Genomic DNA, 72089 nt, shown 5'->3' with positions numbered 1-72089 from the left:
TAGGTAATGACAATGTTTTATTCCATCAATAAAAAAGTCACGAATAAACGATTAGAATAAAAATAAAAAGAGCCAACGAGACCACTATGGATCCCAAGGGCATTGAAGGGTTAACACCATCCGAAGGGCCAGCTAGTAGAGCATGGAGGGGTGCCAATGTCCATGCTGTGAAAGATGAAAAGCTGGTCCGGGAGAAAAAAACCTGATGGCTGGAGGCAGAGGTGTGTGAGGGGGCTTGCACTGCTGAGAGTTGCGGGATGGAGTGTTGCAATCCAGGAACCCAGCTGGGAGATCCAGTGTCACTGCCTGGGGGTGTCTTTGCAGATAGTGGTGGAGGGATTGAGCCAACCAGGAAGCAGAGCCGGAGACCAGGGGTGCCAAACCATGCGGCACCAACCAGATGTGTGGAGGAAGGATGGAAGCCCATGTACCAGCGTGGAACGCAGGTTTGTCTGTTGCCATACTGACGCGTTTCACACGCATTCAATTTGTCAAAGTCACAGATAAACGACAAACAGATAGTAAATATACCCAATGTAGGGGCGGGGAGTGGGGAGAGCTATTTAGAAGCCTGAAGATGCTTGTTAACCCCTCACCGTTCATATATCTAAATGAAAATTGTACAAGAAAATTGTATAGTGTGTAGCCAGCTTAAGAGTCAAATAAATTTGCTGGTACTTCAACACTAGCACACTAGAGGGTGCTACTTCTGTATTTTCTAAAAGTAAAAAATGTTTATAATGCATAGTGCTTTAGCAAACTAAATGTCAATTTTTGTCTCTCTCTCTCTTTCTCTCTTTATTGGTTTACTTTTAGACTGGGTTCATATATGTGGTACGGGACATCTCATGTGATTCGTATAGGGAGTCACACCGCATTCCTATTCAAATCACATGTGATTCGTTGCAATGCAATTTGAACCTATTCATTTTGTATGAGTTCAATTCTCACCACACCATGCAAAATAGGTGCAAGTATCTTTTCCTTTTTTTTTTACTGCATCAGAATCGGTTCTTGCAATCGCACTGCGTTTTTCAATCTGTTTTGGGGTGTCAATCATTTAATATTGACACCGGTGGCAGATTGCATTAACGGAGTGCGATTTCATTGTGGTGTGGGAAATGCTCAGGATTCGCTACATTTCCCACACCACATATATGTGAACTGAACCTGATCTCCACCCGACCACCCCCCTTGGTTTTTATGCACCCCCACTTACCTGAAGGTGGTATCATTTCAGATACTCACCCATCCAGCAGATCCAGCGTTGTGCCTCTGAAATCCTCTCATGCCCTACCACTGCTCTGTCTGGCGCCATAGAGAGCCCTTCCAGCCAGTGGCGTCACTAGGGGGGGGCCAGAGGGGGCCATGGCCCCACCAAAATTAGTCTGTGCCCCCCCATGTGCCCCCCCCCAATTTATGTGCACAGCAACAGTCATGGATTCTTATTCTGTCTTGCACTGCACACTGTGCACAGCGCCAGTGATTGGTGGGAAGCCAGGCAGGCTGCAGCTGCAAGGAGAGAGAGCAGAGCTGTCAAAATGTAGCTCTGATGTCGGGATGGGCGGAACTGATATGCGGGACACGCCCCCTTTGTCAGACAGCCAATGCCATGCACAGACAGCAGTTAAGTTTAATGTACCTGCTGGACAGCCACCCCAGAGACCTATTCCTCTCCTCCGCCCGCCGCTTTGGTGTGCAGTAGACTGGTTGCTATGATTGTCAGCCGCTTGGCATCTAGCAACCAGTGAGTCCCAAGGATGAAAGCAAGGCGAAGAGAGGACACAGAATGCAGAGCAGTGGAGGATCTGCCTTGTCCTCCTCCGTGCCTATTGATTGTCTGGCTCCACCCACTTCCTCCCGACAGCAGAAGTCCTCAGAGCAGAGAGAAAATGCAGCTTTAGGTGAGCTATCTCTCTCTCTCATCAGTTCTGGACTGGTATATAATGGTGGAGGAATCTTGATGATGACATAGATTGCTGTTTTCTCCAAGCATCCAGGGTGACCTGCATGGTGACTGCAAATTGTATGGAAACTCAGCACCTTTGCATGTAGCCAACATCATGGACAGGACATGAAGTGATAGGGAATCTCTAAAGTGAGGAAGGGTTATTTATTCTTACACTTTTCTATTTCTGTCTAAGTCCACATGTACACTGGACCTTTGAAAAGCTCTTCAGGATGCTGTAACTTGACAACTAGTGAACAAACCTCTCTCCCCCTCCCCCCCTCTCTCTCCCCCCTCTCCCCCCCCTCTCTCTCCCCCCTCTCTCTCTCTCCTCCACTCTTTCTCCCCCCCCTGTGTATAGTTTATAGATATAGTTGGGGGGGGGGAGAGCAAGTAGCACACATGGTGTAGTGATTGGGGGGTGCTTTGGGAGGAGATAGAACTTCTGCTAGTGGGGGGTAGGAGGATTGTGGTGTACCATGACCCCACTTACTATTGTTAACACGAACACACTACAGAGCACGCAGTTTTATATACACACAAGGGAAAACCAACAGTGCAGCTGAACCAATGGAGACTCTATGACATTTAAAAGGACCGCACATTGAAAACAACTGCTAAACTGCAATATGATATTAGCATTGTTTGTCATATTGCAGTTATGTTCAATGTACTGTCCCTTTAGTGCCGGTTCACACTAGTGCGGCTGCAGCGATCGCATGTAATGTCGGAGCGCACTGCTCCTTCATTACATGCGATCGGCTGTAATGAAGGAGCAGTTACGGTGCGAGTTACGGTGCGAGTTTAGCCATACACTTTGTATGCACCGCACCCGCAGCAAACACGCACAGGGACCCTTTTTTGCAGCCGCATCAGGATCGGATCGCACAGCGGTTCACACTTGTGCGATCCGATCCTTTGCGAACTGTAAGATCACACTGCGATATGCGATCAAACTGGGGGTGTCGTTAAGATTTCATTGACACCCCCAGCGTATCGCATATGGCAGTGTGAACTGCCGGGGGTGCGTTTGCGATGCGGGAACAGGCTGCGAATTCGCAGCCTTCCCGCATCACATAAGTGTGACCCGGGGCTTAAATGTTAAAGCATCTATTGGTTCAGCCACACTGTTGATTTTCCTCTGTATGTAAATAAAGCGTCTTGCTCTGTAGCGTCTTATGGCCTGAGGATGGAGCATGCATGTTCCACAATGTGTAACCATACCCACACCCTGCTCTGTGCCCCTGGATTAATGTCACTTCCGCTTTGGTTGTTGGCTCCAGCGTTCTACTACATCACACAGAGACACAGGGGTGACTGCTCAGTGGAGAGTAGGATCCTGGTGCTGGGTCTCTCTCTCTCCTGTCTGTGTATATACTGTAGATACATTGGGGGCGGTAAAAATGCCATAGTTGAGCCCTGTTTTTACCACCACCCAACCACACCCCCTTTAACTGCAGTGTCCAGGGGTGTACACATACCTCATCAGGAATTATTCACCCTGTCACACCTAACAGGTGTAGCACCTGCCAAGTGTGACCCATTCAAGTGAGGAGCAAGTGCTCTGCAACCTTGTGCAGCACAGCGACCAAGGGGGTAAAGGAGGTGTTTTATCACCTCTTCGCCACCTGCTTTAACCCCTGGGATCCCACATGGGCATGCATTGCACACAGTTGCAGGGCGTTTGCAGAGTGGCCCCATTCACTTGAATGGGTCACACTTGGCAGGTGCTACACCTGTGTGACTGTGTGTATAATTCCTGCTGCGGGGGGGGGGGGGGGGGGATAGGGATCAAATATGGCGTTTTATCGCCCCCCAAACTACAAATGTTATGTACACCTCTGACAAGTGGGCGGATTTGAGGGAATGGCCAGTTGGCAGGCCCTGGGGAATGTGGTGGTCAGGCCCGTGGGGGCCCAGGCCTAAAGCTGTTTAAGGGGCCTCAATTTCTGATGCCTGCCCTGCTCACACAGTTTACTGTAATTACAGCAGTTTAGTTTGTGTCTGTAATTACCAGCCAGGCTGAATGAGTGTTCCTTCTTCCCCAGTGCACATCTACCAGGTGCTAATATTCCCTAGTACACTGAGTGCACACTGATATCGGTATACTGAGTGCCACTCAGTGTACACATATCAATGTTATATAAGGAATAGTACTCATTGTAGTACAGATGTCAGTGTTATAGGTACTAGCACTCAATTTACAGAGATCAGTGTTATATATAGGGAATAGCACTTAGTGAGTGCTATTCCCTATATATAACATATATAACACTTGTATCTGTGAGTGCTTTTCCCATATTGACATCTGTACACTTTGGCAGGAAGAATGTTCCTTACATTGGTGGTCAGTGGGAAGAATGTCCCTTACATTGGTGGTCAGTGAGAAGAATGTCCCTTACATTGGTGATCAGTGGGAAGAATGGTCCTTACATTGGTGGTCAGTGGGAAGAATGTTCCTTACATTGGTGGTCAGTGGGAAGAATGCTCCTTACATTGGTGGTCAGTGGGAAGAATGTCCCTTACATTGGTGGTCAGTGAGAAGAATGTCCCTTACATTGGTGATCAGTGGGAAGAATGGTCCTTACATTGGTGGTCAGTGGGAAGAATGTTCCTTACATTGGTGGTCAGTGGGAAGAATGTCCCTTACATTGGAGGTCAGTGGGAAGAATGTCTGTTCTCCTCTTCTCTCCTCCTGACCCCCTGTTCTCCTTTTCTCTCCTCCTGACCCCCTGTTCACCTCTTCTCTCCTCCTGACCCCCTGTTCTCCTCTTCTCTTCTCTCCTCTCCTCTCCTCTCCTGACCCCCTGTACCATGCTCCATAGCACCCCATGTCTGACCCTTGACTGAGGAGGGGCATTGGGTGGAGTATGGGCGGTACTTTTTAAATGTGGGAGGAGCTTGGGCTGAACTTTAAAATGTGGGAGGGGTTATCAAATTTACCTTCGGGCTGAAGCCCCTGGTCTTTTTCCCACCTAGCAACGTCCCGACCCGTCCCGGAGGGTGGGCGGAGGGGGCTGCACAGCGGGGCGGCACTGGCATGATGTCAGCATAGGGAGAGTGCGTGGCACGCATCTGCGCAGTGTGCACCAAGCACCAGCCCGTCCCAGCCTGGCCGAGGGAGGGAGTGGCGTGACTGGCGTCACGTGTTGTCAGCAGTCTCAGTCTGTCGGAGACCGGGGACACTGGCGTCTGGCAGCAGAAAGCATATGCCAGCCCAGCCAGTGAGCCAGCAACTTCAGCAAGCAAGCGCCAGTATACAGAAGAGTGGTCCGAGTGGAGGACTCTGAGGAGCCGAGCCAGCCACCAGCCCAGGACACGAGGAGCAGCAGCCGCAGGCCTGGCGGCATCATAGAGGTGGCAGCCTCAGCCAGTGAGAGGTGAGTCACTGGAGCAGTGAGTCCACTCACTGCCCATGCATTATACCACCCTCACACCCTGACCCAACAATTGTCAATGTGGACAGTGCTTGACATGCTGAGCTGAAAGCATTTTACAGCTGAACAATGCTGTAAAATTCTGTCAGCATGTCAGCCCACATTGTCATTTTCAGGGGTATGAGGGTGGTTTGAGATGCAAATGTGCAATGGACTCACATTGAGTCCACTGCACATTTGCATCTCATACCACCCTCACACCCCTGAAAATGACAATGTGGGCTGACATGCTGACCGAATTTATTTTACAGCTGAGCTGAACTGCTCCACTAGTGCCACATCTAAAACTGATGTCCCCGGGCCTGCTCCTTGTGTGCTGGCTCACTGTGTCTGGTTCCATTGCTGCGTACTGCTGCCTCACCTTACAGGTGACTCCACTAATGCTGTCCGCATGCTCTGGGCCTTCAAATATATAAACATGAAATATTCGTGACTGATTCCCATTGTCAATAATATTTCATGTTTATGTCTTTATTTGGCCAATTTTTCACAAATGTTTCATGTTTTATGCTATTGAAGGCCCAGAGTGTATGGACAACGTCAGTGGAGTCACCGGTAAGGCGAGGCAGCAGCACGCAGCAGAGGAGCTAGACACAGCCAGCACACAAGGAGCAGGCCCAGGGACATCGGTTTTAGAGGTGGCAGGTAAGTGGAGCAGTGAGTCCACTGCACATTTCCTTTCTCGTACCGACCTCACGCCCCTGAAAATGACAACGTGGACTGATCCGCTGACAGAACTTTACAGTTGAACATGGCAAACATGTATAATACATGTCCATAAGTTTGCTATGTCCAGCTGTAAAATTCTGTCAGTGTGTCAGTCCACATTGTCATTTAAGGTTTATGCTTTTAATATCCATTGTCAGGAATATTTCATGTTTATGCATTTGACGGCCGTTGCCAGCAATATTTCATGTTAATGTTGATGCCCGTTGTGAGGTGTACTTTGTTTGTGAGTTTGATGCTCATTGTCAGGAATATTTCAAGTTTGTGTTTGATTTCCATTTTGGGAATCAAACGCATAAACCTGACATATTCCTGACATTGGCCATCAAACACATAAACCTGAAATATTCTTGACCATGGGCATCAAACGCATAAACATGAAGTATTCCTGACCATTTAACTTGAATGTGAATTTGTAACAAGGCCTCTGGAGTGCATTCTAAGATAGATAGATAGTGTATGTGTGTATGTATGTATGTATGTGTATATATATATATATATATATATATATATATATATATATATAAAAATTGCGTTTTATAGTTGGCCCCCCTACATTTGATCCCGTCCCCCCATGTGCCCCCCCTAAATATAAAAGCTGGAGACGCCACTGCTTCCAGCTCTTCCAGGTTCAGCGGGCAGGCCTACCAATGATGTGCCAATAGGCCCGTCCCCTCCTCCTTTCCTGCATGAAAGGCTTTGCCTCCTGAGATATGTGACGTGCATGGGGAGACAGAGATGGACAGTTTTTCTTTTTAAAAAAAAGGTAGGCTGGAAGGAGGGGTGGAGCGGAGGGAACTTGTGGAAGAGGGTGAAGGTCTGCTTTAGACAGGGCAAACTACAGTATTTGGGGTCCTTGTGCCTGTACCAGAGTCCCAGCATTTCTGAGATGTATGCTGTCTGATCTTGATCGTCAAAGATTTAGAACCTTCATAGATCTGACATTTGCAGATAGATATATTAAGAAGCTGCTCTTGAGAAAAGAGACCATAAAATATACTATGGGATCTCTTTTTATATCTAGCTTATTTATCTTATCATCATATATAGTCTTTGTTTTACAAATAAACATTCAATACAAGGCAAAGGTTTTCCAGAGCAAAATGGATTGGATAAAGAGATCGCACAGCAGGAGCTGCCTATTTTGAGATACGCTTATCTAATTGACACTTTGAGCGCAGCTATCCAATTTAGTAAAAATTCACTTCTTTGACTCCTTTCACTCCTGTGGGTAAATTTAAGTTTAGCTAATGTGTTGTATAAACATAAACTGCTTTTTTATTTATTTTGGAAAACATAGAAAACACCTTTGGTAAATGCCGCTCGGCGCTTCCGTGACCTGCTCTAAGCACTGCAGAGGTGAGGGGCTGAGATCGCCTGCTGACAGCTATGAGAAGAGAAGGAGAGCAGCGAGATCAGCTGAGCGCTGAGCAGCGCTGTACCGAAGCTATTTCACACAATTACGGTATAATATAACACTCAGCGCCGTGACCCGCTCTGAACACGTTAGAGGGGAGGGGCTGAGATCCCCTACTGACAGCTGGAAGAATAGAAGGACAGCAGAGGGAGATCAGCTGAGCGCCGAGCAGCGCTGTACCGAAGCTATTTCACACAATTACGGTATAATATAACACTCAGCGCCGTGACCCGCTCTGAACACGTTAGAGGGGAGGGGCTGAGATCCCCTACTGACAGCTGGAAGAATAGAAGGACAGCAGAGAGAGATCAGCTGAGCGCCGTGCGGTGCTGTACCGAAGCTATTTCACACAATTACGGTATAATATAATACTCATCGCCGTGACCCGCTCTGAACACTGCACAGGGGAGGGGCTGAGATCCCCTGACAGCTGGGAGAATAGAAGGACAGCAGAGGGAGCTCAGCTGAGCGCCGAGCGGCGCTGTACCAAAGTTATTTCACACAATTAGATTACAGAAACACACACTGGACATTATACAAAACAGTAATAGTGGATTTTAGCATTTTATAAACACTTTTAGTAGGTTTACACAGAGGGTTCTTGACAGGCAGGGAGAAAGATAAGACCTACCCCAAAAATAAGCCCTACTGTGTCTTTTGGTTCCAAAATAAATAGAAGACCCGGGCTTATTTTCGGGGAAACACGGTAGGCAGAGGCGTAACTAGAACCTTCAGGGCCCTGGTGCAAGAAACCATGAAGGGCCCCCCGGACCCCTGGCCGGGGCCCTTCCCTTCAAGCCTGGGGCTCTTCCCACTGATCCTGGGGCCCTTTACTCTCATTTTGGGGCCCTTTCACAAGTTCTGCACTGGGCCCCCTTCCTGCCATCCTGGGGCCTCCCAATGGTGGTGGAATGCCAGGGCCCCGGTTGCAGATTTGACCTTTGCGATCCTGGAAGTTCACCCACTGGTGTCAGTAGTTTTTATTTTTTGGTATTTTAATTGTATTATTTTTTATCATTTTTTTTTATTTTTTTACAATGTCACTGACTATGACTCTGTCCATTCAGAAAAGGAAGGAGCTGGTAGATTACATATTTACCGACCCCTTCCTGGTTATCTATTGTGAACCATCCCCTTCAGCAGCCAGCAGGAGAGGGGAGGGAGCACAGTGGGGGGGGGGCAGCACAGTAGGGGCGGGGGACCAGGGAAGCACACAGGGGCCCAAAGACAGCAGAACACAAGTGTAGTGGATAGGAGGAGTGGTGGGGGCAGCTACAGGAGAAAAAAGGAGGACAGTGATTCCTCTACATGCTGCCCCTGCCGCCCCTCCTATCCAGGTGTACAGGGGAGCTGCATGGGCCCCCTGGAGCATGGGGCCCGGTTGCGATTGCAACCCCTGCAACCCCTGTAGTTACGCCCCTGACGGTAGGTACAAAAATATACGTTTCAATTAGGCAATACAATGGCGTTCATTAACAAATGCAGAGTTACATAGGAACCTTCACGTATGTGCTGTAAGGAATAGAACAATTAAATACAATATTTCATATTTGGCAGGCTGGTTCGCACAGATGCGATTACGGATGTGTTCCAGAATACAATGAATCGCATGTCAAAAGGAATACCATGTTTCTATAGAGGACGTTTACATATATATGCAGTCCGAATGCAATGCAGTTTTCAAGAGGGTCCTGTTTGTGTTTTGTGTGATTTCTGGAGAAAGAGAGAGAAAATGCCATAAATCAAAATCACAGCTGCATCAAAATCACATTGGATTCACAGGGGAATGCAGATGATGAAGTCGCACTGAATGTGATCCTTCAAATCGCACTACAAAATTCACTGAAATTGCAACGCATAAGTGTGAACCTAGCCTAAATTATAACATGTTTTTTTTGTCCTGACCCTAATAAATGAAGAGATAAAATATACACAAAGCACTGCACATTCCCTCTAACCAGCGCGGCGGCAGTAGCAGTGTTTTAGGCTGGATGTGATGAACGCACTCCACAGCTAATGTGTAAGGCAGCTGTCTAATCCAGGGTACTTATATCTGAAAAGCATTACAAGACTCAGCACAGGAATCTTTCCAGATAAAACTTCCATACAGAGATTATAGTTAACCCATCATTGTCTTCCCTTGCTGTCTTTCTGAATCTGAGAGGCTGCCGTATCGTTCAGAAACAGCTTTCTTCCATCCTCCTCACCATCTATAGCTTTATTTCCAGCAGCATAGCACTGGTTTCCTTCTTTCTCATAAATCAGTAACTATTAACCACTTCTGGACCGGAAGATTTCCCCCCTTAATGACCAGGCCATTTTTTGCGATTCGGCACTACGTTAATTTAACTGACAATTGCGCGGTCGTGCGAAGCTGTACCCAAATAAAATTGATGTCCTTTTTTCCCCACAAATACAGCTTCTTTTGTTGGGCTATGAACAAAAAAAGAGTGACAATTCTGAAAAAAAAAACAATATTTTTTAATTTCTGCTATATAAAACATTCCCCCCCCCCCCCCCAAAAAAAAATTAAAAAATCTAATTTTTTCATAATTTTAGGCCAATTTGTATTCTGCTACAAATGTTTTGGTAAATATAAGCGTATTTTGATCAGTTTGCGCAAAAGTTGTCTTGTCTACAAACTAGGGCAAGGATTTATGTCATTTTTATTTACAGTATCTCACAAAAGTGAGTACACCCCTCACATTTTTGTAAATATTTTATATCTTTTTATGTGACAACACTGAAGAAATGACACTTTGCTACAATGTAAAGTAGTGAGTGTACAGCCTGTATAACAGTGTAAATTTGCTGTTCTCTCAAAATAACTCAACACACAGCCATTAATGTCTAAACCGCTTGCAACAAAAGTGAGTTAAAATTTCTAAATTCGGCCAAAAGTGCCAATATTTTGTGTGACCACCATTATTTTCCAGCACTGCCTTAACCCTCTTGGGCATGGAGTTCACCAAAGCTTCACAGGTTGCCACTAGAGTCCTCTTCCACTCCTCCATGATGACATCACGGAGCTGGTGAATGAAAGAGACCTTGCGCTCCTCCACCTTCTTTTTGAGGATGCCCCACAGATGCTCAATAGGGTTTAGGTCTGGAGACATGCTTGGTCAGTCCATCACTTTTACCCTCAGCTTCTTTAGCAAGGCAGTGGTTGTCTTGGAGGTGTCTTTGGGGTCGTTATCATGTTGGAATACTGCCCTGCGGCCCAGTCTCCGAAGGGAGGGGATCATGCTCTGCTTCAGTATGTCACAGTACATGTTGGCATTCATGGTTCCCTCAATGAATTGTAGCTCCCCAGTGCTGACAACACTCATGCAGCCCCAGACCATGACATACACTTTGATTTATTGTATGGGCCTTTTTTTATTTTGTGATATCCGCATGATTTGTAAATAACACTATATTGATATACGGGACTCTGTGCTTAGGTTGTCACGATTAATCTTATGCACATGTAATATGAACATTCCCAGGTCACTGATTAACGTTAGCGCTGCACTTTTGTTTGCTTTATATTTTTCACAATTTTTATTGTCAGTTGTCTGTGCTAGCAGCTTATTTTAGTTAGCGCAGTATTTACACTTTTACTTTTTGACGCTTATTTAATGCACCGACATGCCGGGACTTAGCTCCCTAGTTAGTCAAATAGAGGTCAAACTAGCCGTATGAAGTAAGGTACCCCCTGCACCCCCCAGCATTTTATACTCCTCTGTTCATGCTGCTACCATATCCACCGTGTGCCCCCATGGAGAGCCTCAAAGCCACCACTGCAGACTCTCAGATCAGTTCCTTGCTTTTACTACGCAGAAAACATCCCATTGATTCCAATGGGGAACACAGTCTATTATGCTAAAGAGAATGGGGGGAGGTGGTTGGAAACGGCGCTACCTAAAAAAGAGGGCTGTGATGTGCCCAAACTGTGCCACAGTGTTAGTGCAAAATATATTGCCGTTGAAAAGGCCGTGCAAATAATTTGTGGCCAAGTGTATTTGATAAATACCACAAGTGCAAGTGATAAATATTTTATTAAAAGTGATAAAATGAGGTGCCTTAAAATCAATAAAAAGTAATTTAAATAGTGCTGGGTGCTTGTAGTGAGGAATCGAGTGCCTGTGTTCCAACAAAAGGCCACTAGATGTCGCACTCACCCTACAGAGGATTTACCAGCAGTGATGTTATCAGCCAGGGGGGGTCCTGGATAAGGCTCCCAAATGTGTCTCCTGGCTGTCCTTACAAGCATGCGGGTCCCATCTGTGTATGAGAACATAGGGGCCCCATGGTGCAGTACAAGTAATTCGACCACAAGGAAAAAGTAGTAGCTACTCACAGTTTAGTATGTAGCCGATCGATCAGCGTGTAGCGAGCCGCGCCGTGGAGCTTCCGCGTTCCACCTAGAGTTGACCGCAGACCGGATGTGACGTTGACGCACAGTTCCGCCCTACGCGTTTCATCATTGGACGTCTACTGGAGCGGTAGACGTCCAATGATGAAACGCGTAGGGCGGAACTGTGCGTCAACGTCACATCCGGTCTGCGGTCAACTCTAGGTGGAACGCGGAAGCTCCACGGCGCGGCTCGCTACACGCTGATCGATCGGCTACATACTAAACTGTGAGTAGCTACTACTTTTTCCTTGTGGTCGAATTACTTGTACTGCACCATGGGGCCCCTATGTTCTCATACACAGATGGGACCCGCATGCTTGTAAGGACCGCCAGGAGACACATTTGGGAGCCTTATCCAGGACCCCCCCTGGCTGATAACATCACTGCTGGTAAATCCTCTGTAGGGTGAGTGCGACATCTAGTGGCCTTTTGTTGGAACACAGGCACTCGATTCCTCACTACAAGCACCCAGCACTATTTAAATTACTTTTTATTGATTTTAAGGCACCTCATTTTATCACTTTTAATAAAATATTTATCACTTGCACTTGTGGTTTTTATCAAACACACTTGGCCACAAATTATTTGCACGGCCTTTTCATCGGCAATATATTTTGCACTAACACTGTGGCACAGTTTGGGCACATCACAGCCCTCTTTTTTAGGTAGCGCCATTTCCAACCACCTCCCCCCATTCTCTTTAGCCTCTGACCCCTACTCCCTAGGGGTTTGGTTGGTGGCTGCTTCCTATTGTTTTGTGCATACCCTCTGGAAATTTTCCATAGCGCTGGTCTCCACCTTCCTCTTTCACAGTCTATTATGCATCCCATGATAGTTTTTCCATAGAAATGAATGGAATTATTTTTTACTCATCCGCTGAAGAATTGAAGGACCCACAGGGATTTGCAAAGTGTGGATCTCCCAGGACCTATTATAATTAGTTTAATTAATAAGGCTGGACAAGTTAGGCTTTAATTAGGGTGAAAGCAACTCTGTTACTTAAAAAACATTCTGAAAAAAATTAAGCCTGCAAAAGAAAACTCTTAAAACTTCCAATTAACAACTGTTAAAAAGTAAGAGTATCACACATCTTTAGGTTAACAAAAAACAGGTCTTGACATCCCATATAGTCATAATAGAAAATACTATTTGAAAGGGACTTTTAAGACACTCCACTTGGGTGGAAGGAAATTCTGCTGGTTATCAGTGTTTCACGGTAATTGTGCTTTAATTCTCCTTTCTCCTACTGCAAGTCTATCTGCTCAGACTGATTTAATACACAATGGGGCCTATTACAAATATGTGTATAAAAACACTCCAAGAAAAAAGGGATATTTAACAAAACAGAGCCTGGAGAAAACTGCAGTACACCCAGCAACCTCCAAACAAGATCCACCATAGGTCCTTAAAGCGGGAATTAAAACCAAAAACAAAATGCAATATATTGTAGCTTACCATTCCTTAGATGTGATGACTGCATTTGTTTTCTTTTTTTGGAAAGCAGCATTGTCAGTCTGGGTAATATTAGACGAGCAGATTTAGATGAACTTGACCTAAAAATTTAAGCTGAACTCCAATTAGCACTCTATAAGCTTGTCAGGGAGCTTGTGTTTTGCTGATTTTTGGCGCCAAAGTGCTCAAGTCCCCGACCTTCTTCTTGGATAGGATATCTACCTGCCTGCTGATAGATGAAACCCTTAACCACATTAGGTCAAACTTCTGGCTGTGGGCTGTAGGCTGTAGGCCTGCTCACAACATCCCTTGCTATAGGCCCTTAATATTTAAGAATAAAGGAATGACCACACAATGAATATATTTACCGCACTGTACTGTAAATTCCCAAAGATGGCTGTGACATCTAACATCACACTGACATAGTGAGAGAATACTTCAGCGTGGAATGCTATACCCAGGAGCGGACATTCTGTAGCTGTCATTTAGGCGCAGAACACCTGTACACAATTTTATAAACCATCTTCCCTCATCATCTCATCTGCTTGGGAGTACCAAAGTGTTGGAACCACTTCCGCCATGTATACTAAGTCAACGGCATTCAGCTTCCATCACCGAGTATAAACACTAGTACTGTACTAGTACTCACTTCAGAGGACTTTGCCCTGGCCTGAAAGGCCTTTTGCATTCAGTTTACAGCCTGCAGACAACAGTAAAAAAAGTCAGGGCGACTACAACTGGTCTTTTTGGGTGTTGAATTACCTCACCCAGAGTTTAGCCCTGTTAGGGGCCCTGAGGCAGTTTCTGACTACATCTGCATGGCTCTGGGGTGTTTAGCTCTGTAACGACATCCCAAGTATGAAAGGGGTTACAGTCATCTAGGATAATCCGCTCCCGAACACCAGGACAGCTATCGACCACTCCAATCCGCCATACATGAAGCCCATCAATAATTCCCCCCAAGTAGGAGACAAGGCTCTGTAGTGAGGTTCGATCAAGAGTGACTCTCTTCTTCTTTATTGAAAGAAACCCAGCATTTTTATATACTTTGAGAATACCACATGAACAATGACTGTGTAATTACCTCCCTCAGTAGACAGCCAGGTGAGCTCATTAACATACTTATCAATAGTCTCAGACCCAATTAACATACTGTCCTATTTTAGACAAAAGTACTTAGTTAATCAGTAGACATTCTTTAGGAGGGGCTGCTGGAAACAACCCCCCCCCTCTCTCTGCAGCTAATACACATTGAATTAGCAGACACGGTGTCTCTCCTAGTTCCTGGATGCCCAAATTAGGAGTTGCACTTCCTGTGCCTTACAGTGTATAGGAATAAGATAGATCTCCATATTTCCTGAGAGATATTGGTAATGCATATACTGTCCCATTTGAAATAGTCCAAACCATATTCTCATTGTACACCACCCTCCCGGTCACCCTGCATCCATAAAAGATGCAGGGTGACTTAAACATAAGAAAGCCACACAAGGCTGGACATGGTGTCTCCCAAACTCTTTAAAGGAATTTGGGATCCAAAACCCCCATGCCCAAAGTGGCTCCTGTCACATTTCTCCCCTTTCGGCAGGAGACTAACACAGAAGGAGACCCCAAACGGGTTTACTTCGAAGTTAGTCCGTAGTTCCAGTCCTCCAATGTCTGCACCCACAAAGTACCCCAAACAAATTGTCCGGGACAGAACGTCACTCACCCAGCCAACCTCTGTCACTCTTGTAGAACATCTCCTCTGTGGGGAAGAAGCATGAACTGGCCCTTCTCCCAGGATTCCTTTCAGCTGCTGGAGAGAGGACAGGGTGGCTGGGCTCACTTCCTCATGCTGTCGGGGATCTGGGCTGACTGCCCAGTATCCCTGGGGTATACAGGTGGAGATTGTAGTCTCATCCACCTTCTCAGAAAATCAATCCTTAGTAAGTTGAGGGCAGAGGCCAGCAGCACTCTGCTCTGTTGCCAGCCCTTCTGCTGGGTTGGTGTCATCATTCTGGGACACACTCTGCTGCTGGGAAGGGACCGCCACCTTTTCACCCTGGGCCTCCAGAACTACCACAGGTGTAGGGCAGAGGTCTTGGACCCTCTGTCCAGTTGTCAGCGCTTCTGCTGTAGAAGTTTCTTGTAACTCCACAGATGCTGCTCTTGGTGTTGGACAGAGCTCAGTTATATAAGGCCCTGATGTCAGTGGTTCTGCTGGCAAATAAACTGCAATGCCAGTGGCCTGGCACACATCTTCCTGGGTCACCAATGGTTGCCTCCAGAGGTCAGCAGCGCTATGCCTGGATGGCTGCTCATCTGCTGTAGGCTCACTGGGAGGTTCCTCCTCAGCAGAAAAGTCTAATAATTTTCCAGTCTCTGGAATTGCTGAAAGTCCAGGACACAGACTGGTGGCACTTGGGCCCAGTGCCAACACTTTTGCAGGTGATTTATAATCCAAATCATCCTCCGATGGAAAGTCCATTAAATTTGTAATCCGTGGTTGGGGCATGAAGATGGCTTCCTCTTCTCCCATACCTTTATCCTGCTGCTGGACAGCCGCATTCCTCCATCCAATCTCATCCTGTGCAGAAACAGGTTCATCCTGGTGAGTCAACACTTGCTGCATCTGCCATAAAACCTCCTTATTTAAAGCTGGGGTTGCAGGTGAGCAAAGCACACTATTACTGTGCCACATTGCCGAATCGTCAGCCAGGCTTTCCGGACTGTCAGCTGGTACTTCTGGATTTTCCCAGGCAAGGGGCGCCCAGCCCTGGCGCTGAACGGAGTCAAGCAGCCGTCTGTAGGCAATCTCCAGCTCCCATTCCTGATTGGCTAGAAACTCCAAACCTTCCAGTGCCCAGTCTATATCCAAGACATCCATCATCTCTTCTCTATAATCTGCAATTTCCTCAAAGCGCCACTCCGAATCGCTCCCAAAGTCAGGGTCCTTGGACAGCCTCTCTAATAACAGCCCCAGGCCGCCATAGCCAAAGCCTTCCGTTGGGCTGTCGTCCGCTTTCCATGGGCACACTTGGGTCACATACCAATGGAGGGCTCTGTAATCCTCATCCAACCGCATCTCCTCCTGGACCAGCCTGCTTAATTCAGCTTTCCATTCCTCATTCAGTTGTCTCCCCAAAAACACCATTCGCACTTCGTACTGCGACCAGTACCTTTCCTGGTAGGAGGGTAGTATTTTTCCCTGGTGTCGCTGCTCACAGGCAAGCGCTTCTTTCCAGAGTTCCCAGCGAATTGAATTACCCAAACGTAGTAGGACCTGCTCTGACCCTGGTTCCCTGCGATCTACTGGTATCTCTCGCAAACTCCTTTCGAATTCCGCTTCCATGGCTTGTGTCCTCTTGTAGCTGTCCTTCTGGGCTGTGGAAATCATCCCGCCGCTTGCCACCAAATGTAACAACACCCCAAGTATGAAAGGGGTTACAGTCGTCTAGGATAATCCGCTCCCGAACACCAGGACAGCTATCGACCACTCCAATCCGCCATAAATGAAGCCCATCAATAATTCCCCCCCAAGTACGAGACAAGGCTCTGTAGTGAGGTTCGATCAAGAGTAGCTCTCTTCTTCTTTATTGAAAGAAACCCAGCATTTTTATATACTTTGAGAATACCACATGAACAAGACTGTGTAATTACCTCCCTCAGTAGACAACAAGGTGAGCTCATTAACATACTTATCAATAGTCTCAGACCCAATTAACATACTGTCCTATTTTAGACAAAAGTACTTAGTTAATCAGTAGACATTCTTTAGGAGGGGCTGCTGGAAACAATCCCCCCTCTCTCTGCAGCTAATACACATTGAATTAGCAGACACGGTGTCTCTCCTAGTTCCTGGATGCCCAAATTAGGAGTTGCACTTCCTGTGCCTTACAGTGTATAGGAATCTCCATATTTCCTGAGAGATATTGGTAATGCATATACTGTCCCATTTGAAATAGTCCAAACCATATTCTCAGTGTACACCACCCTCCCGGTCACCCTGCATCCATAAAAGATGCAGGGTGACTTAAACATAAGAAAGCCACACAAGGCTGGACATGGTGTCTCCCAACCTCTTTAAAGGAATTTGGGGTCCACAACCCCCATGCCCAAAGTGACTCCTGTCACAAGCTCCCATGCCACAACTCACTGGACCCCTCCCATCCTGGAATTTATGTCTAAAAAAAGTTTCTTCTTAAAGGGGCCTAACACCCAAGTGACCTAAACCACCTAGTGACAAGCAAGTCAACTGCACCTGCCTACAAGCTGTTACAGCAGCAGTTTTTTTATTTTGGGTTAGAGGGTTTAAAGCAATACCTGGCTGATCCTCCCTTGCTCTGCCCTCCCCCTGTAAACTGTCCACGGTATTTAATGGCTGCTGAGCTTATATAATCATGTTTGTTTCCTAATTCTATGTGCCCCTGTTTCTGTGTTTTTTTAAAGAAAATGCAGACTATACCTGAATTCAGAGTGCCGCTCAGCACTCATGTGACCGGCCAGCTTTCTCCTCTTGCCTCCTCGCCTCCCGACTGACGTCGGGGGGAGGGGAAATTTTCGGCCCCTCCCGCTCTAGCTGTCAGATCAGTAAAGGGGAGAGCTTGCCGGTCATGTGAGCGGCGCTCAGAAATCAGGTATAGTTGGCATTTTTTTTTAAAAAAACAGACACAGGGGCACACAGGATTAGGAAACAAACCGGATTATACAAAGATATGACAGTGGCTTAACAACCACTTTAAATAAATGAATAAAAACTGACCATTGTAAGCACCTGTCAGTGTTGTATGGTTTGTCTAAATTTGCTAACTTCTACTTTGTCTGGACAGCTTGGTTTGTTAAAGTAACATTAAATCTTTGTTTTTGTTTTTTCCCTTTAAAATAGTAAACATGTTATACTTACCTGCTCTGTGACGGTGCTCCTGGCTCCTCCTCTTCGGAGACTGCCCCCATAGGAAGCCACTTCCTAAGGGGGCTTGTTCCCAGGGAACCGTGTCTGCGTTCATTGACACAGATGGTGCCCCTGTCTCGGTCCCGCCCCCTTGCTCCCTTGTCACAGTATTGAAATGGCTCCTGCTGCTATAAATCTGTCCAGTGAGTAGGGACAGAGCTGGGAGAGCCACTGCTCTCATCCACAGCTTTGGATCTAAATCAGGCTCAGGTAGGCATAAGGGGGGGCTGGGGGGACACATGCAGCACTTAAGGTTTTTTATCTTAAAACATAGAATGCAAAAAGGTAAAAAACTTTAAGTAAGGTAAAAAATAACAGACTTACTTGCTGGCTCTCTAGGTGAAAAAAAAGGGAAAAAAAGCCTAAAAAGAAACGAATGCAGCCACCATGTCTAAGAAAAATGTTTTTGGGTTTAATACTGCTTTAAATAGAGGAAATTTAAAATGGTCTATGTGGTTAGTACTTTGCTTCTTACACTGAAACTGGCTACTTATTACACAACTTTCTTGCACAATTTTCCTATAGATTTACCAAAATCCATTTAATACGAGGCCAGACCTAAATATTTTCAAATTCTATGCAATCAGGCAGGCCCTTGCATTACATAGTTGAAGGTAAATCTAAAGGAAATTGAACAATAAAAATGGTATAATGTGTAGCCAGCTTAATACGGAATAAGTTAAAACATGCATATTCGTTAGTATTATGTATAGTGTTCCCTTTAACTCATTGTTATGAGTTAGTAAACATTTTTTCAGGTATTTTTTGTCACAAGAAGGCCGTGCTTCATGGTGAGCCTATGAAAGAACTTAAAGTAGAACTATAGCCAAAACTTGTTTTAAAAAGGTTGGATAGAGTAAGGGAGGGTTATAACTTCTGTCAAATTTTTTTTTCGCCACCTCTATCTCATTGTGGAGATTTCCCTTCACTTCCTGTCCCATAGCCAAACAGAAAGTAAGCAGAAATCCCTGCAAAGTAAGGAAATTCCTTGGGGACCCCTAGATCACCAGAACTAGTATCCATATTAGAAGATTTCTCCTCTATTACTTTTCTGGGGACAACCCAAAATTTGGGATTTTCTTTTGCTTTTACTTTTAATGAGAATGGTAAACAGGACAAATGGAGTCACGGGTAGCAAAAAAAAACAAAAAAAAAACTGACAAGCATTCTAATCCCTCTGCACATTATTTAAAATAAAAAAAAAGGTTTTCTTTTAGTTATACTTTAACTGCTGTGTTGATAGGATCTGTACAGTGAATCATTTACAGAAGGACAACATTTAAATATACTTGGTAGGTTGGCTGGAACAATTTATTTCTTATCCCTTACCAAGTTCTAACATCTTAGGTTATACAGTCCTAATAACTAGAAATATTCAGTGGCATGCCAGCAAACTGCCCACTCACATTAGAAATCAGATGTGCAATTAATTTTAGTTTTTGCAATATTTTTTATAAATATTTTAAGAAAATACAGGAAAGTGAACAGCATTTGGTTATGTCTGCAGGTTCATATAGCCTGCATGGTGGAAAAATAGAGTATGTATGTAATTGTGTATGCACATGCTTGGACTAAACAAGGGTGTTTATCTTCTCCTGTGGGTCCACTTGTAAGTGGTTTCGGTATTCCAGGTTAAAGCAGAGTTCCGGCCTCAGAAATGGTTTTTAGACAAAAATACCCCCGGGACAGTCAGGGCTAGTGCATTCCAGAACGGATAGCTTCTGAACTGTCCCAGGTCGCACTTACCTTTTAGAAGAAATACTTACCTTGAAAATTTCTTCTCCAGCGATGCCATCTCAGGTTTGGGCAGCTGAAGCCAGGGCATCCTCTTCGGGGTACTCTTCCATGTCCTCTTCGTCCCAGAATGCCCAGAAGCTGTTTAGCAAGACAGAAAGGATAATGGTCTAGTGACTTCCATAACACACCTCCATCCCAATTTTCGTAGAAACAAAGCAAGATAGGCCCGCGGAACTTTAGATGAGGTAAATGTTAGTGGCTGGAAATAAAATACTGAGGTAGATGGGTAATAAGATAAACTTTATTACGCTATGTAAAAGTATACAAGTGATGAATAGTATCATACACTGGTTTGCATATTGGAGAAGCCCCATGGCTAAAATATAAACAATATACAGCATAAATAATAAATAATACATCACATAACGGTGTTTATTTCATAAAACATCTTGGCTTCAAGGGTAACCTTAATGACGTGTTGTAGTTCCATAGTATTACAGTAAGCTGCATACTGATCTGACGCGTTTCGTGAGCTATGCGCTCGCTTCCTCAGAGATAAATGCATTCGAAGTATGTCTATGGGGGAACACATATTGGAGTAAAAAAAATGTGGATAGTTGAATACAAATGCCTAAAAAAGGTTCAATATAATAGTAAAAATTCAAAGGAGTATAGAGTACTCACAAGTCAATGAAATTGGAATGGGGAGATGCACTTCCTGTGTGGCAGTAGTAGCAAATGTCTGACCCGGGAGCTGAGGGGTCCCAGCTGAATGCAAGCTGAAAAACAGAGGGCCCATGGCAAGTAGGTGACAGGTAGTGAAATAGGGGGATACACCTTCCAGAATCTGCCACACATAAGGATAATGTGGTAAAAGTGAAGTAATTCATCATATAAAAATAAATAAAAAAAGTTGTATGACGGTATGGACAGGGCTGGTGTAGAAGTAGTAGGGTGCCAAAAAACCAAGATGAGATAAAGAAAGAAATTGGAAAAAGGAAGTAAGAGTGATCCAAGCACCACAATGCTGATGTCCGTAGTGGGTGAGTGAGTGAAGCTGTTTAGCAGGGAATGACGCGCCTGCAACGGAACTGACGAGCAGGGCCGGTGCAGGCGCATTGACTCCGGGGAGCGATGACGTTCAGCTCCCAGGAGTCAACGCAAGCAGGAAGTGACGGCGCGGGCCGCGGCCGCAGAGGGAGGAAGTAGAAGGAAGGTAAGTATTCTTTCTTCAAAAACAAGGTAAGTAAAGAAAAAAAAATCGGCACTATCCATTTGTTTTTTAGGGGATTTAAAGCAAGCGGATGGCCAAAATGTGTTTTTGAGGCCGGAACTCCGCTTTAAGTAAAGTAGAGAAACAAAAAAGTGAAATGAGAAAAAAATTAGAAGAAATCCCCTCTGCCCTTGGACTTTCAGCTTATCTGTTGTCATTGGTGGTGTTTGATTACATCTCCATCTCCTTTGCCCCTGGTCCAGATGCCCTCTGAATCCAATCCCAGGAATAATTGGCTATAAATAAAAGAGTTCATGACCAAATGTACTTTATCCAAGCATCCAAGACCTCTGAAATAGTTTCTGTTTGCTATTCAGAATACTTAACATTTTTATATGGAGTATGGTCTACAACATTTTTGCTTTTGTTTCTTAAGAATATAAAGTTTATGTTTTCCAAGCCATTGAAACAAAAACTTTTACTACATGAAAGATAAAAAAACATAAGATTTTTGAAACACATTAGTGACACCCTGAATAAGTTCTTTTGTACAATCCTCTTTATATTTGTTAACAAAAATAGAGCATCCAGCCTTATCTGAAATGCATTTATTTTTTAACCTTTACATTTATTGCATTATATTTGGCCTGAATCTACTTTTAGTAAAAAGCATGGCCGTGGTTTTAGTATATACAGTGGGTACGGAAAGTATTCAGACCCCCCTTAAATTTTTCACTCTTTGTTATATTGCAGCCATTTGCTAAAATCATTTAAGTTCATTCTTCTTCCTCATGAATGTACACATAGCACCCCATACTGACAGAAAAACACAGAATTGTTGACATTGTTGCAGATTTATTAAAAAAGAAAAACTGAAATATCATATGGTCCTACGTATTCAGACCCTTTGCTGTGACACTCATATATTTAACTCAGGTGCTTTCCATTTCTTCTGATCATCCTTGAGATGGTTCTACACCTTCATTTGAGTCCAGCTGTGTTTGATTATACTGATTGGACTTGATTAGGAAAGCCACACACCTGTCTATATAAGACCTTACAGATCACAATGCATGTCAGAGCAAATGAGAATCATGAGGTCAAAGGAACTGCCTGAAGAGCTCAGAGACAGAATTGTGGCAAGGCACAGATCTGGCCAAGGTTACAAAAAGATTTCTGCTGCACTTAAGGTTCCTAAGAGCACAGTGGCCTCCATAATCCTCAAATGGATTATGAATATTCATATCTTTTCCCAACAAACCACTAGGGGTTTCTTTGCCAGTGAAGCATTATGGTAAAGAGAAAAAATATTTGGGGTGAGCTGAAGCAAGGTCTCTTCCCCCAGACTTCGACCTTGGGACGGTGCATGTGTTAAAGCTGTTTCTTTACACCTGCCTGCTTCAAGAGGCCTGGATGTGTTTAGGCCTGGAGCTTAAATTAGAGGTGACCAAATACCACCAAAAGAAAGCTCTATTTGTGGGGAAAAAAAGAGATCAATTGTATTTGGGTACAGCGTTGCACGGCCGTGCAGTTTTTCGTTAAAATAACGCAGTGCCGAATCGCAAAAAACGGCCTGGTCATTAAGGGGGTAAAACCTTCCGGAGCTGAAGTGGTTAATGCATAGAATGCATTAGGATAAAAGAAAAAAAACCTTCTGCCTTTACAACCACTTTAACTCTGTTTTAAAAAAATCAATTCTATTCCTAACTCAAAAGAGTATCCTCAGCCTTTTTCAATCAGGGTGCCTTCAGGTTTTTTCAGGGGTGCATTGGCAAAATGCCTAAAAATTGGCCAAAAAATAAATATAAGCCTGTGGGTGGATGAAGCCTGCCTTTTAGTTACACAAAGCCACAGGTTTTCATTGTGCACCATTACAACCTTTCAGCGGCCGGCTTCCTAACAAACAATGATAGAAACAAGACATACCTGTGCTCAAATCTCAATAGCTTGTACATATATATGTAGCACTGCCCCCTTGGGGGTTGCTTCTAATTGTATGTTCTTCTGTGCTGCTTTGACCCTGTAAACCGTCCAGCCCTCCTTACACTCTAGGTTCAGACATGTTGTGTATACCTTTAAATGACACACTGACACAATGCAGACAGATTTTAACTCTTTTGCTTGGCTTTACTCAAGAAAAAGGATTGAAAAGTGTATTATCTACTAGGCCCTGGCTAAACAGCCAGGGCCCAGTTGAAATAACACTAAACAACAGTGAATAACAAGTTATAATGACAAGTAAATACACCAAATATACACAATATCTAACAGTAAGTGAATGCATTTCTCAGAAAGCTATAATTTGCTTTGAGAAACACTTTTACTAAAGGGGAATGCCGGGCTGGTCTATAATACCTGTATCTTAATGAGAGATGAGGTTATCTAGATACCAGTAATGTGTTCCCTTTAAGAGCAATGCTAAAGCAATGTTCAGTATGCAAGGCCTTCCTTGCTAAGATCTTCACTTAGCAATTGGAGCTCAAAGAACGAATGATTCCCCAGTGTAGCACAGTGTGAAACAGGCAATGCAAGATAGTTGGGTGCGTTTATGCAAGCTCACTGCAAAAAAAATTCCCATGGGTAATAAGTTTAAAAGACCTATGTGGCTCACGGCCAAAGTTAAAAAAGCTATAAATAAAAAGAAAAGAGCTTTTAAAAAATATAAACATTAAGGAACACTATCATTGTTTAATACGTATATTGTGCTCATGTGGGATCAATCCCGAGTGTGCCACATCCCGTAATAGAAAGGCTAAAGAGAAAGTTCCCCTTGGGGTGGGACTTTGTAGGCACGTATGATAATAACTTCAAAAATAGTTTATTCAAAATATTAAATTTATTGAAAAATGACATAAACAGAAAAAATTATTAAAAACATATGGCAAGCTGATTACAGATCATGTGGTCATGTGGCAAAGAAATACCGCTGTATTTGAAGGAGAGTGCCCGAAGCGTTTCAGAGTTCCTTCTTCAGGGTAAAACTTTTTAAATAGCGGTCTGTAAGTGATTAATCACAAAGTAATCAATCATTCAGTATGAATCAGACAAAGGATACACATTTACAAATTGTAGAGAGAATAAATAGAATACAAAACATCAACCATCACTGGAAACATTTACATTGTATGTTGAAACAACTTAGAACAAAAAATTGTAATCATATACCACTTACAGAATCTGCCGTATAACACTTTGAAGTGTATGCCTGCCAAAGATAAAAGCAAGTAGCTGGATTGCTCTCAGTGCTGTCTAGAATGCCTTAGTAGAAGAAACGATTGGTCTGAAGGCGGAATCATATCATGTATGCACGTTCCAAAGATGTATGCCCGTCAGCAAAAAGCTGAATGGGGACAGCTGGAACCCAAAAAGATGGGAGATCTGCCAGGTGGGGAGAGAGGAATAATTACCACAGCAATTGTGACTATGATTGCTACAGTGGCAATAATATGATGGTTGTGCTGCATTGGTGTATATCAAGGCTGCTCAGAAAGTGCTGCATGTGCTCACTGAAATTACTATAAAATATTAGGTTGCTCATCATAGCAATAATGAGTGGAAAGATTGGTTAAAGACTAGATTGGATCGTCTAGGCAATTGTGGGAACAAAAGATTTTCCATATATATATTGGTACCAGGATGGAATAGATACATTAGCTATCCGCAATACCAATAGACAAAAACTAATGTATGAGAAAAAAGAGAAGAAAAAAAAAAAAAAAATCATTGTTTAATTGTTACAAAGAATTAGGGCTGCAACTAACGATTATTTTGTCTGTTGACTAATCTAGCGATTATTTTTCCGATTAGTCGACTAATCTAACGATTATTTTTATTTTATTTTATTTTTTGCTTAATCGAGTGTTCTTTTTTTTGATTAGCTAATTACAGTATACAAAAATGAAGTGGTAAAAATAAAATGTAAAAAGGGAAAATTTCTGCCTCCCCCCATTATACAGGATTTATTAATCATATTCCACCAGACTAGTCTGCATTTTACAGTCTGTGTGGGGGGGGGGATAACCTTCCATTCCTCAAGGGGGTGTTAGATGTTGGTAACCGCTCGACTTTTTCTTTATGGGGGTTGAGAGATGGTGGCTGCTGGACCTTTCCATTACGGGGGGGGGGGGGGTGATGATGGTAACTGCTGGACTTTTTCTTTATGGGGGGGGGGGGGTGATGGTAGTAACTGCTGGACTTTTTCGTTATGGGGGGTGATGGTAACTGCTGGACTTTTCAGTTATGGGGGGTGATGGTAACTGCTGGACTTTTCAGTTATGGGGTGTGATGGTAACTGCTGGACTTTTCAGTTATGGGGGGTGATGGTAACTGCTGGACTTTTCTCTTATGGGGGGGGGGAGATGATGGTAACCGCTCAGCTTGTCGCTCATGTATAGAAAGCTGCAGGAACATGCAATCCCCACCGCAGCCAGGACACAGGAAGCCCCCCCCCCCCAGCCTGACACTGGTATAGAACAATGGATGAGGAGCCGGGCAGGACTGATAACGGACGGTGACCCGCGCACGCTCCTCCGGGAAGCCTCCTTTAGTATTTTAGCAGAAGCTGCTGATAGGATTTCCTCAGGCGGGCAGGCGAAAGTTAAATGACTTGGCATACATTGGAGAAATGTGGGAACAATGTAAACTGATTCCTGAGTGATTACCTTATTATCTCCCGGTCTTTTCATGCCTCAGTGTCAGTCTCGTGCACTCTGAGTAGGGGGAGGAGGAGAACGGCCGGCAAGAGCAGGGGGCGTGTTGACGTCATGTGTGACGCGTCAACACCTTTCACGCACGTTGACGCATTTTCGTAGTCAACGTAGTTGATTACGTTGACGCGTCGTTGCAGCCCTACAAAGAATATAACAGAATGTATAAAAAGGAAATCAAGGATGCAAAAATTCAAAATGAACGACTGAACGATTGAAAAAGCTAGTAGGACAAACCCCCAAAAATTCTTCAAATATATTAATCGTAAAAAGGTTAGGTCTGTGCATGTAGGCCCATTACAAAATAATCAGGAGTGGGTGACTGGAGACAAAGAGAAGGCAAATTTATTAAATACTTTCTTCAGCTCTGTGTATACAAAGGAGCATGGGGAGCTCATGACCATAATGAGGATGGTATTGACACAGCCTCAAATGATCCAATGAGCTCAAAAGTGATAAGGTCCAGAAATATTTAGACAGAATAAGGGTGGATAAAGCACCTGGACCAGATGGCATCCACCCACGCATCCTAAAAGAATTGAGCGCTGTCATTTCAAAGCCTTTGTTTCTAATTTTTAGGAACTCGTTAAGGACTGGAATAGTACCACTGCATTGGCGTAGGGCCAATGTGGTGCCTATTTTTAAAAAGGGATCAAAGTCTTTGCCAAGTAACTATAGACCTGTTAATTTAACTTCTATAGTTGGGAAGATACTGGAGAGTTTAATAAAAAAAAACACATAGATGAGTTCTTGCTAGAAATAAATATTTTAAGCAACAGACAGCATGGATTCATGAAAGACAGAAGTTGTCAAACAAACCTGATTTCTTTTTATGAGGACGTAAGTAAATCCTTGGACAGAGGGGTGGCTGTGGACGTAGTATACTTGGATTTTGCAAAAGCGTTTGACACAGTTCCCCACACGGCTAATGTGTAAGGTAAAGTCTACAGGCTTGGAAAGGTTAGTTTGTAAATGGATAGAAAATTGGCAAAAAAATAGAATTCAGAGAGTAGTGGTTAATAATTCTTACTCTGAATGGTCTAAGGTTATCAGTGGTGTACCCCAAGGTTCAGTGTTGGGACCCTTACTTTTTAATATCTTTATAAATGATCTAGGGTCTGGGATTAAAAGTACCATTTCAGTTTTTGCAGATGACACCAAGCTTTGCAGTGGAATAACTTCTTTACAGGATGTCTCCAACTTACAAGCTGACCTCAATGCACTGTTTCATTGGGCAACTATGTGGCAAATGAGCTTTTATGTTGATAAATGTAAAGTTATGCACTTGGGGGCTAAGAATATGCATGCATCATACATACTAGGCGGAGTAGAACTGGGGGAAGCCATAGCGGAGAAGAATCTGGGTGTTCTGGTAGATCATAAGCTTAATAATAGCATGCAATGCCAAGCTGCGGTTTCCAAAGCAAGCAAAGCCCTTTATTGTATTAACAGAGGCATGGACTCCAGAGAGAGAGATATCATTTTGCCCATGTACAAATCATTAGTAAGACCCCATCTGGAATATGCAGTTCAGTTTTGGGCACCAGTTCTTAAAAAGGATATCGGATAATCGGATAAAGGATAATCCGCATATAGTTTAGGGGTAGTATACTTTTTCCCTCGTGAAATTCAAACTCTATCTTTACAGGGAGATATCCCCCCCCCCCCCTTACACCAGGGATGTGTGGGGCTATCTCTCCTCAAACAAATTGGCTATACAGTTTTAAACATCTTTGATCCAAACTGTCATATGAAGAGCTATGTCGTATCTTATAAATGATGGTCTAAATTGATCCTGTATTTCTTCTTACCTTTCTTCCACCCCCTCCCCCCCAACATTTGTATTAAGTTCTAGAAACCTATGCTTATTTTATGTACCAAGAAGAGTGTTACTTTCTATGTATTCGATGTATGTTGATTATCGCTGTATTGTTGTTCATTTAATTTGAATAAAATAAAACTTTTATTGGGAAAAAAAAAAAAGGATATCGGGGAACTGGAGAAAGTGCAGAGAAGGGCAACCAAACTGATACGAGGCATGGAGAAGCTCAGCTATGAGAAAAGATTAGAGGAACTGAATTTATTCTTTCTTGAGAAGAGGAGATTAAGGGGGGATATGATCAACATATACAAATACATAAGGGGTCCATATAGTGAACTTGGTGTTGAGTTGGTTACTTTAAGGTCAACACAGTTGACAAGGGGCTACTCGTCTAGAGGAAAACAGATTTAGTCTCCAAATGCGGAAAAGTTTCTTCACCGTGAGAGCTGTGAAAATGTGGAATAGACTCCCTCCAGAGGTGGTTCTGGCTAGCTCACTAGATTGCTTTAAAAAAGGACTGGATTCTTTTCTGGGTGTACCTAATTTAAGTGGGTACTAATATTTAATAAGTAAAGTTGATCCAGGGAATATCCGATTGCCTCTCGGGGATCAGGAAGGAATTTTTTCCCCTGCTGTATCAAATTGGATCATGCTTTGCTGGGGTTTTTTCACCTTCCTCTGGATCAACTGCGGGTATAGGATTGTGTATATGGGATTGTATGCCTGAGTTTTCATTACTGTTTTTTTATTTTTTATTTATTGGTTGAGCCAGATGGACTTGTGTCTTTTTTCAACCTGACTAACTTTGTAACTATGTAACACAGAAACATAATTAACCTGAGCTAATTAACTAGCCATCTGGACAGAAACAATAGGTGAATGGGAATCCACACCTAGACAATGTTATAATTAACATGCTAATTAACTCAGCACTTAAACCAGCCTGGATGACTAGACTATTCTGCCCCTACAACAGTAAATACAAAGGACACATTATTACAAGAATAAACACATCCCACAAGGGTTTGCTAGCAGAGACAATAGGTGTTCCAATTAACAATTACCTGTGGAATCTACATCTAAGCAATGCTTTGATTATTCAGGAGTCACAGACTACATGGCAACGGTCTACAACAGGCTATATGGCAAAGCTCATACAATGTTCCATCATTCTGATATAGTGGAATTAATGTATTATAGATTTATTGAGGAATATTGTGGATAAATCTTACTGTCCCATTTGAAGAAATCCAAACCACATTCTCAGTATCCATTAAGAAGCTGTCCATCATTTTCTCAGACAACCTGTGCCTCTAATAGACATAGGGTGACTTAAACTTAAGAAGAACCTGGGGAGCTGAGACAGGGATTTCCTGACCTCTCTAAGGTAAGCTGTGTTCCACTGGCCCCCCAACCAAAGTGACTCCACTCACATCGCTCACCTTTCAGAAGGAGACTAACACAGAAGGAGACCTCAGACGGGTTGACTTCGAAGTTAGTCAGTAGTTCCAGTCCCCCAATGCCCATACCCACACAGTACCCCAAACACATTGTCTCAAAACAGCCAACCTCTGCCTCTCTCACGGAACATACCCACCACTGTTCCTTTCAGACGCTGGAGAGACGACAGGGTGGCTGGGCTAACTTTGCCATGCTGTTAGGGATCTGGGCCGACTGGCCAGCATCCCTGGGGTATACAGATGGAGACTGTAGTCCCATCCACTTTTACTAGATGAAAATCCCCATGTTTGCAGAGCAAGGCTGACATCTGCCTGTCCCAAAGCCAGACCTTTTTTCTGGGTTTGTGTCAGTGGGTGTGGGGCAGAGGTCGTTAACCCTCTATCCGGCTGCCAGCGCTTCAGCTGGAAGTAGAAGCTTCATTTCATTGGCTTGTCGCTGGGGAGAGGGGCCAACCACCCCAGCTCACTGGAACTTCACAGTTATTACCGGTGCTGGACAGAGGTTGGTAGCGCTCTGCCCTGTTGCCAGCACTTCTGCTGGGGGCTCCACATAATCCGCTCTGGCTAACTATTGGGGAGGGAGGCCGGCTTCCTCCACTCCCAAACTGTGGATCTCGCGCTGGGGAGGAAGGACAACCACCTTCTTCTCCGAACTGTGTAGCTGCCATTGGGGAGTGACCGTTTCCTCTACTATGCTCTAACTGACTGTTGGGGACGGACGACAACAATCTCCTCTCCCTTCTCCCCCTGGATCCTGATCAGCTGCTGGGGAGTGACCACCACTTTCTCACCCCGGAACTCCGGAACTACCACAGGTGTGTCCAGTTGTCAGTGCTTCAGCTGGAAGAGTTTCTTGTAACTTCACAGATGCTGCTGACATGAAATCCCATGTCCCTGTCAGTGGTATAGCAGAAAGCTCAGCCTCCTCCAAATCCCCAAAATTCCTTTTTTTTCCTGCTGTGATCCTACGTCCTGTTAGAGGGTGGCTACCTTAATCCTCAAAGGTCCTAACTTATGCAGGAACATAGCCCCCTCTCTTCTCTCTACTAAATGGACTACGGATTATGGACTTTGGGATTATGGGTTTATGGGCTAACAAGCATGCACTGCTCGTTCCAAACATATAGAATTGAGGAGAAAAAAGGAGTATTTTGGGAGCTCACTAAAGATGTTACAAGGAGGCAGAAAGAATGACTGAATGAAAAATAGATTACAGGGGCATTAAATGAATGTAATAGAGCAGTGTCATCAACAACTGCATTCACTGCCACAGCAGTAATGCCAGAAGGTGTGATAACACAGAGCTTTGCGATCATGTGATCACATGTAAAAAAAAAACCCCACAAAAAAGTGCAGTTACACAGTGATTGTGATAAAGGGCATGAAGGGCATGAAGGGCCATTGGGAGAACAGGAGAGGGAATATTTAAATGTTAGTTTGTTAGTTAGCCTTTCCTTCAATTTTTAAAACACATATGCATCATCGCTAAAACCTATCAACTGTACTCCAATACCTATCTTTCTATGAACACACAGCTTACTTCAACATTAACTACTTGCCGACCGCCGCACGACTATCTACGTCGGCGGTCAGCCCCTCACAGGCAAACTAACGTAGGGCTACGTTGCTTGCTTGTGAGGGTCTAGGGAGCGAGCACGCGCCGCCGGAGGCGCGCTCCCGCTCCCGCGTGGTCACGGACCCCCCCGCGCGTGTGACCAGCAGACCCGATGTCTGCCGGCCACTCGGCGATCGGCGGGGGAGAGGGAGAATGTCAGGCAGCTTGTGTAAACAAGCGACCTGTCATTCTCCTCGCTGTAAAGACACTGATCACATGGATCTACTATGTAGATCCGTTGATCAGTGTCCTTACAGCTCAAGCCACAGCCAATCACAGTAGAAAGCACGCCCCTAGGGACACACACAGCCCCTCCCTCCCAAATAAAGTTAACCCCTTCACTACCAGTGTATTTTTACAGTAACAGTGCATATATATAGCACTGATTACTGTAGAAATGTCACTGGTAACCCCAAAAGTGTCAAAAATGTCAGTCAAGGGTCCGATCTGTCCGCCGCAATGTCGCAGTACCGCAAAAAAAAATTGCAGATCGCCGCCATTACGCGTTAAAAAAAAAAACAACAAAAATGACAAAAATCTTTCCCTTTGTTAGTAAACGCGATAACTTTTGCGCAAACCAATCAAAATACGCTTTTTGCAATTTTTTTTACCAAACATAGGTAGCATAAAACAAATTGGCCGAAAATGTTAAAAAATTTTGATTTTTACATTTTTTTTGGGGGGAATTTCATATAAAAAAATGTGAAAAATATTACTATTTTTGCAAAATTGACGCTATTTTTTTGTTTATAGCGCGTGATCAAAAAATCGCACAGGTGATCAAATACCACCAAAAGAAAGCTTTGTTTGTGGGAAAAAAAGGACGCCAAATTCGTTTAGGTACAGCGTCGCACGACCGCGCAATTGTCCGTTAAAGTCACGCAGTGCCGAATCGCAAAATACCCCCTGGTCGGAATGGGGGTAAAATCTTCCGGGGCTTAAGTGGTTAATAACATGCATTAACAGAATTGATTTATTAGCAAATATTTACAGAGTAAGCTGACCCCCACCAAGCTCCTTACCTTACAGAACTGGTATAATCTGGGTAATGTGCCAGTAAGTATAGTGAGGAGGTGGAAGCACACGATAAGGAACACATGGCATCCAATCAGAAGCCCTCCCTTTATTGATTTACTGAAAAAAAACAGTGTTGACCTGCTGCCAGTTTGCAGCCAGTGCTCTGTGTTGGCTGGAAAAGAAGTCGCTGGACAATAGTTCCAGTGTTGTGTTTTCTCCCTAAACGCATGCAAGGTTGGAGAAGCCTATATCTCTGAGCCCGAGCTTCTGGACTGCCCCAGGAAGAGGAGGCCGGGGTCTCCGATGCCATGTCTGCAGTTGTATGTTACTATGCATTCTTCCTGAATTTGGAGTTCTCCGGTAATTGGAGTGAAATTCTGTGTAAGTGATTTTCCCACCTCTTCTACCTGTCTGTCTCTGATGTCATTACTTGCTATGTCAGTAATCTGCGTCTGTGACAACCAGGGTTTTCCTTGCCATCCAAGTCATTTATTTCAACATCTGCCTTTCATAGAGCCCAAAAGCTGCAAAGGGATTTTCTCACCTCTCCTCACATTGCTATTAGTTTTTCCACAGAAGCCCTTCTACAGCTGCCCACCAGGCCTTCTCCCACAATCAAGCTTTACAAAAAAATGCAACCAAAGTAAATAAACAGAAGAGGAATCAGAAAGAGAGAGAAAACAGAAAGAAAAAGAAAAGACAGAACAGAAATATGGTTCCAGACTAGTAGTTGTGTTTTTGGCTTTTTCTGGATTCTGTAAACCTGAAATGGGGCCTGGAGATTGAAGGTTCCAAAATATCTTGGGTGGGAAGGAACTTTCAATCCTGTCTGGATTTTACTAGAGGCCTGCAGCAAGTGTAAGTACAGAGGTGTGCAAGATTGCTATATACTCAAGCCTGAGAATAGCTCAAAGCTCCTAACTTGGAGACAGCTCCCATATTTGGGACAGAAGGTTTCAACCTGGGGTTAGAGGTGCCTCAGCCAGGAGCCAAGAGACAGGAGGTCTCAACCAGGGGTCAGAGGTGCACCAGGCAGGAGATTTCATCCTAGGAGCCAGGTAAGCTCCTATCGGGATGTCAGGAAAACCCCTGTCCAGAGGCTAGGAGTGGGTTGTGCTTCTGGACGATGCGACTAAGGGCTGAGTGAGCCAGAAGAACCAGGAGAGTTGAGCAACACAGTCAGGGGGACTGGTGGGAAGGAGACTGGTCTGATAGGGGAGCCAGGTGACTCAGCATTTTCAGTTAACTGTTGAAGTGGAAGAACCCCTGCGTAGGCAACTGATGTCTGTGTGAACTTTATCCTTCCTCCTTGCCAATAGGGGTGGGCTGCCATGGCCTAAAATACAGTTTGGACTGGTGGAGCTCATTTGAAAGGCACCTACCACATGAGCATAATCACCCCAACACCACTATATATATATATGTGTGAATTAGTGTAAAAGTCAATAGTGCTTAGGAATGTAAACGTATCTAAAACTTTGATCTAGTACTAAAGAGGTTAACTCATTCACTGTAGAAGAAGGAGCTGAAGCCCGATCTTGAAGGGTGACCATTAGGATGAATCAATGATCCCGACATAGCTGACAGGCTGAGAGGCACGGAGACACTACCTCAGTAATCGATCAAAGTTTAAGAGTTTTACAACAACAAACCCTGACTCATTCCAGGCAGTATTCTACGCACTTTATAGCTGGGGGATAAAGAGGAAGGAAGCAGAGGAACACTTATGGAGCTTGATGCAAGCAATGAAAGTCGGAGAGAGCAGGTGCACAGTAGCATTGGAATTCCTATTGCTACTCAAGAGTGGCACATTCATACCAGCTGAGAACACTACAGACAGAAGCACTAATAGCGTAGCTTTTAAAAAAGTGGAAACTGAAAGTGACAGCTTTGTGGGGGTGAGTCAAAAGAAAGGAAATGTATTTATTTCTTCTGCAACTTACTTTTTAAAGACTCACTTTTTAACTTTTTAACTCACTTTTTAGGAAAATTAAGCGTTTTGTAAAGGTGAACTAACCCTTTAAAGTGTATGTAAAGAATCAACCTTTTTTATTTTAGAGGAATAAGGAATGGTTAAAACTTTTTTTTGCCATTTCTATTACATTGGGGAGATTTACCTTTACATTCGATTTTGTAGACATAACAGGAAGTAAGAAGTAGTCTCTTCAAAGTAATGGGAAATCCCCTCTTAACCACTTAAGCCCCGGAAGATTTTACCCCCATTCCGACCAGGGGGTATTTTGCGATTCGGCACTGCTTGACTTTAACGGAGAATTGCGCGGTCGTGCGACGCTGTACCTAAACGAATTTGGCGTCCTTTTTTTCCCACAAACAGAGCTTTCTTTTGGCGGTATTTGATCACCTGTGCGATTTTTTGATCACGCGCTATAAACAAAAAAAGAGCGTCCATTTTGCAAAAATAGCAATATTTTTCCCTTTTTTTTATATGAAATTCCCCCCCAAAAAAATGTAAAAATCAAAATTTTTTAAAATTTTCGGCCAATTTGTTTTATGCTACCTATGTTTGGTAAAAAAAATCGCAAAAAGCGTATTTTGATTGGTTTGCGCAAAAGTTATTGCGTTTACTAACTAAGGGAAAGATTTTTGTCATTTTTGTTGTTTTTTTTTTAACGCGTAATGGCGGCGATCTGCGATTTTTTTTGCGGTACTGCGACATTGCGGCGGACAGATCGGACCCTTGACTGACATTTTTGACACTTTTGGGGTTACCAGTGACATTTCTACAGTAATCAGTGCTATACATATGCACTGTTACTGTAAAAATACACTGGTAGTGAAGGGGTTAACTTTATTTGAGAGGGAGGGGCTGTGTGTGTCCCTAGGGGCGTGATTCTAACTGTGATTGGCTGGGGCTTCAGCTGTATGCAGAGTGATCAACGGATCTACATAGTAGATCCAGATGATCAGCTCTCATACAGCGAGGAGAATGACAGGCAGCTTGTTTACACAAGCTGCCTGACTTTCTCCCTCTCCCCCGCCGATCGCAGAGTGGCCGGCGGACATCGGGTCCGCCGGTCACACGCGCGGGGGGGTCCGTGACCACTCGGGAGCGGGAGCGCGCCTCCGGGGGCGCGCGCTCCCTCCCTAGACCCTCACAAGCTAGTGACGTAGCCCTACGTCACTTTGCCTGTGAGGGGCTGACCGCCGACGTAGATAGTCGTGCGGCGGTCGGCAAGTGGTTAAACACTTTTCACCAACAAATGTCCTCATTGGGAGATTCCCTCTCGATTCCTGTTCTGTTGACAACTCAAAATGCTGGATTTTCCTTACTTTCATTCTCGCTGACAACGATCACTAGGTTAAAAAAGGTAAATCTACCCACTGGGGATACAAATGGAAATAAAAAACAGGTATTCTAATCTTTTCTACCCTAAATCAAAAAAAGTTTTGGCTTTAAATACAATGTGATAAAGGAAAAGGAATTGGCAGCACTCCAGGTTGAGTCAAAATCCAGATTTATTGACTGGACATCCAAATTATGACAATCGTGACAAGGTAGACGCGTTTCACACACTGACTGTGTGCTTAATGGTAATGATTAAGCACACAGTCAGTGTGTGAAACGCGTCTACCTTGTCACGATTGTCATAATTTGGATGTCCAGTCAATAAATCTGGATTTTGACTCAACCTGGAGTGCTGCCAATTCCTTTTCCTTTATCAAGTTTTCACGGAGGCGAGCCGGGGCATACACCTGTGTGAGTCATCAGGCAATTACACCACCTTGAGCAGTGAGTCCTTGTCTCTTCAATTTAAATACAATGTAACTGTGCCAAAATGACTTTCTTACCTTGACAGGGTGATCCGATAAATGCTTAAACAAAGGTGCTGTTATAGCTCTATAGTTATGGATTAACTGAATTAAATCAAGTCCTTCAGATCCCAACCTTTCTCAGTCCTGTAAAAGCACAAACCCCTAAAAAGGCAGCTATACTGTACATTGGGTATTTTGGGCAAACAACAAATCTCCTCAGTTGCCATTAATTTAATTACAGCTATGGGTGTTGTCTTTATTACCAACCTGTTTCATTTTTGTGTTCCTTGTAGGTGATATAAACTGCAGTCATATTCTGGCCTGGTGTCATGGCGGCCTCATTCACCTTACACGGTATGACAGTTATTAGTAACAATCTTCTCTAATATTATTCTCCATTAACTTCAAACATAGTAATGTGATTGTAAAATGACTAAGCTTGTCATTATCTGTAAGTATCTGATTGCATCATCCGCTTCAAGGGTGCATAATCTTCTACAGATTTCAACATCACATTTTCCGTTTTAATAAAAACATGTTTTGAAATGCCCTTAGTTTTTAAATATTGGGTATATTATCACCATGTAACGTAATAGTTGATGGTCTCTTTGCTTTTTTGTAGGCATAATACTGTACAATACCATACTAATGAAATAATATTGTGGGATTTTTTTAATATATGAAAATACATACAGTAAGGTCCGCTTTGTACTGTCCTCAGTTGCTTCTTGTTTGTTGGTCTTCCTGCCTTCAACTTTGTCTCCAGGGAGTCACTTTAACCAGTTCTGGACCGGAAGGATCTGCCCCCTAATGAACAGGCCATTTTTTGCGATTCGGCACTGTGTTTTTTTAATGGAAAATTGGGCAGTTGTGCAACGCTGTACCCAAAAAAAAAAATGTATGTCCTTTTTTTTCCCCACAAATAGAGCTTTCTTTTGGTGGTATTGGATCACCTGTGCGATTTTTATTTTCTGGAAAAAAAAAACAATATTTTTCAAATTCTGCTATATAACATTCCCAATCAATATTTCCCATAAAAGTTTTTCATCCTTCTAGGCCAATTTGTATTCTACTACATATTTTTGAAAAGAAATCGCAATAAGCGTATTTTGATTGGTTTGCATAAACGTTATCGCGTCTACAAACTAGGGGAATGATTTATGTCTTTTTTATTTATTTATTTTTGTACTACTAATGGCGTCAAACTGCGATTTTTAGCGGGACTGCGACATTGCAGCAGACAGATTGGACCACCGACTGACATTTTTGACACTTTTGAGGGGACCAATGACATTAATACAGTAATCAGTGCTTAAAATATGCACTGTTACTTTAATAAGGTTATTGGCAGGGAAGGGGTTAACACAGTGGTGATCAAAGGGTTAAGTGTGAGCCTAGGGGAGTGTTTTCTAACTGTATGGGGGATGGACTTGTAAAATGACCATAGAGACTTGTGATCCTTTATAGAAGGATCACAGGCGCTCTGTGATAATTTCAAAGAGAACTGTCAGCTGTGTTTACAACAGCTGACTATCCTTCTCTCTCAGCGGGGAGCAATCGCGGGGGCCCGGTGGCAATCGGTGCCGCCGGTCCAGTGCATCAGCTTCCCCGCTGCCTAGTGGGGGCAGACACGCACCGCTGGCGGCGCTCATTTGCCCCCAGGACCCAGTAAATCTGCGCCGGGTGGTCGGCAAGCAGTTAAAGTGATTGTAAAAGATCACCGCGTAAAACAATCTATTCAGTTTAAAATAGAAATGAAAGGCAAAATATTTGTGTATATATGTAAAAAAAATCGTTATAAATACCTTTTTTCCCTTTTTTATAAGTGATCACATTTCCTCTGTTCCCTCTGTTCTCAGCTGCATAAGAGCTGGGGGAGGAGAGGCAACAGTACACTGGACACATTGGAGGAGAGCAGGTTGTTTCCCAGCGTGGCTAAAGAACTGACAACGGTGTGCTCTCCTGCTTAGTGTGGTCAGTTTTTAATAGTAAAGCAGAGAACACCTGGACTGGCATGTGCATGTGACCGGCGGCTCCGATGGCCGCCGGCCACTCGCGATCTCCCGCAGCTGACAGAGAAGGACGGACGGCTGATGTCCCTTAGATTATCACAGAGGCTATGTGATCCTGCTATATAGGATCGCATATCTCTGTCATGTCACACTTAGGGTCACACTTAACCCCTTGATCACCAGTAATGTTAACCTCTTCCCTGCAAGTGTCATTTTTACAGTAACAGTGCATATTTTTAGCACTGATTACTGTAGTAATGTCACTGGTACTCCCAAAAGTGTCAAAAATGTCAGTTAGGGGCTCGATCTGTCTGCCGCAATGTCGCAGTTCCGCAAAAAATCTCAGATCGCCGCCATTACCGGTAAAAAAAAAAAAACAATAAAAATGACATAAATCTTTCCCGTAGTTAGTAAACGCAATAACTTTTGCGTACACCAAGCAAAATACGCTTATTGCAATTTTTTTTACCAAAAATATGTAGCAGAAAACAAATTGGCCTAAAATGTTAAAAAATTTAGATTTTTACATTTTTTTGGAGAATTTCATATAAAAAAATGTGAAAAATATTGCTATTTTTTCAAAATTGACGCTTTTTGTTAATAGCACAAAAAATAAAAATCACACAGGTAATCAAATACCACCAAATGAAAGCTCTATTTGTGGGGAAAAAAAAGGACATCAATTGCGTTTGGGTACAGCGTTGCACGATCGTGCAATTGTCCGATAAATGAACACAGTGCCGAATCGCAAAATAGGGCCTTATCCTCCGGTCTTAAAGTGGAACTTTTCTTATAACAACTTGACAAACAATAATGTTCCTTAGCAAGCATCATATATTCCACATTAATAATTATGCTACTAAAATTAGTGTGTGCTGTAAACTGCTTCCAGCATTGTTACTGTTGCTTCTTGCCGAAGGCTGCTATTTTGCTGAAGCCCAGAGCCCTTGAGCAGCAGTAAATCTTTAGGCTGTTAGCAGACTGGCATCTAGTGGCTATGATTTTTGGCACAGTGCCAAATATAAAGATCAACTGAGCATGTGCAGAGCAGGTTGAGACAGTGTATTACTAGATTTTAAACAGAATAGACCCTTATTTTAAATGTTTTACATTGCTATACCTGTATAATTGGCCAGCATAAAGTGATCTTGTGGGACTTAATGTTTTGACTAAAAGTTCACTATAAGAATTTTTTTACTGCTTTGCCCTGAAAAGCTCTTGGGTTGCTTTCTTATGTTTTAGGTTACTGTCCATCTGTAATGTGAAGAATGTTCCTATACCTTTTAGACCCCGTTCACACTGGGGCAACCTGTCAGGCGACCTGGTCGCCTGCCCATAGATTAGCACAGGACCCGTTCTAATAGGAGCGACACAAGTGGCTCCGACTTGGAAAAGGGGTCCTGTGCTACTTTGGGGCGACCTGGAGCGACCTGCATAGACTTCAATGATATGAAGTCCGTGCATGCCGCTCCGAGGTCACAGGTCGCCCCAGCAAGTAGCGTCGCCCCTATGTGAATGGGGTCTAAATATTCATCCTGGTGGTTTTGTAAGCAGTCAGATAAACACTAGTGATCCAGTTTCACTTACATTCATACATGCCCACACCATAACACTGCGCCCACAGTGTTTCACAGATGATGTGGTTTGCTCTCACAAACTGTTCCCTGCTTTCTCCATATTCTTCTTCACCTATTATTCTGGTACATATTGATATTTGTTTGATCTTTTGTTCCAAAACTGGACCCACCTTTTCAAATATTTTTCTGGCAAAGTCTAATCTGGCCTTCCTATTCCGGAAGTTTAACAGTGGTTTGCACCCCCTAGTAAACACTATAAATTGACTTTCATGAACGTACTTCTTGGAGAGTGTTCTTGACATGGCTATATGTTGTGAAGTGGTTTTGCTTCACCGTGGAAAGAATTCTGCTCTAACTCAACATAGTTTTCCATGGTTGCCTGAGCCTTTCAGTGTTTCTGAGCCCACCAGTATATTCTTTTTTTAAACAATGTACCAAATTGTTGCCTTGGTGACTCCTTAATTTTGTGTTATCTCACCAATGGTTTTTTCTCTTGGTTTTCTCATCCTAATGATTGAAATTCCACACTTGAAATAAACTGCAGGCCACGCGGATGAAGGGACTATATATATATATATATATACAGTATAAAAAGTTCCTGTAATCTCAAAACAATTCACCCATTTTGGATGTAAATACCCTTGGGCCGACACTCTGCACTTATCTCACATTCATTATGAAGCTTCAACAACAATATTATTTTTTTGTGAAAAAAGAAAAGCTAAAATAACAATACTTTAGCAAACTCCAAATATTTAGGGACAGAATTGAAATTATTCAGAGCAAAAAGAACTATAGTAAAGCAAAAATAGTAAAGAAATATTGTTATAGTATGGTATTATGGTACCATGTTTACAGTCTAGTTTTATCTATCTAAGAAGTAGGTTCAGTAGAGGCCAGTATTTTTTTATTCTGTTTACCTCTAGCTCTGCTACCCTTTCAGCTGTTTGCTGAAGTGTTGACTATCAGTATAGAGATGTACTAGTGAATTTCAGGATTTCATGTTGGGCTGCTAATGGTTGGGTATCTTTTTTGACAGAATGGATGAATCTGCAAACCCCTGGGGATCTTATCATATATTCTCTGGAGGATCTAAAAGGATATGATTTTAAGAAAGTTAAGAACAAATTGTCTGAGATATCTTATGGAGATAAACTGCCCATTCCCAAAGGAAGTCTAGAAAATTTGGACTGTATCACCACAAAGGATTTCCTGATAGATACATATGGAAAAGAGGGCGCTCTGGATGTTATGTGTAAAGTATTTGAACAGGTTGGTCTACTGGGACCTGCAACTGAACTTCAGGAAAGGAGAACACATCTTGGTAAGTTTCTGTCTATACAGATATTTTCTTGTAGTTCTTGCTGATTACCATTGTAAGGAAGAAGTAGGGATCTTGTCAAAGACTGTAAAAAAAAATGGTCTCTATATCTAAATCATCAATTCATGGGTAGCTGCTCCAGTTGAGTTCACCTCCACGTAATCCCCACACATACTAATAATTTAGGTGTCAGCCCAGCTCACATGCTGTGCACTGTAGAGTTAAAGAACTCTGGACCTGCTTTATTAACAGTAAAGCCTGGTACACACGGGCCAAATGTCAGGCGTTCAATAGAAACTGTCCTACATTCGACCCGTGTGTATGGCAGCCATTAGGCCATCTTGTCGAAGGGCAGGGGAGGACTGGCAACTTTTGGCCCAGGGGGCAAATACAACCCAGAGGCCCATTGTGCAGCGACTCGGCTCCCATCCCAGACATTATAAAGCAAACAAATAATAGTGAGGACCTTACCTCACTGATTAGGTGGCAATTAGCCTGCTGCAGCTTCGACCTCTGGGTCTCTTCCCTCCTGCGGAGCTACATCGTTTTTTTCATTCAACCCAGCAAGTTGAACTAAAATAATTTGTCAGCTCCTATCAGAGCCACAGCCGCTGTACTAACTATCCATTGTTAGTACAGTGATCACCCCTGATGTTCATTTGTGTTCCGACAGGAGGACAGCCCACCCCCCGCCAGATCACTCCGGTCAGCGCTCTCACCCATTGGAGGAGAGCGCCCGCTGATCGGGAGCTTGTTGGCTGCTGGTTTTGCAGTATGCTCGTCTGACAGAGGCCGGCCAAAAAGCCAGCTTCTGTCGGACCAGCTTCCTTACACATTCTATGCAATAAGGTGAAACCCTTGTTTGCTGCAGTTGCCCCCAGAGCCTCTCCTTTTTCTGAGCCAATCCAGTGATGTGCACAAGCCCAGTGGCTCCAGCGGCTGTTTCTGTCCTCATTGGATAGATTGATAGCCATTGACTGAAACCATTGGCTCCCGCTGCTGTCAATCAAAACCAGTGACATGGGAGCGGGGGGCAGGGCCGAGTCTGTGTCAATGGATGCAGCAGGTGGACTTGGGAACGCGCCGGCAAGGTGTACCCCCACGTCTCTCTATGGTGGCACCCGATGAAGGAGCCAGTAGGTTTTTATTAACAATTGGAACCTTTACAACCCCTTTAAGAAAATCCCCAAATCTTCTGTTATGTGCTCCAATTAGGTGTAAAATGTCACTTTGAACTCCACCTTATATCCAGAACTCTCTTTATGTATTATATGTGCACAAAATAGGGCAAGAGCACATCTAATACCTACAGAAAATGATGGCAATAAGGTATGAGTTGGAAGTGAACTACGTCATTGCCTGGGGAGATTAACATTTAGGAGGTTAAAACAGGCAGTGAGGAAATGTGATATCCCCTCCTCACTGACTGCCAAATGCCTCTGAAAAGTGACCCGAGCATGGTTCTCTTCAGTGGAGTGGCAGTGCCTGCTGCAAATGCATACAATCCTTTGGGCACGGTGCGCTGTAGTTTGGCTGCAGTGCTGGTGTACTCAGTTTTCCTTAGCTGCAGTCCCATAGATTTATTTTAGGTTGTGCGTTTTTCCTGCTGTTCTTTTTAGAAAGTGCATCAAAGTTGCAGCTCTTTTTGTTCATTTTAACCACTTAAAGACAGTTTTACCCCCTTAACCACTTAAGCCCCGGAGGATTTGGCTGCTAAAGGACCAGGGGTTTTTTTGCGATTTTTTACTGCGTGACTTTAACGGACAATTGCGCGGTCGTGCGACGCTGTACCTAAACGAATTTGACGTCCTTTTTTTCCCACAAACAGAGCTTTCTTTTGGTGGTATTTGATCACCTGTGCGATTTTTTGATCACGCGCTATAAACAAAAAAAGAGCGTAAATTTTGCAAAAATAACAATATTTTTCACATTTTTTTATATGAAATTCCCCAAAAAAAAAAGTAAAAATCAAAATTTTTTAACATTTTTCGGCCAATTTGTTTTATGCTACCTATGTTTGGTAAAAAAAATCGCAAAAAGCGTATTTTGATTGGTTTGCGCAAAAGTTATCGCGTTTACTAACAAAGAGAAAGATTTTTGTCATTTTTGGTGTTTTTTTTTTTAACGCGTAATGGCGGCGATCTGCGATTTTTTTTTCGGTACTGCGACATTGCGGCGGACAGATCGGACCCTTGACTGACATTTTTGACACTTTTGGGGTTACCAGTGACATTACTGCAGTAATCAGTGCTATACATATGCACTGTTACTGCAAAAATGACACTGGCAGGGAAGGGGTTAACTTTATTGGGAAGGGAGGGGTTAAGTGTGTCCTAGGGGCGTGCTTTCTACTGTGTAGGGACATTGCTATTGGTGTAAAAGCAAAGATCAACCGTTCTACATAGTAGAACGGTCAGATCTTTACTTTTACACAGGGAGAACTGACAGGCAGCTTGTTTACACAAGCTGCTCTGTCTTTCTCCCTTCACAGGAGCGATCGTAGTGTGGCCGGCGGACATCGAGTCCGCCGGTCACACGCACTGACTTGCCTGTGAACGAGCCGCGGCGGGCGCGCGCCTCGGCGGGCGCGCGCCCGCTCGCTATAGGCTCGCAAGTCAGTGACAGGCGAGTGACGTACCGATACGTCACTCTGCCTGGCCGGGGCTGACCGCCGCAGTATATAGTCGTACGGCGGTCGGCAACCGGTTAAGGACCAGGCCATTTTTTTGCGATATGGCACTGTGCTACTTTACCTGACAATTGTGCAGTCCCCAAATAAAATTTATGTCCTTCCCCCCACAAAACAAAGCTTTCTTTTGGTGGTATTTGATCACCTGTGCAGGTTTTTTTTTTTTTTTGCGCTATAAACACACAAAAAAGAGCGACCATTCTGCAAAAAAACAACAATATTTTTTACTTTCTGCTGTAAAACATTCCCAATAAAAAAAATTAAAAAAATCTAAATTTTTTCATCATTTTTGGCCAATATGTATTCTGCTATATGTTTTTGATTGGTTTGCGCAAAAAGTTATCGCATCTACAAGGGGATAGATTTGTAATTTGTATTTCTTTTAGTTTTTTTTACTAGTAATGGCGGCAATCTGTGATTTTTTTTTGCGGGACTGCGACATTGCAGTGGACAGATCGGACCCCTGACTGACATTTTTGGGGGGACCAGTGACATTACTGCAGTAATCAGTGCTATAAATATGCACTGTTACTGTAATAAAGACACTGGCAGGGAAGGGGTAACACCAGGGGCAATCAAAGGGTTAAGCGTGTCCCTAGGGTGTGCTTTCTACCTGTGTGGGGGATGGACTCACTAGATGAACACAGAGACCTGTGTTCCTAAATAGCAGGAACACAAGATCCCAGTGTTCATTACTGACAGAATGGCATACTGCCTTGTTTACATAGGCAGCCCGCAGTTCTGTCTGCATGGGGGGGGGGGGGCAATCGCAGGTTGCCGGCGGACATTGCGTCCGCCGTACCTGCTGATTGGCTTCCTCTCTGGCCAATCGGCACATGCCCCTGCTGTCTATTACACTAAACAACATACAGGTATGTCGTTTCGTGTAATAGAGAAAAACTGTGGTGGCTGGTAAGCAAGCAGTTAAATGTACAGCCTACTAGAAGTCTATGGGACTGGGGGTAACATGCAGGAAGACTGTGGGGACACCAGCAGCACTGCAGCCAAATCATACTACACAGGAGCAGATACTGCACAGGCTGGTGAAATAGAACTCCTTAGCTGCAGATAAGGAAATAGGAGAAGGGAGAGGGATTTGGGAGAGAGCAGGAGGGGGGGGGGAGAGATCGGTCACAGCTCACTTACTTGAATGCAATGCACGGCTTCAGGCTTACGATGTGGCTGTCAGTTCAAACTTCCCGCCCACACAATCCTCTTCACAGACCTCGGACACACAGGCTTCCCCGAGTGTGGGCGGGCACATTGAGAGAGGGGCGGGAGGAGGCAGAGCTTTTCTGGAGGGGGCTGTGCTGTGTGTGCAGTGTATGGAACACAGACTCAGCCCTGTGACTCCCTGTCACAGGACACAAAGAAACTCGCAGCACGAGCGTTCCTGGCTGCTCCTCTCTGACACCGGCCGAACAGTAGACTCGGCCAGCTCCGGAACTGCACATGCGCAGTTCCAGCTGGCGGCAGAGCGGCCTTTTTAATGGGAATTACAGCGGCCTGGGGGGAGAATGCCTCCTTTCCCCCCGGGCCAGTCCGCCTCTGTCGAAGGGTCATGCCTGAAAAAGGTCTGCCGACCAGCTCCCGTTCAGCGCTCTTAGCTAATGGCTGGGAGCGCTGACCGGAGTGTTCTGGCGGGGGACTGTACCCCTGTCAAAACACAGCAGGGGAGATTGATGTACTAACATTGGATTGTTAGTACAGCAGCTCTGACCTGAGCTGTCATTTGTTTTTAGTTCAACCCGTTGGATTGAATGAAAAAAAAAAACTAGTAGTGTGTATGAGGCTTAAAAGACCAGATGACAGTTGGTTTACAGATGGAGCAGGGAACAAACAGGTAGACGCGATTCACGCTACTGTCAGCGCATAGTCATTACCCAAATCTATATCTAAATCACTCTTTATAGATGTCTCAAGAATATATTTATACGTTTTAAGATTTAACTATAACATAATTGATGAATAAGATCTGATCTGAACAGGAAGTTATTTTTTTTTTTAAACACAATACAATTCCTGCATACTTACATTATAAAAATTGTTTTTGCAGTGAACCTAAAGAAGACAGTACTCAACAACAAATTATTTGGTTAGTAGATCTTTTGTTCTAGAAGTAAATTGCATTTTCTTCTACTAAGCCTCTATCTGGAAAATATGTGTTTATACCCCATATGCCTATGTTTATCAATGTAATATTCAAGCAAAGCCTTTTAAATGTAATTTAATATCCATCTGAGTAATAAAATATTTTTCTTTCTGTAATGCAGAATGGAAGAAAGAATACATGATGTCTTTGAAGGAGGATTTCCAGAGGGTTAAAGAGTATAACTCTCGTATAGGGGAGGCTGTTTATCTACACAAAAGATACACCAACTTACTACTAGTAATGAAAACCTGGGATATGGAAGAAAAGATGCATGAAATATTACATTCAAGCAGAGGACATTTACAGATCATGGAGAAAAGATCTTCTGATGAATATTTCCCAACTACAATCCAGGCTCTGTTTGAGCCAGATGAGGAGAATTTCATCCCAAAGATTGTGGTGTTACAGGGGCCAGCTGGAATTGGAAAAACAATGACCTCCAAAAAGATAATGTTAGACTGGGCCTCTGGGAATCTCTACCTAGACAAGTTTGAGTTTGTGTTTTATCTGAGCTGCAGAGAAATCAGCAAAATCACTGGAAAGATAAACCTTGTGGGACTCTTATCCAGAACCTGCAAACTTCAGTGTTCAGATTATCTAGAGTCTCTTCTGAAAGATCCTGGAAATCATAGAAAACTTCTCTTTATAATTGATGGCTTTGATGAATTGAGGTGGACTCTAGAGGAGGAATCAGAGGTTTGTGATGACCTTTTTGAGGAACTCCACAAAGAAATACTTGTGCAAAAATTGCTCAGGAAACAGTTTTTGAAACATTCTTCTTTTATTATCACCACAAGGTCACTGGCCCTGGCCAAACTTAACACATTCATTGAGGATTCTCGCTATGTGGAAATCCTTGGGTTTACAGAGAAAGACTGTGAAGAATATATGTACAAATTCTTTAAAAACAAAATTGATGCAGAAAAGGCTCTCAGTATAATAAAAGACAATGAAATTCTGTATACCATGTGTTCCATCCCTATCGCATGCTGGATTGTGTGTACTGTGATGAAACCACAAATTAAAAAAGACATTGACTTAATTCAGTATAAAACAGTTACCTCTGTGTATCTCCTCTACCTAAAGGGTTTAATAAAATACCATGGTAGGAACCAGCCAGTACACACCTGCCTGAAGAAACTGTGTGCCCTGGCCAATGAGGGGATTCTGAACCAACAAATCTTGTTTGAGGAAGAGGACCTGGAAAGACATGAACTTTCTCTGTCTGAGATTGAGTCTGTTTTTCTGAACGAGAATGTTTTTCACTTGGACATTGACACTCAGACTTTTTATAGTTTCATCCACCTAAGTGTACAGGAGTTCTTTGCTGCTCTGTATTATGCGCTGGATGATGGTTCCAGAAATGAAGAAGGCACCTCTGAAGTAGGAGATGACATTTCCCTGCCAGAGATCTGTAAAGGGGATACACTTTCAACATTGTGTTCACAACACCCACATTTAACATTAGTTGTGCAATTTCTATTTGGTCTTTTTAATGAAAAAGAGATAAAAACATTTTCAAAGAGCACAGGCATTAACATTGCAATCCCTGCCAGATCTGCAATGGAAGAATGGCTTATGAATCCGATTCATAAACCATCAATCGACTCAACTTATGCCATTTTCTGTCTATATGAGACTCAGGATGAGACTTTCATCAAGAGAGTCATGTCTCAGTTTTCATGTTTAGAGGTGAAACCGATCTGGCTGTGTCAATCCTGGTGGGGTAAGAAATGTTCTAAGCAGCTGTCCTACTGCTTGAAGGCTTGTGAAGGTTTTCAGGCTCTACTTTTCAAATGGCTGACAGTGGATTCAAAGGACCTGGAAATGTTATCTTCATTATTACACAGGTGTCAGTTGCTTTGGTGGGTAACTATTATAATATTTTGAATAAATTGAGCTTACAAGTAAAGTGCTATCAGTAATCAGACCAACATATTTTAAAAGGATGCTAATCTCCATCTTACCTACAGCTACATACAGAAAGCCATTAGTCCATTTATATACAATAAAGTCCAAGAAACAGTCACCCGAGAAGTGCTTCTGGGTACCAGTCAATTTAGTAGAATTAAAAGAGAAAAGGGTTTATTGCACAGGATAGTGTGGGAAGGAGGATGAGGTGCAAATCAGGATATTCCCAATTACAGTGGTTCTCAAACATCAGGCTAGGCCTCAATCTCTTTTAGATATTTCCTTAACCACTTGCCGACCGTATACTTTATATATACGTCGGCAAGCTTGCTCTCCCAGGCAAAACCACATAGCAGTACGTCATTTGCCTGGGAGGAGCTAGGGGCGAATGCGCGCAGCCGGAGGCGCACTCCCGCCCCCGATCGTCAGCGGGGAAGCTGGCGCGTGTGTCAAGTGGCTCCGATTGCCGCCTGACACTCTCGATCTCTCTCCGCTGACAGAGGACCGTCGGCTGATGTAAACACAGCTGTCCGTCCTTCTCCCTCGGATGATCACAGAGGCTATGTGATCCTTCTATATAGGATCGCATGTCTCTGTGTTCATCTCACAAGCCCAACCCCTCCACAGTTAGAATCACTCCCCTAGGCTTACATGAAACCCCTTGATCACCAGCAATGTTAACCCCTTCCCTACCAGTGTCATTATTACAGTAACAGTGCATATTTTAGCACCGATTACTGTAGTAATGTCACTGGTACACCCAAAAGTGTCAAAAATATCAGTTAGGGGTCCGATCTGTCCGCCGCAATGTCGCAGTCCCGCAAAAAAACGCAGATCACCGCCATTACAAGTAAAAAAAAGAAAACAATAAAAATGAGATAAATCTTTCCCGTAGTTAGTAAACGCAATACCTTTTGCGCAAACCAATCAAAATATGCTTATTGTGATTTTTTTTTACCAAAAATATGTAGCAGAAAATAAATTGGCCTGAAATGTTAAAAAATGTTTACTTTAATTATTTATTTTTTTTTGGGAATGTTATATAGCAGAATGTGAAAAATATTTTTATTTTTTTTGCAAAATTGTCGCTCTTTTTTTGTTTATAGCGCAAAAAATTAAAAAATCACACAGGTGATCAAATACCACCAAAAGAAAGCTCCATTTGTGGGGGGGAAAAAAGACGTAAATTTTATTTAGGTACAGCGTTGCACGACAACACATTTATCCGTTAAAATAACGCAGTGCCGAATCTCAATATAGGACCTGGTCATTAAGGGGGAAAATCCTCCGGTCTGAAAGTGGTTAAAGAAGAACTCCAGCTTTGCACACAGTTTATGAGTACAAGCAGAGACTTCCTGTCTCATATCTGGAAGACAGGAGAGTCTACAGCAGCGCTTACACATTCAGAAGGAGTGATGTATTCTATCAATGAATACAAAGCTTCCTCTGATTGTCAGTCAGTCAATGAGTCAGAGAGGTAGGCTGATGTCCCACCTCTGACTCAGCCAATCAGAGGAAGCTTTGTATTAGGTAAAAGAATACATTGCTCCATCTGAATGGCTGAGCGTTGCTGCTGTAAACTCTCTGTGTTACGGGTATTAGACCGAAAGTCTCCGCTCACACCCAGAACATGGTGCGGTATGCTGTATGTAGCCAAAGCTACATACAGTTTATACCGCACATCCAGCAGCCTCACAGGTTAGTGAGGACAGCTTGGCACAAACAAACTATGTAAATTATTTGAAAAGCTGGAGTTCTTCCCTAAAGTGGATGTAAACCCTCACAAATACCCAGTGAAGAGAACAGCTTCAGATGATAGAAACAGAGAAGAGACAAATCTCCCTACATAAGTTCTATTTGTGTATCTGCTGTCTTCAGCTTTCTACACTGTTTAGAATGTGAACATTGTGTTAGAATTTCTTGTTCCTGTTCCAGCACTGGGTGTGGAGTCTTGGCATATACTGTGTGACCGCTGATTTGAGGCAAGGCACACATAGGCAGAGGAAGGAAGAAACATGCACAGATGTGCTGTGAATAGACCAGCTCTCTGCTAATCTATCTCTATGCACCCACCCCGACGCAAATTTACAGCTGCTTTTATCCCCTTTGTCGGAGAGCTTGTCAGAAGTGCTGATAACAGAGGAACAGAGCAGCAGAAAGACACAGAACAGGGCTTTGAAGAGAGATAAGTAAACACTACAGATATATTTGCCCAGGTCAGATTTCATGAATGGGGTTTACATCCACTTTAACCACTTGTCAACCAGCCACTGCAGATATACAGTGGCAGGTCAGCAGGTTCCTGCATGAATTGCTGTACCTGTATGGCGGTTTTTCCCGGGAGCCATCCTAAGGGCGCACGTGCCCATTCGCTAGTGGGGAAGCTGGTTCGCGGGGCGGGTGGGCACCCGCAATCGCTCCCCATGGAGAGAGAACGGGGGTCTACTGTGTAAACACAGCAGACCATTGTTCTCTCAGCAATCAACACAGAGCTCATGTGTTCCTTCTATTTAGGAACACAGGTCTCTGTGTTGATTCCATAAGCCCATCCCCCCACAGTTAGAAAACACCCCCTAGACTCACATTTAACCCTTTGATCTCCCCTGGGTTAACCCCTTCCCTGGCAATGTCATTAGTACAGTAACAGTGCATATTTTTAGCACTGATTATTGTAGTAATGTCACTGGTCCCCCCCAAAAGTGTAAAAAATAATGTCAATTAGGTGTCCGATCTGTCCGCCGCAATGTCGCAGTCCCTCTAAATATCACTGATCGCCGCCATTACTAGTAAAAAAAAAATGACATAAATCTTTCCCTTAGTTTGTAGACGCAATAACTTTACGCAAACCAATCAAGATATGCCTATTTGGGATGTTTTTTTACCAAAAATATGTAGCAAAATACAATTTGGCCGAAAATGATGAAAAAATTTAATTTTCATTTTTTTTTATTGGGAATGCTATGTAGCAGAAAGGGAAAGATATATATATATTTTTTTAGAATTGTTGCTATTTTTTTTGTTTATAGCGCAAAAAATAAAAATCGAACAGGTGATCAAATACCACCAAGAGAAAGAGCTATTTGTGGGAAAAAAGGACATTAATTTTATTTGGGTAGAGCATCCCACGGCCGCGCAATTGTCAGTTAAAATAATGCAGTGCCGAATCACAAAAAATGGCCTGGTCATTAAGGGGGAAGATCTTCCGGTCCAGAAGTGGTTAAAGTGATACTAAACATACTATGTTTATTTGCCATTATCCCTTCTATCTATCTATAAAGATCATGCTACTGAACTTAAATATAAAAAAGCACCTTTTAATCATTGCTGTTCCGTAGTCACATTTTGTTTCCCAGGTCTTTCCTGTCCTCAGGAAAAGATCTGAGGGAGGAATTTCTAGTTCTCTGCTGATGTATGCTTTATAGCAGCAGAGGACGTCTGGACTATGAATCTGTATCTGCACCAGGGGCGTAACTACAGGTGTTGCAATCGCAACCGGGCCCCATGCTCCAGGGGGCCCATGCAGCTCCCCTGTACCCCTGGATAGGAGGGGGTGGGGGCAGCATGTAGAGAAGTCACTGTCCTCCTTTTTCTTCCTGTAGCTGCAGGAGGAAAATGGAGGAGATTGGTTCCTCTGTATGCTGCCCCCACCACTCCTCCTATCCACTTCACTTGTGTTCTGCTGTCTTTGGGCCCCTGTGTGCTTCCCTGGTCCCCCGCCCCTACTGTGCTGCCCCCCCCCCCACTGTGCTCCCTCCCCTCTCCTGCCAGGTGCTGCAGGGGATGTGTCACAATAGAGAACCAGGAAGGGGTCGGTAAATATATAATTTACCAGCTCCTTCCTTTTCTGAATGGACAGAGTCATCGTCAGTGACATTGTAAAAAAATAAAATAAAATGATAAAAAATAATACAATTAAAATACCAAAAAATAAAAACTGTGGTCAGTGGGTGAACTTCCAGGATCGCAAAGGTCAAATCTGCGAGCGGGCCCTGGCATTCCACCACCATTGGGAGGCCCCAAGATGGCAGGAAGGGGGCCCAGTGCAGAACTTGTGAAAGGGCCCCGAAATGAGACTAAAGGGCTCCAGGATCAGTGGGAAGAGCCCCAGGCTTGAAGGGAAGGGCCCCGGCCAGGGGTCCGGGGGGCCCTTCATGGTTTCTTGCACCAGGGCCCTGAAGGTTCTAGTTACGCCTCTGATCTGCACACCGCTAATTGGGCTATAACAGACAAAAAAAAGACAGTGCCCCTTTTCTCCCTTCTGGAGAAGGTAGCAAGTCTCACCCACTTAGGCCTCATGTACACTGCTGCTGATAATTGCAGGTTTAGGAGCAGTTTTTTAGCAGCCCCTGAACTCTCCTCTATGTTATCTGTCCATGTAAACTGTGTTTTGTATAGTACAGGCATACCCCACTTTTAAGTACACAATGGGACCAGAGCATGTATGTAAAACGAAAATGTACTTAAATTGAAGCAATACCTTTTTCCCCTTCTCAATGCATGTAAATACACAAGCTCTATAGGAAATCTTGGTCAGCTTGACATGGCACTGTTACAGGAAACAGGACTATGACATGGTGGATTACCTAGGCAAGCTGGCCGACCACAAAAAAGGATATGTTGTAGTCCTGGGTCCCCTCTCGATGATCCCTAAGTTTGGTATCCCTGTCACTTATGGTTTGGGAGTAGTGCCATGTCAAGCTGACCAAGATTTCCCATAGACGCCAATGTTAAAAATTGGGAGTAGTGCGATGTCAAGCTGACCAAGCGGTGTCCGTACTCGCGAGTGTACGTAAAGTGAGTGTACTTAAAACGGGGTATGCCTGTAGTTAAGAGGTGTTTTTTGAAAGCAAAAAAATGTGTTCAGAATGGAAGTTTATAGGAATTTGAAACACCAATGCTTCTAACAGCTTGCAAATGCGTCCACATGCCTACCGCGTTTAGACGCATTTGCAAGCTATTAGAAGCATTTGAACCACATGTTTATGAATGTTTTTGTTCATAGGCGTTTGTAATAGGGAAACATTGCTGACCATTTGAGAGAGAGAGAGATAGAGAAATACTTAATTTATTAGCTGTCATATTCCAGGGTTCAGAAGAAGTTTTTAAACATCCAGTGTACATGAGGCCTTAGTGACGGTTCACACTAATATGACTTGTCAGGCGACTTGGTCAGCCTGGCAAGTCGCGCACCGCCGTGGTCCATTGAGTAGTACAGGACCGGTTCTAATAGGAGCGACACAAGTTGCTCCGACTTAGAAAAAGGGTCCTGTACTACTTCGGGGCGACCTGGAGCGACTTGCATAGACATTAATTTTATGAAGTCCATGCAAGTTGCGCCGAAGTCGCGCTGCACTCGACTTTACAGGTCGCCCCCTAAGTTGGAGTGACGTAGTGTGAACCGTCACATAATCTTGCATGTACACAAAAATCTAACTAGGATTTACAGCGTTTTACATTGTATACTATTGCTGATTGGGCTGTGCCAGTCACGTGACATAAAAAAGGCTTTCAGAATAGAGAATCAAAATAGATAAATAACAAATTGATAGCAAAAAAAATGTTTTAAAGCTTATTACAAATTTATATTTTAAAGCAAATGTTTATTTATTCTTTTAAATAACTTGTTGTAGGCAGAGTTTATGTTGACTGACAATCACTTTCACTTTGTTCACGCTGTAAATATATCTGGAGGAGGTTATGCCAATCACAGGCTGTGGCACACCCCTCCCGCCTTTCACTTTTGGTCTATGGAAAGAGGAAACTACCCCCAAGTGGGACTTTAAAGGCAGACAGAAAATACAATGGAGTATCAATATAGTAAAAGCAGTATATTTATTTCACATAATAAAAAGTGACAATTTCGCATGGTAAAAACAAAACAATATACTATCTGTATGAGTGTAGGTGGTACGAAGGTTCAATCAGGGAGAACAGGAGGGTGTTAGGATAAGTATCCAACCCAATAGTGTTCACACTGATATATCCATATCCAACATGTTTCGGAACATAGAAAATTCCTTCTTCAAGGGATAATTCGGAACAAAGTACTTGGGTCTATAAAGTACAAAGTATTAATATCAATACATATATCATCAAACGTGGTATCTTACTTACATCTTTACAGTTACAATGGCAGAAGTAGCTATATATTCACATCAGTGCATGCACGTTCAAAAATTGGATAAGTTAACGTTTCAGGTCCTGAATACCTGTCTCATCAGAGTTACAGCACAGGTTTTAGCCACCAGTATGGGGCCGTGGAAGTGTGGGCCACAATACAATAAGAGAGGATGGAAAAATAGGGGCTCTATATAGAGCAATGCTCATGAGCCTTGGCTATATCAGATACCCTCGAGGATCGCCAAAAGTACCCATCGGTTCTATAATGATAAAAGGGTGGATAAATGTAGAAAAATATTGACTATGTAGGTTCATTATATGTATAAAATTTAGAGAAGTCTCAAGCCAGACTTCCAGCTTGGCTCTGCATAGCAGGACCTACTTACATGTGTCGAATGGTACAAAAGGTGCTGGGATAGGGCCCGCCTAGTGGGAAGCCCCTCAAAGTCCCAGTATATGTACTCACCTAGTGATTACAGCAAAGGGGAAATGAGTGGAGGGGGGGCAGGCAGTAGCTCGCAACTGGTGTACAGGCCCTCCCCCTTTTCCATTGTCTCGTAATTTCGTATTTTCCAGCTGGTTTAGACCTGTTGACTGATTGGGGGACATTTGTGTCCCTTATTGCAAAGTTGCAGGTCCCCAAAGATGGCAGCGGTCCCCCGGCTCAGAAGCGTCTGACCCTGCCGCGCACGGTGGTGCCCGGTCTCACAGAGCCACCGACACACAATAAGAGACCACGTCGCCAGCTGATGAGGTGGATTTTTGACCTAAATGCTACCGATGCATTGATATTTATACTTTGTACTTTATAGACCCAAGTACTTTGTTCCGATTTATCCCTTGAAGAAGGAATTTTCTATGTTCAGAAACATGTTGGATATGGATATATCAGTGTGAACTTTATTGGGTTGGATACATATCTTGACACCCTCCTGTTCTCCCTGATTGAACCTACGGTACACCTGTACTCCTGGAGATGGTTTATTGTTTTGTTTTTATCATGTGAAATTCTCACTTTTTTTGTGAAATAAATATTCTGCTTTTACTGTATTGATACTCCATTGTATTTTCTGTCTGCCTTTAAAGTCCCACTTGGGGGTTGTTTCCTCTTTCCGTGTCTTAAATATTAGGGATGTGGCACACAGTCCTTTGGACCCAAATACACCTAGCTCTGTATACATGTTTTTTGTTAGTTCCCTTTGGACTATGGGACTAAAAGGGAGTTGAAGCCTCCATCAATCAACATTGTATATCCTGCCCTCCATAGGGTTTAGCAATGAGAACATGGAGGAGGGGGGACTGTCATTTACCCTTGTGTGTATAACCACGTGTGACGCTATAGTAATGTGGGCTGCACAGATAAGAAAAAGGAGGAAAGTAATACATTTGGAAGGGAATTGAAGCATGCTCAGTAAATGTGGCAGTGGCTGATCTACACAATTTCAGGCTGCAGTGGGGACACAGACAAGTAGGGAGGGACAGTGAACAGCAGGATCAGCCAGGTTTTTTCAGTTTACAGAAAATGAATTCTCTAGTGGCAGAGTGAACATGAACACAATGTAATATAGAATGTATATGTATATATGTAATAATGTAATATAGAATGTATTGACAGTTTACAATGATTTGGGTTTAATAACACTTTAAAATCTCTCTCAAATCCTGTAATTATTACTTTTCAAAATCACAGAATGTACAGGCTGGACTCCTGCAGAGTTTGGGCACCCTGGTTACTGAGGTTAAAGTGATATCTCGATCTTCACTTCCAGGGAAGAACATCATGGAATGGTTCCTGTGTACAACTTCCCATTATACCATACCTTTCACATCTCCATATGTTGGGGACAGTTGCAACTTGCTTTCCCTAGTGCTTATACTCTCTTCTTCCAGCATCCTCCCATGGCCTAGGAGGGTTTTGCTGTGATATGCGACTTTAAAAAGACCCTGTCGTTAGACCTTTAATTTCAACAACAATCTTCCTACAAAATTTAAACTGCATTTTACATATTTTATGCATATTATTTACCTGTAAAACCTTACGTTTTAAAGACATCCAAAGGCCCTGATAATGCTTGGTGCTGCTGTCTTGGGTTTAAGCAGACTGCAAGCTGTCACTCAAGTGACACTTTATAATAATTCCCTTCTCCCCTGTCTACTACGTAATGGAGATGTACAGCCAAAGCTCATTTGGCTGTACTTCTCCTATGGATCACAGGCGTGCAGTTTGTTCTGCACTCCTGTGACACATTTTCAGCAGATAGCTGAAGTTCGCTCTCTGCTGACGTCACAGATGTCAGTCCAGGCACTGCATTATCATGACAATGAAAGCTGGAATCTGCCCACATGCCTGAACTGACACCTTCAGCGAGTCACTGAGAACCTGAGCCAGCCGCTCCCCGCCCCTCCACAGCCCAGCGCTCCAATGAGCGAGGAGGGGGCAGAGCAGAGAGCTGCTGACTGAAGGCAGCAGTTCTCTGCTCAGGCAGCTGTCAAAACCGAGCAATCGATGATGTTCGATTGCTCGGTTCTAAGTGCAGAGGCAGCGGGGGGGGGGGGGCACAGATGCAGCATCGGACCAATGCTGCATCCACCTATGTAAGTATAATACTCAAAAAAACAAAAAAAAACAAAGCCATACTTCTCTTTTAAAGGTTATTTAGGGAGGTAAAGGGAGGATAGAGGAGCTTGGTCAGCTGAAAAAATTATTTTAGTAAATATAAACAGCTAAACACCTTCTTCTCATCAGCAGTATATAGCAGTGTTATGACTTCTATCAGTGTCTGGTTAAAGCTTGTAGGAGAAGTTTTCATTCTCCTTTGAGGCTGCAGGACCCCTGACTCTCTGTCTGGACAGTGTTGATTGGCCTGTGCTGATCCCGTGCACCCTGCCAAGAAAAAAAAAAACTCTCCAGCAATATAAACCAAACTGAGCATGTGCAGATTGCCCCATAGACTATGTACTGTCAGGAGATGAATTTGGGACAGTAGAAGAAGTGGAAGGATCAGAGGAGACAGGATCAAACAGCTTTTTTACACAGTGCGGAGGAGTAACCCCTTAGGTTCCTCATGAGTATAACAAGCATGCGCTGATTTTACTGTTGTGGGTTTAGTAACACTTTAAAATCATACCTGGAGTTCAGCCTTACAAGTAAGCATTTACAACACTTAATTGTCCATGCTGTTATCTGCAATTTTTATTTTGTGGCTAAATTCTTATCAGTTTTGACCGATGTTAAGTATTCTCATGATTGTTTAATCGACTGTTAATCATTTTTCTTTTAGTTTTGAGTATTGTCCTTTATCCCAAAGAATTTGTTTCCACAAAATGCACAGCAAAGACTGTCCAGGAGAAGTAGAAAAGGTCACCTTTGCAGATGAAGATGAAAAAGATTCTGCAGCTCTTTCCTGGCTGACTAATCCACAGAGTAAAATACAAAAATTAACGTAAGAGAAGTTGCCATTTTCTGTAGCTGCACAAGCATAGCTTCCAACTGTCCCTGATTTCGAGGGACTGTCCCTTATTTGGAACAAAGTCCCTCTGTCCCTATTTCCTCCTCATTTGTCCCTCATTTTTTTCTGATCTTTATAGCTAAATATAAAATGCACTATTTAACTTCAAAAAGTGTTTTCCAGTGCTAAACCTTTTATCCAAATTCTAAATTGCTGCATTTGTAAATTTCAAGAGCCAATATAAAGGAATAGTAGCGGTAAAATAAAGCATTTGTGGGTTTAACTAATATTTTTTTAAATTTTCCTTTCGGGGACGTGGCAGGGTGTGTTTTCTATGCCTACAAACGTTTGTTAATAGGTGTCCCTTGTTCCCATCTCAAAAAGTTGGGAGGTATGCACAGGCCTGCTCAGTTTTGTGATGTTGCTTGGTACGCTGTGTTTCTTCATAGTTAAAGCTGTCCTCCATCTCACCACTTACCATTTCCTTTTCTCAATCTCAGTTAGTTAGCTTGGTTGGCCTGTATCCTTTGTCTGACCACAGACAATACAATGTGGTCGGATGTGTAGGCACCATACAACCATCCTCAGGCACCTGCACAGGCAAATGCCAATAAACACAGTGACAATGGGCAACCTTACATGGTAATGATGCTATAGACAGGGGCTTTGGGGCTGTCTATTCCCTATTTTCCCCTGACAAACCTTCAGCTGACCATTTCTGACGATGCCCTGTAGATATAAGATCATTGCCCTGGCCAATCAAAAGTGCCTTGATCATCGAAAATCTTTAGACACCTGCAAACCTGACAATGCCTTTTCCTTCTTTCTATAGGTTTTACAAATGTTCTCTCAACAGATTATCCTGCATTCACATCTGCTCCTTTTTGAAAATAAATAACCATCTTACCAGTCTGAATCTGGGATACAATAGACTACAGGACTCTGGAGTAAGACTTCTGTGTGAAGGGCTCAGACATCCAGGCTGTACCCTACAGGAATTGAGGTAAAAATTATACTATGGGGTCATTTCACTAAGAGTTACATAACCAACAACAAAATGCGATAAAATAACTCCTGGGGTAAATCAGTTTTGAAAGTACAACTGTTTGTTCAATCTAGCAGGAATTACCGCAATATTTAATGTGGTAATTTATTACATTAAGCTGGTTTACCCAGGAGTGGGTCAGGAAGCCGGACGCTGTGTCCTTAACAACAGATGACTCATCAGCTGTAAATGGGTTCCCTGCTTACAGCTGAATGTGAAAAAAAAGTGCCAGCAATTAGGAATTAGGAAATAAAAAAACAGTGTGGGGTTCCCCTTTCAATGCATACCAGGCCTTTCGGGTCCTGGTATTGATTTTAAGGAACCCCATGCCATGATCCTTTTCCTTTTGTAAACATGCAGCACAGCAGGTCAGGAAAGGGGGGGGGGCGACGAGCGAGCGCGTCCCCCTCCTCAACCATACTAGGCCACATGCCCACCCCAAAGCACCTTGTCCCCATGTTAATAGGGACAAGGACCTCTTCCCCACAACCCTGGGCTGTTGTTGTGGGTGTCTGCGGGCAGGGGGCCTATCGCAATCTGGAAGCCCTCTTTAACAAGGGGGACCACAGATCCTGGCCCTCCCCTGTGTGAATGAAAATGGAGTAGATTGTACCCCTACTCATTCACCCAAAAAGATTTAAAAAAACACACACACAGTTTTTGACAAGTTCTTTCTTAAAAAAAAAAAAAAAAAAGATCCATTGTCAATCATGACACCCACCGCCACTGCCGGAACCGAAAAAATAAAAAAATCTTCAACAAATGGTCTGCCTGCTCCACTGTGGAAATAGGCAAGGGGCCACCTGATGACATCACCTGGTTACACCGCCCCTTTGTAATGTCACCGACCCAGCATGCACTGGCTGGTGACGTCACAATAGGCTATGCCACCAGGTGACGTCGCTGGGTGGCCCTGCCCCTTACCTAATTAGAAACTGTTACATGGTGGAGCAGGCAGACTGCGGGAGCGTTCGTCAGGAGCAGAGCTTTTTTTTTTTTGGGTCATCGGTGCAGTGGGCGTCATGACTGACATCGGGGGACATTGTTTTTTTATTTTTTAATAAAGGAATTGTCAAAAACTGGCTGCTGTGTTTATTTACTTTTATTATTTTCAATGTACCCCATACTCATTCACATAGGGGAGGGCTGGGATCTGGGGGCCCTCTTGTTAAAGAGGGCTCCTAGATTCCGATAAGCCCCCTGCCTGCAGACCCCCACAAAACAAGCCCAGGGTTGTGGCGAAGAGGCCCTTTTTCCCATCAACATGGGGACATGGTGCTTTTAGGGTGGGAAAGCACCCACCCCCTCCATGTTGACAGCATGTGGCCTGGTATGGTTCGGGCGGGCAGTTCGCCCTTTCCTGACCAGCCAGGCTGCCAGAGGGGAACCTGCTGACAGCTGATGAGTCATCCGTTGTTAAAGACGTGGCAGCTGGCGTCTCCGCCTGCTCCTTAGCAACCACCTATTGAGGGGGACCCTTACACTGTTTTTTGACGAATACCACATGTAATAATACTGCCAGCATAACCCTGAAGAAAAATATTGCATGTTTTTTTTATTCTCTGTTCCGTTTGTAAATCAGACTTAAGAGCTTATCGCATGGATTTTAAAGTGATTTTTACCGGCACATTTTTCATTTTGCGGTAAATACTGCATAATCCTTATTTTTTGTGGTAAATTGGACTTAATTTACTGCATGCAATAATTTATTCAAATGAGTCATGTGACTGTGTTATCGCATTCGGTAAACATTAGTGAATTGACCCCAATATGCCAGACTCAGACATAAGGCCTGAGGTGGCCAAACAATGATATTATGATTTGTATAGTAAATTTAAAAATACTTTTTTTAATAAACCTTTAGTGCCAGTTCACATTTGTGCGATGCGGGAACACTGCGAATATGCAGCATGATCCCGCATCGCATCCGCACCTCTGGCAGTTCACACTGCCATATGCGATACACAGGGGGCGTCGCAGTGCGATCTGCAAGTTCGCACAGAATCGGATCACACTAGTGTGAACCACTATGCAATCCGATTCTGCTGCGGATAAAAAAAAGCCTCATGTGCGAGTTTAGTGTGGATGTGGTGCGAATTCAGCCATACAAAGTGTATGGCTGAAATTTGCACCGCACATGAGATCGCATGTAATTTAGGAGCAGTGCGCTCCGAATTACATGCGATCTCCGTGATCGCACAAATGTGAACCGAGACTTAATATTGTTTTGTGTCTCTTTGTTGTCCCTGCAGCCTCCGTGGTTGTCATTTGACTCCCTTGTGCTGTGATGATCTCCGTTCTGTTCTTTCCACAAATCGATCTCTCACCCAACTGGATTTATCCTCTAACAATCTGGAAAACTCTGGAGTAAAACTTCTATGCGATGGACTCAGGAATCCAGGCTGTACCCTGCAGGAGTTTATGTGAGAATTTTCCTCTAATCAAAACAATTTACAATTTAATCAGCACATATGAGAAGGACTGTGTGTAAAGATGTAGAGTAGATATGGAAGCCAGTTGGTCAGTGCTTTGTGACTAGATTTTCCAAATAACCTTTCCCATTACAATAAAAATTTCTCAATGTCTATAATGTTAATATTTATATTATTGCACTACTCTCGAAAGAGCTGCTGTATTTCGGGCCTTTTCCCCCTCACAGCACCCACAGCCATGCAACAGAAATTGTCCACACTCTCTAATCGGCTCAAGAAGACAGTCTAAGAACTTTAGTGTAGATTGTTTATTGAAGGAACATTGAACTTGAATAAGAATTGGGGGGAAAACATGGGATGATCAAAACAGTAGAATGGCTGAGGAACTGCTAAAGTCTCTGTCTGCTAAACTCCAGCTGACTTATGCTGCTCACTAGTGGGAGTAATGATGCAGCTGCACAAAAATGGCAAAAGGTTCTGACAAACATGTACATTTTCTAGGGAAAGCACCTGGCTGCATTGCACAGCACCTGGCTGCTCTTAGGCCCAAAGTAGAGATATTGGGGTGCTCTTAACTGTCTTGCACTGCTCTCACACTGTCCCCTTAGGTCCCAGACATGTGTGGTATTGCACTGTACTGTCCTGTGTGATGCTGGTTTGTACTCACTCAGTCTCCTTTAAGTAGTTTCTCCAGTCCAGAAAGCTGCTGCTCTGGCCTCTCTGCTGGGCAGGCAGTTCCTGGCCTGGCTTGATTTGCTCTACCTTCTGAGCTCCCAGCACACGAGTCTCCTCCAGACAACTCGACCCAAGACATTGCTCCCAGACTGCCATGCTTCTGTGTATTTATGGGTCGTCTCCCCTCCTTCGGAGCCCTGTCTCCCCAGGGATTGGTAAAATTAGATAATTATTCGGCTGCAGCCTCTATCCTTCCACCCACTATGTTCTGGAAATATCCAGAGAGTTCCAGAAGGCTGTGCCTTTAAAGCACTGCACAGCCTTCTAAACAAAATTAACACATGCTCCTCTGCCAAAGGAGAGCCAAACTAAATTTACCTACAATAGCAGCAGTGAGGGTGCTACAATTGTATCATGCTAATCATCACTTTAATATTGACATCTTTATAGCTGTGGGCATTGTTTACATGTTCTTTAGTAAAGTTGCCACTTAATATGTTTTTTGTGGAACTCATTGGGAAACTTCACAGTGTCTGTTTCCTGCTTCCAGGTTTGACAATTGTAAAGCAACATTATTATGCAGTGATGACCTCTGCTCTGTTATCTCTACAAACAAAACTCTAACCAGACTTGAGACAAGACTGGATATGGATGTGCACTTCTCAGACTCACAAGTGAATTGTTGTTGTGGGGCCCTCCGACAGCTCGGCTGTACTGTCCAGCAGGGAATGTAAGACTATACCCAAACAAACTTTTTATCATTTTTTTTACATAAAGCTTTATTTTGGTGGCATTTAATTCGTTTTATTTTTTTTGCGATATAAGATTTTGAAAAAAAAAATACTTTTTTTAATTTATATTATAAAATTATATAATAAATTATTATAAGTAATTTTTCCTCAGAAATTTGGGCCAAAATTTATACTGCTACATATCTTTGGTAAAAAAAATAGCCACGTTAGTGTATATTGTTTAGTCTGTGTAAAAGTTATAGATTCTACAAGTTATGGTGCCAATCATTGAAAATTGATCACACCTGATGTACTGACTGCCTATCTCATTTCTTGATGCCCTGAAATGTCAGGACAGTACAAATAAACCCCAAATGGCCCCTTTTTGGAAAGTAGATAATCCAAGATATTTAGTAGGAGGCATGGTGAGTTTTTTAAAGTTGTAATTTTTTCCCCACAATTCTTGGTAAAATAAAGATATATTTTTTTATTTACACAAAGTTGTCATATTAACAAGTTATTTCTCGCACATAGCAATTACACCCCAAAATACATTCTGAGAAAGTCTCATGTGTGAGACTGTTACACAGCCTGGCCACATACAGAGGCCCAACATCCAAGTAGCACCTCTAGGCTTTCTAGGAGCATAAATTACACATACATTTTATGACAACCTATCACATTTTTGAAAGCCCTTCATATTTCTAACACAGAACATGTACATACAAATTACACCCCAAAATACATTCTGCTGAGCAAAGGGTAAACAAAAGATTACCTGTGGTTTTAGTAGTGCAGTGGTTCACACAGGAGAGCATCCATGCAGCAGGCACGGATTTGGTCAGTGACAGCAAAGCAATCGTCCAGGCAGTAGGTAAGAATACTGCCCATAGTCAGTACAGGTAGCAGGCAGAGATGTGGTTCATAAGGTCCTGGGTCATTACAGTCAGTGATATGGTCAGCACAGCTAAAGTATTGGTCCAGGCAGCAGGAAGGACCATCAAGCTTAGGTCCTCTGTCAGCAAAGAATGGGGACAGGGGTAGAGGCTTCCCCCACCCAAATCTCTTTGAAGGCTCTGGACTCCAGACGCTGTTCTGAGAACACAGAAAAACAAAAACTGGTTTTCTCTACACAGAACACTATTCTGAAGCCCCTCACATATGTGAGACCCTTGTGTACTAAAGTAGAAGGACAAAAGATCAGTCCAAGTGGCAGGAAAAAAGCGTGGTCAATTACCAGGCCGAGGTCAGTGCACGTGGAAGTCAGAAACTTGGTTTAAAACGGCAGGCAAAGGCATCGTCGGCAAACAGGCTGAGGTCGGTGCACAAAGAAGTCAGAAACATGGTTTAAAACGGCAGGCAAATGCATAGTCGGTAAACAGGCCAGGGTCAGTTAACGTGGAAGGAAGAAAAGTGGTAGCAGGCAAATTATCCGCACAGGTATTTGAAAGAGGGAAATGGCAGTCTGTTAAAAATAAGGGGAATTAATAGCTTACGGATGTGTGATTTGTGTGATAAATTTTGAAGCATTCTCCGATGCATAGGCCAGGTTGGGAGGGACATTGGGGACAATGATAACTAGTGTCTCTTCTAACTCCTCCTCTGCTGCACACCCTACATTTCTTTTGGCGTCTTCTTCCTGATTCTGTGGGGGGAATGTTATAGGGAAAATGTTGCTCATGAAGTTGACTCACACTATCAGAGCAAATGCTTCCTGGGGCTGGTCCTTGTTGGTAAATCAGGGCAGTGACAATATCTTTAATATATTTGAGGTAGGTGATGGGTTGGCTTTCTGTTGACTTCTGATAGCAGATATACGAATTATACATGGCCATATGAAAGAGATGAAATGCAACTTTTTTATACCAGTAATGGGACATTCGGGTTGATAAATATGGTTGTAGCATCTGGTCGTTTAAATCAACCCCCCCCCAATGAACTGATTTTAATCGTGGACACATTCAGGCTTTACAATGGGGCCACGTCTTCTGTGAATCTCCACCAAGGTGTCATTATGGATGGTGGATATGATATAGACATCTTTCTTGTCCCACTTCACAGCCAACACTTCCTCATTTCTCAGAAATGCCGATTCCCCCCTTTGTAGCCTTTTTGAGACTAAATTTTGTGGGAAGCCCTTCCTGTTTTTTTCTGGAGGTACTACGGGCCAGGGTTTTTTCACGGTACAGGTGAGGAAAAAGGGGCAAACTGGTGTAATAGTTGTCCACATATATACAGTGGTTACGGAAAGTATTCAGACCCCCTTAAATTTTTCACTCTTTGTTATATTGCAGCCATTTGCTAAAATCATTTAAGTTCATTCTTCTTCCTCATGAATGTACACATAGCACCCCATACTGACAGAAAAACACAGAATTGTTGACATTGTTGCAGATTTATTAAAAAAGAAAAACTGAAATATCACATGGTCCTAAGTATTCAGACCCTTTGCTCAGTATTTAGTAGAAGCCCCCTTTTGATCTAATACAGCCAGGAGTCTTTTTGGGAAAGATGCAACAAGTCTTTCACACATGGATTTGGGGATCCTCTGCCATTCCTCCTTGCAGATCCTCTCCAGTTCTGTCAGGTTGGATGGTAAACGTTGGTGGACAGCCATTTTTAGGTCTCTCCAGAGATGCTCAATTGGGTTTAAGTCAGGGCTCTGGCTGGGCCATTCAAGAACAGTCACGGAGTTGTTGTGAAGCCACTCCTTCGTTATTTTAGCTGTGTGCTTAGGGTCATTGTCTTGTTGGAAGGTAAACCTTCGGCCCAGTCTGAGGTCCAGAGCACTCTGGAGAAGGTTTTTGTCCAGGATATCCCTGTACTTGGCCGCATTCATCTTTCCCTCGATTGCAACCAGTCGTCCTGTCCCTGCAGCTGAAAAACACCCCCACAGCATGATGCTGCCACCACCATGCTTCACTGTTGGGACTGTATTGGACAGGTGATGAGCAGCGCCTTGTTTTCTCCACACATACCGCTTAGAATTAAGGCCAAAAAGTTCTATTTTGGTCTCATCAGACCAGATAATCTTATTTCTCACCAACTTGGAGTCCTTCAGGTGTTTTATAGCAAACTCCATGCAGGCTTTCATGTGTCTTACTCTGAGGAGAGGCTTCCGTGGGGTAAATTGCTCTGCAAAGAGATTTGTTTAGTCCACCATATACTGCAGCAAATCTTGTGGGAAAAACAAATAAAATAATCTAATTGTGAAAAATTAGTAGTGTTGGGCTGCACAACTGGCTGTGCAGTGAGGGGGGGGGGGGGTTTGACCCTGAGCTGGCAGGCAACCATAAGGGGTTTGCCAGGGCATCAGGAAGGTAGGTTTGGGCCTGGATTCTTATGGTTTTGTGTGTTATTCCAGTACTGGTACTGGATGCCCACTCTAATTCTGAACCAGAATCGGATGATGAAAGCTCCCCGCTCTCATCATTCGACATAGTAAGGATTGTATATGCCTCCTCAGATGTTAGGAATCTCTTGGACATGGTGGCTGGTAGTGATACTGATGGTGGTGTATGATGGCCTGGGTGACTGGTCACTGATGGCGGTACTGATGGTCTATGTTACAGGTCACTGATGGTGGTACTGATGGCCTGTGTGACAGGTCACTGATGGCAGTACTGACGGTGCTACTGATGGCCTGTGTGACAGGTCACTAATGGCGGTACTAATGGCCTATGTGACAGGCCACTGATGGTGATACTGATGGTGGTACTGATGGCTTATGTGACAGGTCACTGATGGCGGTACTGATGGTGGTACTGATGGCCTGTGTGACAGGTCACTGATGGCGGTACTAATGGCCTGTGTAACAGATCCAGATGGGCTGTGTGACAGGTTCTCTTTATTGGGGGGGCGTGCGGTGCACAGTAACTTGTACAAGTAACAGAAAAATAGATATCACTCACTGATCCCTGCTCTCTAATAGTGTGTGAGGAGAAGAAGCTGGGATCTATTTGTAACGGCTCATCTGTTGACAGTTGTGACTTGCTGTAATTGGACACAGCAGATGACGTGGTAAACAGCAACTTTCATTGGCTGTTTACCATGATTGGGGATGGGCTGTGTCTGAGAGACACGTGTCATCACCAAATGCCACCGTGCACGCCACAGGGGGGCGCGCATTAAAGGCGCATCTTGCTGGATGTCATATGACGCTCAGTCAGAATAACTTTGCGACAGTCATATTGCTTTATAATGGGCGGGAAGTGGTTAAGGTGCTTTCCTTCCGCACGTTGTTCCTAGGGGTTCTCAATACCCAAAAAGACATTTCACAGCACTTGAAAAATGTTTTCTAATATGGCCATGAATAAATGGTTATGTATATTATGGGCAAAGGTTTCTGGTAACCCAACCATAACACCTAAATGTGCCTGTTAGGCATCCTATTCCAAAACCATGGGCATTAACATTAAGTTGGTGCCCTTTGTGGCTGTAACTGCCTCTAATTTTTTGGGTGTGTTTTCTGTTGGAATTTGGGCATATTTAGCCGAAAGAGCATTTGTGAGGTCAGGTACTGATGTTAAACAAGAAGACCTGGTTCAAAATCAACGCACCAAATTATCCCAGTGGTGCTCAGTAAGGTTGAGGTCAGGGATCTGTGGAAGCTTCTCAATTTCCTCTACACCAAATCGGTCAAACAGAAAAGGACCTTCTCCAAAATGTCTCCACCAGGGTGAAAGCACACAACTGTCCAAAATGCCTTTGTTTACTGAAATATTAACATGACCCAAAACACAACACCCACACTCACTAATTTGCAGTCAAATTCAGATCTGGTCCCAGCTTAGGAGGTCACTAAAGTAAATTATATTGCTATAGCTTAGTACGTTAGTTACCGACTAATCAGAAAGTTTCCTTCAATGTAGACTTACCATTGATTTGTATAAAGAGCACCTTTAAAATGGTTGTAAAGGCTGAAGGATTTTTATCTTCATGCATTCCTTGCATGAGGGTAAAAAACTTTTTGTGTCCAGCTCCCCAATAAGCCCCCCTAATGCTTACCTAAGCCTGATCTCCATCCAGTGATGTGCACAAGAGTCAAAGCTCTCCCGGGTCTAGCGCTCCTCATTGGCTGAGATGCAGCAGCATTTGGTATTGTTCACCTTCATGAAGGGTCTGCATATGTAACTCAAGAAGAGGAGGATCAGGGCATTCCACAGAGCTGGTAAGTATGACATGTTTGTTATTTAAAAAAAAAATAGTTTACAAAGACTTTAATTGTAAAGAACAAAGAAAAGTGATCCCTTTTCCAGGTCCCAAACATTTCTGCACCTCTGTCCATCACAGAATGACAATCCCAGATTTAACATGTTAATTTTTATTGGTTTTAAAAGGTTCTTTGACACCTGGATTGATATCAAATACAGATCACCGAACCAAACTGAGTTTGTGGCTCTACCTACAGTTTAAAGGTAATCCTGTGTATGCTGCCTGTTCTTAATACAAAGTATATCTCCATATTTAAAGTGAACTAGTACTTTACCCATTATAGGCAAAGGTACAGGCTTTCTTTACAGGAGGGACTATGAACAGTCTTTACTATCTTCACATCTCTCATCTGCAAGCCCACAGCCGTTCTCTCAAACTTATGGAATTTGATTAAACTATTCAACAGATTGATTTGTGACAGGTTTACGCAAGGGCCAATTAGAGTTTCTGACCTAGTAGAGGTGTATGTCACTGGTGCATTTCTTTCTAAGGTCTAGAGACACTTGCAGTTGGGGGCATTGATAAAAACAGGTGCTTGAGCCATGGCTTCAGGGCCACCATCAGGAGGGGAGGGTAATCGATACACATGTATGGAGCCCAGGAGCCCCAACCAATGAGTTTTTGCCTTGCATTCCACCACTGGGGAGGGGCCTGCCACTTGCCGCTTCTTCTAGTCTAGTTAGTGTCTCCATTTGGGGCTGACTCTGAAATCAGCCAAGCGCATGCACGGTGGGTCCAGCATGCTGGCCTACAGGTGGCAGCTTCACCGGCTGTGTCTTTGTGCAGAAGTCTTGGTCATCTGCAGGGCACATGCACGGTAGGTCCTGCACACTCCGGAGAGTAGCCACGTCCTCACCTGTGAATGCTTGTCAGGCTTAGCTGCTTTGTATATTACTGTCTGAGTGATTGTCTCCTCTGTGGAAGTGTGATCAGCAAGGAGAAGCGGTCAAGGGCATTCTGATGTACATTCCATTCCTTACCTAATGTGAGTGCATTCAATTTAGTTTTTCTTTAATAAACTGCCACTCACTACTGCCACTGATCCCACCCCCCCCCCCACCACCAACACAGCTGCCACTGATCCAAACCCTTACCACCACCAATGGTTCCACTGATCCCATCCCCCTCCAGACCCGGTTCCACTGATCCTGTCCCCCTACCACCACCACTGCTTCCACTGATCACATCCGCCCCCCCCCACCACCACCACTGCCACTAATCCCATCCCCCACCCACCACCACCTCTGCCACTGAACCCATCCCCCTCCACCCCCACTGCCACTGATCCCATCCCCCCACCACCATCACTGATCCCATCCGCCCCCACCACCACCACCGCTGCCACCATAACCACTGCTGCCACTAATCCCAATTTTTCTTTATTAAAAGTCTTGCAATCAATAAGCATAAAATCAATATACAAAAATATATGCATATTTACATAAAACTCCCCACCCTTTTATACACCTCTGTGTTAAAGGGACACTGGAGCAAAAAGTGGCCCATAGACTCCACTTTACCAACACACTCCGCTCTAGGACAATCCCGATCATCCACAGGGCGATGCTTCAGGTTCCCTCTCACATAGAGCCTTCCATGGAAAGTGAGCCAGGCTTGATCCCTAAACTTCAAAGGGATTATTTCTAAATTGATTAAAACTCAACCCCTCCCTCATCTCTGAGGACGTCACAGGAAGTGACGAAACGCGTTAGTTTGGAACGCATAGCGTCAACACGGTACATCAGGTGGAACGCAAGCCGGAAGCACCGCTCGCCACTCTGCAGAGAGGACGTATAGCCCCAGCCAGCCGACCAATGACCACCACTGCTTTTACTTGTACAAATTACCTGCTTTTTAAACCCACTATTGTGGGTAATAAACTAATCCTTGTGATACTATACCATCTGGAGCTTCTTTTTCCTTTCCAATTGGTTTATATCCCGTTGGGAGGAATAGCTTGCTACCAGCCCTACTACCCCATAGGAGTTTTAAAGGGGAACCCATCCCAGCCAAGGGGGCAATTAAACGCGAGTGGTCCTAATGCTGTAAGGCATATAGGAACCACTGGTTCTGGTAAGTGATTTCATCTACCCACAAGTCACGGTGAAACTAATTGATGTCACAGAATTTATGGACACCTATGTTTGAGCACTTGCACCTTTGAACCATTGAATATACAGTCACAAAGGACTTTTTGACCATCTTGAGCACTACAGTCACCTATTTTGGACTTTATCATATGTGATTAGTCACTAATTACAATTTGTCTGTTTCCGAATATTTATTGTACTTATTTATTCACTATTTATTTATGAAGTCACTGATGTAAATTGGGGCACATCCTAATATACTCTTAAGATAGTGAGTTATTATCCCCTTTTTTGCTAATAGTACAAAGTATTCAGCAAACGCTGTAGTTAGCTCTGACATAAGAGCTAAATACCTTATTTTCATTTATAACCTATAGCTGCTGCTGCACCATTCACATTATATATATATTTATATTTTTATATTTATCCTCTTATACATCATTATCCATTTATAACATTGTTACTATTACCCTTTGGCGCGGGGAATATACCTTGGTATATTTTTTTACATGGCACACCAGCAATGCCCAAAGGCACCCCACACAATGATCCACGATCTAGCCTTCTTATGAAGGGGTCGATTGTGAATGAATATAGCAGGGGGCTCAAAGGACACCCCTGGCGCACACCACTGCCAACCTCAAAAGGCCATTTAATCCAACTATTAACAAGTGGGAAGCTCTCAGCCCCTCTATATAATGTTTTCAGCCAATCTATAAACTTCCCCTGCAGGCCATATCTACCGAGTAGCAACCAAAGATACTCATGATTGACTGGTTCAAAAGCCTAATCCAATGCCAGCAAGTACTTTCTTCAGCCAGCAGCCCTGAATTTTTCCAAAGCCTCCTGGACAGCCAAAACTGCTGAAAAGGTACTTCTACCTTGGACCGAACAATGCTGATGATTGGACAAAAAAATCGCCACAGCTACAGTCTGCTACAGATAACAAGCGCCAAAATAGAAACTTCACCAAGATCTTTCTATCAACATTGAGAAGACTGATGGGGTGCCAGTTCTCAATCATTGATGGGTCTTTACTTTTTGACAGAAGAATCACAGCGGATTGCTGCATGGAGGGAGGGAGCAAACCCTTTTCTAGACAGCCGTTATAAACCTCCGCTAAAAAGGGAGCCAGAAAGGACTCAAAATGTTTGTAAAATTCAGCTGTCAACCCATCTGGCCCAGGCGATTTTTTGGTAGCCAACTTGTCTATAGCACAAACTACCTCATTCACTGAGATTGGGGCTGTCAAATCAATCAAAGGCAATGTCCCATTTTCCAATTCTGGAGTAGAATCCAGAAAGCTTTCCATTCCGTCCCGACTAAGGTCCTTTCTTCCCAGATGTTTTGCGTAATATGACCTAAAGATCTCCAAGATCCCTGATCTGGACTTCACTACTAATCCCATTCCCCACTGCCAATAATCCTATCCTCTCCCTCCACCACGAATGCTGCCACTGATCCCATCCAGGGGTGTAAATACAGGGGTCCCAGTTGCAACCTGGCTCCATGCTCCAGGGGGCTTGTGCAGCCCCCCGTACACCTTAAAAAGAGGGGTGGCATTTAAAGGAACCAATCCCCTCCTGCAGCTGCTGAATGCTCACTTCTCCTCCATTCTCTTCCACAGGTATTTAGCAGCTGCAGAAGGGAAATGGAGGGATTGGGTCCTCTTTATGCTGCCCAGTCTATTCAACTACTTTCTGCTGCCCGCCGGCCCTCTGTGCTCTTCCCTGCCCCCCCCCCCCCATGTTCCCTCCCAGCGCCCCCCCCCCCCCCCCCACCGGCTGCTGCGGGGGATGTGTCAGAATGGAGAGCGGGGAAGGGGCCAGTAAATATGTAATTTTATGGCCCCTTCTTTGTCTTAATGAATAGAGTCAGTGATCCGTACTACTTCAGTTTGTGAATGAATGGAAAGCTCTGTACAGATTTCCTGTCAATTCATTCTGTACTGCTGAGGTTGTAGAAATGGAGATTGAGGGCTGTGTCCCCAATCTCCTTTCTCTGTCTCAAAGGTGAAACATCAGAGGTCTGTTTAGACCCCCGATATCTCACCAAAGCCAAAGCCCAACGGGACTCCTAAAAAAATTGTAAAAAAATTAAATTGTAAAAAAAAAAAAAAAAGACAAAATGGTAAAAAATAATTAAAAAAAACAACCGACACAGTGGTGGAACTATCAGGGTTGCAAAGGTTGCATGTGCAACTGGACCCTGGCATTCCGCTACTGGGCTCGGAGGTAAGGGCTCTGGCTGGGTGTTAGGGGGGTCTTCATGCCAAAAAGAAAAAACAAAGAAACATTCATCAGCTGCTCTTGATACACCCTCTAAATGCAATAAAACCATATGGAGAGATAAAAGTGTTGGAATGGCTAGTAGGCGAATTTGATGGTACAGCCAGTCAGGTGGCCCGGGGAATGTTGGTGGTCAAGCCCGGGGGGGGGGGGGGGGCAGTCCTAAATCTGATTAAAATTTCTGATTGCTGCCCTGCATGGCTTTACCACCCCTTATCTAACTGCTGTAGAGGTTTGCACACATGCCACAGCCGCGTTGATTTGCTTTGTGGCCTCTGCAAAAACGATACCCCCGTCGCATTTTGTGAGCAGTACCAGCGCCAAACACCATTTGGCCAAATCAATTAATGCACATGGTTGTGGCAAGGTGATGCAGGCTTTTCAGTGTTAAAACAGTTAGTGAAGAAGCAACATATGGCCTCCCAGCCACATGTTAAATGGGCAACGCAAGTGTACAGTAAATTTGCTCTAACTGATCTGCTTTCTTTTGTGCAATGTTTTACCTCCCATGAATGCATAGCACAGACATAATACATTTGGTTTACTCAAGGTAAATAAAACATTTTTTTTAATTTATGAGGCTTATACTGTACATCCAATGATAACTGGATTTAAGGCTTGTTTAGACTGCCACACAGGAACTTTTAGATGTACTTTAAATGAGGAACTCAAATGCATCTATAAATTACACATTTTATTTTCTTTTTGCAGATTTAGCAGAGCAGCG

General features: G+C 43.5%; 1 protein-coding gene across 1 annotated transcript; it reads left to right on the top strand.

The window, feature by feature from the left end:
* The first annotated feature begins 35949 nt into the window (after window positions 1–35949).
* LOC309555450 (NACHT, LRR and PYD domains-containing protein 3-like) lies at window positions 35950–67274 on the top strand. The gene is made up of 9 exons (XM_082257473.1): window positions 35950–36010; window positions 40285–40569; window positions 45312–45350; window positions 45529–47272; window positions 56720–56881; window positions 57720–57890; window positions 60185–60355; window positions 61590–61769; window positions 67110–67274. Exons 1-9 carry the CDS (start codon window positions 35986–35988, stop codon window positions 67183–67185), a joined length of 2853 nt encoding a protein of 950 aa, XP_082113599.1. The 5' UTR covers window positions 35950–35985; the 3' UTR covers window positions 67186–67274.
* Window positions 67275–72089: the final 4815 nt, after the last annotated feature.

This window comes from Pelophylax lessonae (genome assembly GCF_965119305.1).
Source record: "Pelophylax lessonae genome assembly, chromosome: 5".
NCBI classification, from domain to species: domain Eukaryota; kingdom Metazoa; phylum Chordata; class Amphibia; order Anura; family Ranidae; genus Pelophylax; species Pelophylax lessonae.
The sequence above is the reverse complement of the archived record's forward strand: the minus strand, read 5'-3'. Positions and strand labels throughout refer to the sequence as shown.

Excerpts from the sequence above, each read along its gene's own strand:
- LOC309555450 (XM_082257473.1), top strand. The coding sequence starts at position 35,986 with ATGGCGGCCTCATTCACCTTACACG. Across the intron at positions 45,351-45,528 it reads ACTCAACAACAAATTATTTG|AATGGAAGAAAGAATACATG; the intron begins GTTAGTAGATCT and ends TCTGTAATGCAG. Across the intron at positions 61,770-67,109 it reads TGTACTGTCCAGCAGGGAAT|GTTCTTTGACACCTGGATTG; the intron begins GTAAGACTATAC and ends TGGTTTTAAAAG.